Raw genomic sequence first — 68038 nt, forward strand, 5'->3', positions numbered from 1 at the left:
CAATCAAATTTATGCAGTTCTACTCTAAATTTACTACTCTAAGTTGCAAAAATAACTTTACATAAAATTGATCTTGCCGATTAGCATAAATAAAGTTATTGATTAGTTGGGTGCGTCCAAATTTGGAAATATAAAGCAAATAGTTGTAAGAAGTTAAGCTGCTGCTATTCAAATTGCTATAAATGAAGTTTTAGTACTCGAACTATTTTACGTATTAATATTTGGGCAATCAAATTTATTTTAGATTCATTGCAAAAATAACTTTATCTAACTTTGATTTCTTGCCGATTGCAATTGCTATAAATAAAGTTGAGATTTATTTTATTATTTTAGTACTCGAACTATTTTATGTATGAAATATTTGGGTAAACAACTTTAACTTTAGTTTTAGCTTTAAAGCTGTGGCTCACTTATTTGGCCACCACTGCTCGATGTACGAATCGTAGACAGTTTGATTAAAGGGCTGAAAGGTCCACTTCTGATATATATTGTGCTTCTCGCAGGGTCTGCTAATGATCAACTTATAACGCGTTAGCGCTTGCAAGCAAAGCGTAATATTGCCAGGATTATGCCACTGAAACTGCAGCGTATCAAAGTCGTAGCTCCAGTACTGATGTGCACTCGGCTCAGTGTAGTTGCAATCGCTAAGTCGCATTAAATGCGTGACATTGCCGGGCAAGGACTCAACGCAACTGCCACGCTGCGCCAGACCGCCATGCTCATCCAGTTGCCATATCTGCTGCTTCTTGACAATAGACTTGATGCAGCTGCTCAGCACTAACATGTTGGTGGAGTTAATTTGCGCGCTGCTGAGGCACAAACTGGGCTGACCCATGACTTTGAGCACACCACGCACGCTGAGCTTGGGAAATTGTGCAGCGTCCATGTTAAGCAGCTCTGGTGCCACATAGCGGAAATAGTAGTCGGCAGGCTTGCACTGCAATTGACGACGCTGCTCCAGCTGCGTGGCTGTATTAATGCCTGCCAGATCTTTAAGCTGCTTTATGTTATTATAGACTGCATGTTTGTATTCGTCGAACCAAACGTCTATGAAGTTCTTGGTGCCCTGCAAGTGAATGAATTAATAGCTGCTATCTATTGTAGTGTAACTGAACTCACCTCAAATTTATCCTGCCAGCTATCTAGTTGAATTTCCTCCTCGCTGTGATTTTCAACTTGTGTGCTAAGATAACCCACACGGGAGCAGGGCACCCTCAACACTTTGCCGCCGCATAGCCAAATCTTCATGCTTAGCTCCAACTGCACCACAGTGGGATTGTAATAATCCGTTTGATAGGCTTGCAGCTGAAAGAGCCACGCGCGATTTATGGCCAGCACCTTGCTGGAAATCAAAGGCGTTTCATACGGCGCTGGCAGCTGCTGCTGTTGCTTGCCTCTTAGTGGCAGCAGCAACTTGTGCAGCTTCCAGTCGTACATGGCCAGTTGAAAAGCATTTGGCGCATACTTAAGATTCTGTGCACTGATTGCATCCATATGCGAAGTAGTGCTAAGCAAGTAGCTCTGCTTGATGGGCGCCAGTAGTGGCGGCAGCCAATCCACATTTACCTCAACATACGGATCCATAAAGACAAGCACCTCCGCTGTAGCTTCAGCTGCAGCCAACAGACGCGCACGCCAGCTACCAACGAATTGTTCCAAGCGCTGCATTTGCAGCTTCTCGCCAAAAAGTTGCTTGAGATGCGCATGAAACTCTGGACTACGCAGCTCGGGCTGCTCGCTGGCATCGTCTATGAGTATGAGCTGCTGCAGCAGCGACTCTGGCGTGCGATCTTTGATGCTCTGCAGCGCACGCAGCAAGACACTTGCATCCAGCTGATGATAGCTCATTATCAAGCTAACATTGGGTAGATGCTCGTACTGCTTTGAGCCACAGCTGTAATTAAAGTTAAGCTTCAGTCAATTTAATTGCGCACTTGGGCTTAGCAACTTACAGTTTGTGCCTCACATCAGGCAACTCGCGTTGCAGGCAAGTGCGCTCCGATAGCCAAATGTTATAGCCAAAGTATTGCTCCTGCTGCCTTATCAACTTGGTCTCATTCAATTGCAATTGCTGCTGCGCTTTGCACAGCGCATCAAACTTTAGCATAAGCTTGTTATTGTTGCGCAGCTCAGAGCGTCTAATCTTCAGCCAGCTCGTATAGCTAATAATCACGAGTAGCACTAAAAAGATCAGAAAGAAAACCATTCGCAGCACGGTGCATGACTGCGCCTTTGGGTTCTCAACAATTTTGGATGTTATGCGCTTGACGTGGCAGTCTATTGGAATTTTTTCGCATTTCTCAGACGAAATTTTACAACGATGTTTCTCGTTTAGCTCCATTTTCAATTGTATTCAGTTGTAACGTTGCTGGCAACCTTGTAATATTATTAACTGTAACCAATAGATTAATTCCATACTGCAACTCGGAATTTCAACTGCTTCAACCGATTTAGTAAGCAAATTTTGTTTTGTTAATATAGGTTAGTGTATATGATAAGCATTAGTCAAGATTAGATTAGCTGTTAGATAATTTTATTTATATATAAGGTCTCAGTGGTTATTTTTCTATATAAGACCGAAAATGTCACTTTCTTTAAGATCATACTCCTGCAAAAATTCCGCAGTCCAATCATCTAACTTCTGCCTTTGAGCCTCGGTTAATTCATCTTTATATGAACCAACTACTCCGCGTCGCATAAATCTTGAAAAATAATTATAATAAACGTTAGCAAGCTTCTTCGATAATACGCTATCTTCGGTCTTACTCAAAATCATCTCTTGTTTTTTCAGTTGTTTTCAGCAAGCCAGTCAAGTTGGTGTATTTTGAGTCTGCAATAAAGAAATTGAATAAGTAAGTACTTTGTTACAATTCTTACAATTTACCTTTCATATTTTGAAATGACAGGTGATTTAAGAGTTTCTCCATGCTTTCATCATTTAAACTCTTGAGCTCTAAGAAGTTTTGCAACCTTTCAATCACTGACTTTAGGTCACACTTCATCTGTTCGTAGGTTACGAAGAAAATGTTTGCTTCGTTACGCATTCTCCAAAAGTCTATAATATGGGCCCAATAAGAAGCATACGAAATCTTATTGAACATAAAATCATCCACAAAACTATCGAAATCCAAGCCTGTCCAAACTCCAATACCTCGCAAGAAGTGATAATAAGACACTACTACATCTTTGGGATTGCGAGCAACGTAGATTGTCTTTCGCTTGTGCTGCCAAATCTCACTTGGTAGCAATGGAGCAGGCAGATGGGACTTAATTAGACGTGGACTAGCCTGTTCATCACATGCCTTTATCGTATCCATCGTTAGCGTAGGTAGTACAAGTGAGTACCTAAAGTAAACAGCTATTAATTTGCGTTTAATTAGTTATGGTTACTTACTCTAAGTATATGCTGCGTTCCATTGCATAGCTGGACTTGGCACGCTCAAAATCCAACTGATTTAGCAGTAGCCAAGCGAGCTCCTGCATCCAAGTGGTGCCACACTTCGGAAATGTTACCACAAAAACATCGTCATCACGCGTAGAAAACTTATCAATACGTTCTGGACTCGAATCTAAGTAAACCTTTGGCATGCTAACCCAGCGCTTTTGCCAATCTTGTTGCTGTACCAGTCCATTATCGCCTATTGCTTTACGAAGACGTATCATAGGACAATTGCATAAAGTCTTTACTTCTTCACTAACAAACATGACGACTTTAACTCTTAGACTATCTAGTCGAAATCCGACGAGTGGGCTTAAATATAAATTTACTATCTTTATGGCACTCAATTAAATGTTTCAGTCGTTCACCTTTTTTACATGTGAATTTCAGATAAGCGATATTTAGACAAGATAACTTGACCTTGCTTTTGTACAAAAGCATTAGCTATTTAATTTAATGAAGTTGAATCAATCTTGTTGTTTTTTAATTTTTGCATAAAATATTAACAAAATTAAATGTTTGTCTATTGACTTACTTAAAGTTATCTGAGGTGTTTCTGAGTTTCTTCAATATAATATTAATATATGTAATCTAAGTAATGCTTTGGCATGGTACACCAGCGGTTTTGCCAATCCTGTTGCTGTATTAATCCATTATTTATAGAATTGCTTAATTCTTTGCGAAGACGGATCATGCGAATATTGTCTGAAGCGCTTACTTCTTCACTAACAAACATGACGACTGTTGCTTTTAGACTGCCCTGTGAATTAAACATGTAACATATTTATATGGCTGAATTAAATAATTTAAATATTGCTGAATTTGGCAAACAAGTACATACCAGTTTAAGCTTGCAAATGATGTAAATAACTAAATAGATCAATAAATAAGCCTGACTCTGCTTTTGTGGCACTAGCCTTTGTATAAGCATTAGCTATTTATATATTTTATGATTGTTTACAAAGTGGGACAACATTTGTGTACTAATTAATATTCGCATCTTTTGTTTATAAAAGCGTCATAGCTGGCCAAAGATGTCACTTTCTTTTAGATTGTACTCTAGCAAAAATTCTGCCGTCCAATCATCTAACTTTTGTTTTTGGGCCTCGCTCAGTTCATCATTGTATGCTCCAACTATTCCTCGACGCATAAATCTTATTGTTAGCAAATTATAAAAAAACAAATAGTTAGCAAGTTTCTGCATTAATTAAGTATCCATAGTCTTACTCAAAATCATCTGTTGTATTATCAATTGTTTTCAGGAAGCCTGTCAAGTTGGTGTATTTGGATTCTGCAATAAAGAAATTGAATAAGTAACTACTTTATTACCATTATTACGATTTACCTTTCATATTTTGAAATGACAGGTGATTTAAGAGTTTCTCCATGCTGTCCTCATTCAAACTCTGGACCTCCAAAAACTTTTGCAACCTTTCAATCACTGACTTTAGGTCACACTTCATCTGTTCATACGTTACGAAGAAAATATTTGCTTCGTTACGCATTTTCCAAAAATCTATTATATGAGCCCAATAAGAAGCATACGAAATCTTATTGAACATAAAATCTTCCACAAATTTATCAAAGTCCAAGCCTGTCCAAACTCCAATTCCTCGCCAGAAGTGATAAGAAGACACTACTACATCTTTGGGATTGCGAGCAACGTAGATTGTCTTTCGCTTGTGCTGCCAAATCTCACTTGGTAGCAATGGAGCAGGCAGATGGGACTTGATTAGACGTGGACTAGCCTGTTCATCACATGCCTTTATCGTATCCATCGCTAGCGTAGGATGCAGAAGAGAGTGCCTTAAGTAAACAGCAATTAATTTACTTTCAAATAATTATCGATTCTGACTTACTCTAAGAATATGCTGCGCTCCATTGCATAACTGGATTTGGCACGCTCAAAATCCAACTGATTGAGCAGTAGCCACGCGAGCTCCTGCATCCAAGTGGTGCCACTTTTTGGAAATGTTACCACAAAAACATCGTCGTCTCGCGTTGTAAACTCATCAACGCGCTCTGGACTCGCATCTAAGTAATGCTTTGGCATGGTACACCAGCGGATTTGCCAATCCTGTTGCTGTATTAATCCATTATTTATAGAATCGACTACTTCTTTGCGAAGACGGATCATGTGAACATTGTCTGAAGACTTTACTTCTTCACTTACAAACATGACGACTGTAATTCTTAGACTGTCTAGTCAGAATCCGACGAGTGTGTTGAAATGTAAATTTAGTATCTTTATGGCACTCAATTAAATGTTTCAGTCTTACACATTTTCTGTATGTGAATTTCAGATAAGCTATATTTAGACAAGATAACTTGACCTTGCTTTTGTATAAAAGCGTTAGCTATTTAATTTAATGAAGCTTAACCAATCTTGTAATTTTTTAATTGTGGTATATTTTGCTTAGAGTGAGAGTGAGATTTATAGCTGACCAAATATATCACTTTCCTTAAGATTATATTCACTCAAAAACTCAGTAGTCCATTTATCCAATTGTTGCTTTTGATGCTCGCTCAGCTCATCTTTGAATGATCCAACTATTCCGCGACGAAAGAATCTTGAAAAATATATAAGTAAAAATAATATATTTTCAATATAAAATGTTTGTCTATTAACTTACTCAAAGTTTTCTGAGGTTTTTCTTAGTTTCTTTAATGATGCGGTCCCATTAATATATTTCGATTCTGTAATCATAGTAATCAACAGTTAGTTATGTTTAGGTAAGATTAAAGTTGCTTACGTTTCATATTGTCGAATTTAAGGTGATTCAATAGTTGTTCCATTTGCTGCGCATCGAGGCTATTGACACCCAGAAATGCGCTCAACTGCTCAATAACGTTCTTCAAGTCGCGTTTCATTTGCTCGTAGGTGACGAAAAAAATATTTGGCTCATTGCGCATTCGCCAGAAATCTACAATATGCGTCCAGTATGAAGTATAAAATGTCTTATTATTTATGAATTCCTTCACAAATGTATTAAAATCATCTGCATAAAGTCCGAGGCCCGTTAAGAAATGAAAATTGGAGACTACCACATCTTTGGGATTACGAGCGACGTAGATTATCTTTCGCTTTTGCTGCCAAACTTGACGTGGCAGCAATTGAGCAGGTAGATGAGACTTGATGAGGCGTGGACTTGTCATTCGTTTACAAGCATCAATTGTATCCATTGGTAGATTGTCGAAAATCGAAGAGGCTCTATGCAAAAACCAAAAGTAAATGATTTTAGTTAAACAATATGTTGTGTGACTTACTCTAAGAATACGCTGCGTTCCTGTAAAAAGCTGCTCTTCGCGCTTGAAAAATCCAATTGGTTGAGCAGTAACCAGGCAAGCTCCTGCATCCAAGTCGTGCCAGACTTCATGAACGTTATCACAAATACATCATCGTCCCGAGTTTCCAATGCATCGATGCGATTTGCAAATGAGCCTCCGTAACGCTCTGGCAGCATACAAATCCTAGAGCTCCAATCCTGCTGCAGTGGTAGCCAATCATTTACAGAATCGCCTGAGCAGCGCATGCGAATCAGTGGCAATGTGGATGACGTTTCTAAAGATTCGCATGCGAACATTTTGATTGTGAATATTAGACTGAAGGTGATGTTAGCTCAAGCGAGTGAATTTAAGTTAGATCTATTATCAAAGTAAACTTGTTTTTTTGCAACCTAGAGATGTTTATTTGTGTGCTTAACCTGTTTGGTTAATTCATATTATATTTGACTATATGTATATAGTAGGTATAAATACCTATGGCTTGTCTATCTGCATGCCTGTAGTTCTCTCAAAGCGGGTTGACTGCTGCATTAGAATTTGTTTTTAAAGCGATTTGAAATTTAAGTGTAGCAATTTCAGGGGTCAGGCTGCAACCCTCAATGTGCATAGTGTGACTGGGGAGTCATTAATTTACGTAAAATCCACTTAACTTTTTGTCAAGGCCCCGCAATAAATTCCACAACTTTGCGCCTCATCAAACGAAATTAATGTTGAATCCAAACCAAAAGCTCTAGTCAGACAATAGAATAGATAGAAATCTACATGGAGACGGCGACGTGCCGCACATTTTGGAACATGTGGTGTTATGATGAGGTCGTAAGCCCAGCGCAGCCCAGCAACCACCCAACCACCCACCACCGCTGCAGTCCACCCCAAATCCTTAAACGTTGCACTTGAGCAGAGCAAAGGGTAGCGCTCGCCGCATAGTAGCAAAGCAATTTTTTCTGCCTGCTTTATGGTGAATTCCCTTAAAGCGTAGCTCGCGCTACGTGCCACCAGTGGCAGCAGCATTGGCAATTCCTCATGCCCATGCATTGTATAATTTTGGGCAATTGTCAAATGGAATACGTTTCGGGGGTGGCAGAGCCAATGCCAATGCTTAAATTAGATTTTTACTTGCGCGCAATTGCATAAAGCCGTGTAATCCTCAAAGGACCCAATCCGTACCCATACCCATACCCATGCAAGTGCCCGAATCAGCATCAACTCCAACTCGTCGTAAATATTCATTGCCTACACGGGCCGTACGCTTGAGCTTTAAGTTCTATCAGTCACCTTACAATTCAGTCCCTTACCCAATGGTTCGTTGGTATTTTCAAGGTCTATGCCAAATTTTGGGGCGGCAGCAATTACATATTTGCCACCCACCCAATGTCCTTGGACTGTCGGCCTGGGAGTGTGCGTGTGACCTCCCCAAATCATTGTCGCCCCTTGTGGGGTTTCTTTTTTGCGCTGCCGCTGGCTGGCGCATTACTCTCCAAGGGTGTCAAACTATAAATTGTACCTTTTGTTGCAATTCTTGTTGGAATTTGACGGCCGTGCTTGCTACCCCACCAAAGGGTGGGCCCTGTCGTGTCTTTAATAAATGTTTGAATGTTTCGTTGCGAGATTAAGTGGATTCGTTTTATAGCATGAGTAATGATCGATGCATAATGCACACGTATGTGTCAGGTGTCTGTGTGGGGGGCAGACGGATTTATAGAATAATGGCTGAGAATTTAGGCTTGATGAAGAAAATTCAATTGTTTAACTTTAATAATACTTAATATTAATGAAACGGGAGGGAAAATAATGATTATAATCTAATCTGCTAAAGAATATTTAGTTATATTATATTATTTTTATAAAATTAAAATTGTGTTGGGCATAGCTCAATTATAAATCAGTACGATTACATAAAATTAAGAAAGATTGTGAAAGATTATTTAAAATAGTGCAACATAATTGCTTAGACTACTATTGTTTATTATTATTAGCAATTATTGTTGATTGATTGATTTAGTTTTTGACTATTTGCATAAGCAAACAAACTTAAACCTAAATATTCAGCTTGGCATTATATAATCATAACGTTTGAATTTTAAAAATTATTCAATTGATTAAGTTTGAATTAAATAAAAAACTTTCACTTAATATAAGCGTAGCTTAGCGGCGTATAAGACTTGAAAGAGCGACAAGTTTGAAGCTATGCGGTAATAACAAGCCCAGTCTTGGCTTAAACGTGCGCGTTGTTAAGCGTGTCTTTGTGATGAAGTGCAATGAGTGGCTGTTAAAATACAAGAAAATTATACTATTAATATTGTTAATTGCAGTAATTTGCAATGTTGTTATCTATGCGTTTATAACTGACAAAAAACAAAGTGAACAAGCAGCAGCAATAACAAATAAAACAACTGTAAAGCATGAACAGCTGTTCGAAGCGCTGGTGCTGCCAGATCTGGGAGCGCTGGGACGCCCCGCAAAGAGCGCCAATCTAACAGTAGAAGAGCTTGCAGCTGTAGCGGAAAGTGAGCGCCAAACCGGTTACAATGCGTGGCTCTCTGAGCGAATTTCGCCTGAGCGCACGCTGCACGACATGCGGCATCGTAGGTGAGTATGCGAGCGCGTATAACAGTGAGCGAGTATAAGAGTATAAGAATGTGTATGTTCTATAGCTGCAAAAAGCTTAAGTACGCGCTAGCTGAGCTGCCCGCCATCAGTGTTGTCATTGCTCAGCACAATGAAGAGCCGAGCGTGCTGCTGCGTACGCTGAGTTCGCTGCGTGATCGTACGCCGACTGCGCTGCTGCGCGAGATTCTGCTAGTGGATGATGGCAGCGTTAAGATTGCAGATAACTTTACGGCGTATTTGCGTTTCAAGTATGGGAAGCTGTTGCAGCTGTTGCGGCTGCCTAAGCAGCGAGGATTGATGCAGGCGCGCATGGCGGGCGCACGCAAAGCTCAAGCTGAGGTGTTGGTCTTTCTGGATGCGCATGTGGAAGTTACTCAAGGCTGGTTGGAGCCGCTGCTGGCGCCCATGCTAGAGCGTAATGGCAGCTGCACTACACCCATAGTGGATACCATAGACCATAAAACGTTTGCTTATAAACGTGGCAAACCCTCGCGCGGCTTCTTCAACTGGGAGTTCAACTATGTGCAGCTGCCGCTGCTGCCAGCAGAGCAGCAAGCGCTGCCGGCGCCACATGACAATCCCATAATGAATGGTGGACTATTTGCCATTGAGCGTGAATGGTTCTTTAAGCTGGGCGGCTATGATGAGGGGCTGCGTCTTTGGGGCGCCGAGCAGTTCGAGCTAAGCTTGAAGATTTGGCTATGCGGTGGACGTCTGCTGGAAGTGCCCTGCTCCAGAGTGGGACATCTTTATAGAGACGACAGCTATCAGGTGGCATATACCAAGTCTAGCAGCAGTGCCAGTCAAGCTGTATCAAGAGTAAGTGTTTGAATTAAGTGTGTGCAACTTTTACTTAAACTTAATCATTAGAACTACAGACGCGTAGCCGAGGTCTGGCTGGATGAGTACAAGGACAAGCTGTATGCCAATGTGCCGCACTTAACCCAAATCAAAGTTGGCTCACTTAAGCAGCAGAAAGCGCTGCGTCAACGTCTGCGCTGCAAGCCCTTCAAATGGTTTCTGGATAACTTGGCCAGCGACTTTTTAGCGCTGTATCCGCTGCAGGATCCAGAGGATTATGCCATTGGCGCGCTACAAAGCTTGGCAGCACCTAAGCTCTGCCTGGACAGAGCTGGCAGCAAAACGCAGCCGAAGCTTGCAGCTTGCGATGAGGATCTTTTATATCCCAGACTGGAGCAAGCTTGGTATCTAAGTCACTTTCGCGATTTGCACTCCAGCTATCTCTGCCTGGAGCTGCAGCAACGTCAGCCAAATGCTGCAGTGCTGCTTTGGCAGTGTCATCATCAGGCTGGCAATCAGTTCTGGTTCTATGATCAGCAGTCCAAGCAGCTGATTAATGGTCAACGCAAGTCGGATCAGCGTTGCTTGGAGGCGCAGGTGGAGCAGCGCAGCTTGGTAGCGAATCTATGTAATGCCACAAATGTGCGGCAACATTGGAAGTTTGGTTATGTTAACGAAAAGCGGCTTGAGGACTTTTGGAAGAATATTGAGCTGCTGTAATTCTTAAAGAAAACTTTTAATTCAAAATTGATCTATGATCTACGATTGATTAATATATGCTAAGCAAGATGATAAACAATTGTTATTAGGAAATACTTTATATATATATAAATACAGAATATGGAATATTCTTTATAAATACAGAATATGGAACAGAAAATTCTTGCCATTTTATATGATTTGCAGTTCTTAAACAAAAGTTTCCGCTTAAATAATTTTTGCAGAGCTAGAAGCTTATGTTTCTATAGAAAATATTCTCCAAATCTGTTGCCTATCAATGTATATAAAAAAGTTTAAATATACTATATAAATAATTTAGGCATTTTGTATTGTTATTTTATTGTTATTAAAGTAACTTTTTAAAAGAAAAAGGCTGAGATTTTTGCTTTTGAAGCGACTTCAAGTGACTTACTGCTGTAATCGTTCGATCAACTCCAAATAGTTTAACATTATATATCATATAATTGCGATCGTAGGCAATTGGCATATAATGAATTTGTTGGCAGATATAGCTGTTCGATACGGCTATGCTGAGCTGTGGAGCATAAAGTAAGTAACTAACTGATTTAAGGCAAGTCCAACTTACATTGTTAACTTCGTAGTAGGAATGCTCCAAGAAGTAGCTGTGGCTGTCAATCGACACATTCAATTGCCCATGTAGATGCACAGCAAGTGTGAAAGGCAGAAAGCGATGATGACCCAAGTGATCGAGACTGTTACCAGCTTCAACTTGCACAGCGTCTAAGCAGCGAGCGAGCTCGAGTGTCGACTTATTGTCCTGTGGACCGGAGCTGCAAATAGTTTCGTTCGGCAGAGCCTTGAGCACGAATTGCTGTAGAGCAGCGCTGCTGAGCACAATGCCTGAACGATCGTACATATAAGTCTGAGCAGGAAGAGTAGAAAAAGTGAGTAGTTGAATAAATTGAAAGGTAAAGGGCTATACCTGATTCTGCGCTGATTTGAGCTTGCAGCCAAAGTAAGTGCGTTGCTTTGGATTATAAGGAAGCAGCATATGCCTTAGATTGTCCACAACTACAAAGCTAAGAACTTTTAGGTTATATAGGGCTATAGCTTATTAAAAAGAGCAAGTTTAAAATCTGTTAAAGCAAATCGTAGCTAGAGAGATTTTATTGCTTGGAAATTCCTTATGGGAATATTAAGTTATTGCTGCCATTCAGGGGAATCGAAGCTGATTTTGGCTTGTTTTGAGATTAATTTGAAATGTCCGTTTAACTTACTTATCATCATTGACTATCAAAAACCAATCGCCATCAGCGTAGTGATAATTGTAAACATATTCGAGCTGAGCGCGCAGTCGTTGCCATTTGTCCGTCAAGCCCAAGAATACGGCGGGTTCCAGCTCCGCATGTTGCGCATCGCTAACAAACAAATGCCGATCGCAGTGCTGCACCCAAGTGCGCTTCAAGTGTACCGCGCTGTACTGATGAAGATACTCATAGGTCACAATGATGCAAAAGATGCGTGGATAGTATAACTTGGTGACAACATTTGTCTTATCAACTCTTTGACTTTGCAGCAGCCACAGCAGACAGATCAGCGCCAGCAGCAGCAGCAGCAGCAATTTGTGGAGCGTGAGCTGGCAGCAGTTGCCGCATGGATTCAATATGCTAATTTTGTTCTTGCCACAGCGGCAGAAGCGTCGCGTGCTCAAGTAGCGTGGCATTTTATTTAAACTAAATAAAAAAAACTGTAGCCGCGTCTATCGAATGCTAAGATGATGGGTAATGTCTGTTGCCTGCGCCGTACAATTTAATTATATTGAGTGCTTTTGTCTGTCCAACTGTTGCAAGTTTTCACCTCAAGCGAAGCCGCCGCCGCTGCCACCGCCGCCGCCGCATACAAATTGCCTTTTTCAATTAGAATTATTAGCTGCTCTGCAGGTTGTGGCCAAGTCGTGTCTTGCGTGTCGTCCAAGATAATGGAAACTCGAGCTGATGCAAAACTTTCGCCACGCTTCGTTTGCTGTTTGCAATTGAGCATTGACAAGTGCGCACACACATCTAGTAGCAACTGTAGGCGAGTTATGCAGGCGGCAGTCAAAGCGTTCGAAAATTGACAGTGGCTGAGTGAAAGGGTTTGAAGCGTGGGAGGCTGCAATGCGATTTTGTATAGCACTGCTGAATTGCTGATGTGCTTAATGGACTGAGGCTGAGGGTACTCAAAATTGCAGCAGTCACTGTTACCGTTAGTTTAGTACGTCTCTATGTGGGAAGCTGTGTACAATTTCAATTGCAAACTTTACACTGCCAAAGCATTTGATGTAAAGCAAGCCAAGCTACCAACAATTTACAGCAGGGGTGTTCATGAATTCAAAGCAAATAATTTATGTAGCGCAACTAATTTGCAAATACTTCAAAATGCGATTAGATTAGCTGCGATTAGACAAGCTTTGATTAGATTAAATAAATATTTTATATAAACAACAAATTGTCAACAAATTTGCTAATCATGGGCGGCATGAAATGAAATGGTATAAATTAATATAATGTATTTTTAGTAGCGCAATTATTTGTAGTATTTTCAAATAATTAATTGAATTCAATTAGATTTAATTAGATTAGATTAAATTAAAGCTAGTATTTATTTATTTAATGTTGCAAATGCATGAGCGACGCTAAAAGAAAATTTTTTCAAAATTACTTTAGCTTAATTAAGAATTAATTATGCATATGTAAGTATTTTAAATTAAATATATAATTTATTTCTTATATAACCACATTAAATTGAAAGTATATTACTTTATTAGCTTTAAAGAAATAAATAAATAAAGAATAAATAATAATAATAAATATTTATTATTATTTATTGCAAGGCTTGGGAAACCAGCTCTGGATTAGAATATTTTATTCAGAATTTCAAAAAGATATAAACAAATATTAAGCAATCAAAGTTGAGGCTGCTATGCTGATGTCTAAACTTCTTCCATAGCAAAAATTCGATTTGCAAAATTTTGTTCAGAAATCTAAATTTTGCCTGAATACGTCATCGAAGTTGAGCACTTCTCGAAAATCTGCTAGACAAATATTGATGGATAGCCTGACAAAAAGAAATCGGCAGACAACACGTTTTACGATTTGCATAGAATTATTCCCTCTATGAAAAACAAATAATTGTCATTTGGTGTCTACGTAACTTGGACAACTGTTTGCTTTGAAGGTGTTTTGGCCAAAAACAACACAATTAGATGGCAGAGAGAGACAGAGAGAGAGAGAGAGAGACACACACTCCATTGTAGCCATGTGAGCACTTAAGCGGCAAATACTAATTTCAGACGAAACGAAAACCGAAAACCAAAAACAGAGAAAACAAATACTACAGTTGAGAAAGGTAAACGATATGGCTTCATATGTGTGGCATTAATGTCTCAGTTTACGTGCTCAAATTACGTGATGTGTTGTCATTGTGGGCTAACAGGTTGGCTCAGGCTGATAAACAAAGCGAGGCCTACCCAACAGGATGCAGCAGCAGCAGTCGAAAGGATGCGAGAGAAAGAAGAAAAAAGCGCAATATTGCATGCAATTTACCTTGCAGCAATGCTTAAGCCACAGCTATGAATGTGGCAGAGTCATGATGCAACAATGACACTTTGCAACTGCAACAAAACGGAAGTAATGCCAGACAAAAGGCATGTGTGGATATAAGAGACGCAGGACCAGCTGCAGCGGAACAAACGTTTCATTGATGAACACGTAAGAGCAATCAGTTCAAAATCTGTCAAGTTAGTTCACATATGTGGGCTAAGATAATTGAAATGTCTGTGGCGCTTTATTAAGGCAACGCAGCATTGTTAATAACTTTGTCAAACACATGCACATGATATGTTAAATAATATAGATCGTATATAGCGGTGTCTTGCGCTAGACTAAAGACGCTAGCGCGTTTCGATATAGCGAGTGGCGACTGTAAGTGACAACAAATTGCAATTAACATTTATGCAGCATTAAATGAAATACTTACGCCCTGAGCTGCATGTCCGTCAAGATGTTTGTCTTCCAGAAATAGCTCGAAGCTAGCTATGGGTATAAATGTTTCATAGCCAAGCTCATCGGTGCTGCTGGCAGTGGCAACTCCCGCCTGCCTCAAGCAGCGACTTAGCTTCAAGCGCTGCTCCCAGCGCTGTCCACAGTACTTGCTCTCCGCTTGAAAGCGTCTCAGCGCTTCCCAGCTCAACACATAGCCACACCTCCAATAATTAAACGCCTAAACGCAAGTTTTAGCTGCCTTAACTTCATTCTTAGCTTACCTGTTTATTCAGCGGCTCTCGCAGCTCATAGCCCATATATAGCGCCTGCTTTGGTTTATGCTTTGCCAACATATAGCGCAGATTTTCCATAGCAACAAAGCTGCAAATTTATTTAGTTCATTACTCGTCTTCACAACTTTACACTTGACTGCCCAAATTGATTGTGCATATCTCACTCGCTGATCTTTGTAAGCCGCCAGTCAACCTTGTAGCGAGGCACACATAGATTGAAAATTTAAATATATCTTAAACGATATACAAACAATTCTCAATTGAAAACCGTGTCAACATACGGCCAGCGAAGATCCGGTTTTAAAATTAAATTGCGGAGTCGCAGCCTCATGTAAACAATGCCAAGTTCAAGCCGCAAATGTGCGGCGTACACAAACTAAAAACTAAACAACTTAACAACAACAAAATGCCAAGCAACTAAAAATAATAATAATGAAGCAAAAGATACAACAACATACAAGACTGTGCGCGCTTGTTGATTTATTTGCCAAACAAACGTTCGAAAGAACATTTGTTGATACTACCGATAAGCTAAAGGTGATATGTGCTATATGATTGAGTTTGTTAATACATAGACAGCAAGTCTAGTATTTGGGCATGTCTAGCTCATGCAGCAATTGCTTCAAATATTTATTGTTTATTATTTCAACGTAGAGCATTTCATTTTTCACATTAACTAATTTGCTTAAACTCAAACCTGTTTGCCAGCATAGAACACTTAACGTTTATTTTAATAATCAATTAAATTTTTGCGCAACTTGTGCTTATGACTTTATCAATTTTAAGTATAAAATACATAATTTGTTTCATTTCAAGGCTCATTAAACTTCACTTCACTTGCTGACAACTGTTGTAATAAATTTTTTAATACTTTCACACATTTATTTTCTTAGCTAAGTTCACTTGGGTTTGTTGCCGATAAGCGTCGAGGCGTTTGACATATTGATTATTTTTTATTTTAATCTATAAACATTTGTTGCAACATTTATTATGCCTAGCAGCAGACAAAACATTTGTTTTGTATTTATGATATTTGAAATGCGCACTTTTACAGAGAATAAATTTTAATTGTTATGCTTTATGCGTTTATAAATTAAAATGTAAAATAAATTATTGAAATTCTTTTATATAAAATACGTATTGATTAGAAAACGTTTTAATCTTTCATTTGTATACACAATCTAGTTTTTGATAAGAGCAAAAACAAACAAGAGCGCATTAAAGTTAGAGGCAGTCAACTTTTTGATACACTTTGCACAGGGGAACATAAAAAATAGCAGCAAGCAACTATATAACAAATTTGGTGTCTATAGCTCTTTTAGTTTCCAAGTTGTGGCTGCTCATACAGACGAACAGACAGACAAACTGGCTTAAACGCATAAGCTTGTTTTGCTTATCAAGTGTAAAGTAGTTTATAATGCAGACACGCCCACTTTTTGACTGTTGCAAACAACTGCACAACTTTAGCATACCCTTTACACTTTTTATTGTTATCAAAGTGTATAAAAGCGCAAAAAACTTGCGCGTGTATATTATTTAGGTCAGCTACAGGTTCAAGTTGTTACTTAATTGCACAATCTGAGCAGTAAACATACAAATTGTTTAATAATTTAAAAAATTGAGCCATGGGAAAAATGTGACAAACACAAAAATGTGAAATTTATGAGCAAGAAACTCCCAAGAGTCTAAGCGCTGCGACAGTCAAAGAACTAAATTTAAATATATGAATGTATCTATTCATGTGTGTGTGACTGTGTGTGTGTGTGTGTGTTGTTGTTGTTGGGTACAAAAGGCAGATTAAAATGACAGCCAAAGATACTTCCTTGCTGCCGTGCTGCAGTTGATAAAGGAAACATTGTGTGAGTTCAAACCACAAAAGCAACAAAGAGAGAGAGAGCGGAAAAAAAATATGAAAAGCATAACGAATCGTATAAAGAGTGTAGCCCAAAGGCTGATAAGTTTATCAATGAAAAGTCAAATGCAGCGTAGATTGCGAGCTTGTTTAGAATGTCATAACAATGAGCACGGAGACGATAAAAAAGTAAAGAGGAAGTGCTGGAGCATACGCTACCTAAAGTCATCGATGCGTAGAAACCAATCGGCATCGTCTTTGTAATATTCATAGGCGTAGTTGAGACCTTCACGCGCCAGCAGCGACTTGTCCGTGCAGTTCTCGAGCGGCACAAACGGCTCCAGCTCCGCATCCAGCTGGCCAGCAACAAAGAGCAGCACATTGCAGTGCTGACCCCAAGTGCGTTTTATATACTTTGCAGCTACAGGTTGCTTGTAGTCATAGATCACCAGGCAGAGCACGCGTATGGACTCGAAGAGCGGATCCTGCACTGCAATGTGTGCTGGGCTCACATCTCTAGCAGCTCTCTGGCTATGCAGCCATATGAGTGTAGCTATGATGCTCAAATAGAGCAAATGGTAAGCACGTCTAGGCACGCTCATAGCTTCAAACTAACTGTGATTTTTAACGCATGTAGCAAGCCTTGTGATAAAAAATTAATCAAAGTCAAGACAGATAAAACTTGAAATTAAAATTGATGCTTAAAATTTATGCCTCAGCTTTGTTGCGCAGTGTAGCGCGTGGCGCGGAACTCGCAACAAACCGGTTACAATTTTTAACTGCTAAGCTATTTATTTAATTTAATTAAACAATTGTCTTTTGTTTACGGAGTGCAGTGAACTTAAGAAATTCACAAGCTTCATTTTCCATAAGAAAATGCATAGCTAAGAATTTTTTAAAAATTTATTTAACATTTTAATTACACAATTATTCACAAGCTTCATTTTCCATAAGGAAATGCATAGCTTAGAATTTAAAAGAATTTATTTAATATTTTTTCACATAAGGAAATCCATAAGCTAAGAATTTTGCTTAGCATAAAATTGTTTAATAAAATTCCGTTAACCCAAAGAATTCACAAGCTACCATAAGGAAATTCATAACTAAGAATTCTTTTACAATTTTAATATTAACTAATTAATTCTCAAGCTTCCATAAGGAAATTCTTTTAGCTCTATTATATAATTATTATAACTTAATTGTGCTCGTCGATATCGTAAGCTGCTAAACTCTACAAAAAGCTGCAATTAAAGTAAACTAAATTGGCTCGTAAAATGCAAATGTTCTCCATGGTTAAACGTATTTCCATGTAAATCGGATAAACAAACAGTAAAAGAACAATAGCAAAAGCAACAACCTGCCGTCCAAACAAACATTAAGTTACAAAATAAAAATAAAATCTGTGGCCCATAAAATTAAAATCCCAGCAAAATACGCAGAAGAGACCACAAAATAAAGACAGAGAGAGCGAGAGGAAGCGTTGCTTGTGTCGCGAGCTTATCAAACAAAATAAACCTGCAAGCAACCTACTTTATATACATGTGTGTATCTGTATCTCAAACTCGCAGTCTCCCTAGCGTATCTGTATCTATTTATCTGAATGCTCGCTGGCTGCTGTGGCCCAAACCCCAAACCCTAATCCCAATCCCAATCCCAATCCCAAGTGCAATACCCCAAGCCCATTTCTGTGTCTGCAGCGCTTTGATGTTTACTTCAGATGCACAAATTGTATCTTGTAGTTAGCAAACGCAGTTAACCCCACATCGCCCCCCCCCCCCACTGCTTTGTCGTTTATAGTTTATGAGCTGCGCTCAGGTTTATGTCTCGACGTTTGGACTCGTATAACTTTTATTTGCATTTTTATTTCTCTCTCTCTGTCAATCTCTTCTCAGAATATTTTCCATTCAACAGCTTCAGCTAATGCAGTTTGATTTTGTTCTGTCTGTAATGAAATATTTATATTATCTACGAACTGCAGTTTAAATAGTCCAAGCTCAGAGCTCAAGTTCGCTGTCAGTTGCATTCGCTATGGAAAATTCTGATTTTATGGCAAATTGTTTTAAATAAATTAAAAATTTGTATGCCGCGCAGCTTTTCAATCTTTTATGACTGCAATTGATTGACGTTTTAATTGCCAAATATACATAACGATTACGAAATGGGCAGCAATATTTTACAAAAAAAAATTATCAAACAGCTCAAAAGATAAGCAAAAATTTAAGATATTTTTAAATACAAGTGACTCATGCCAGTTATGAAATCTAGATAAGCTGATTGCGCCAATTTAAGTCTACAACGTATTTTAAAAATTATTACAAACAAAGTGTAAATATTGCAAAAATATATAAAGAAAGCTGGCACGAATATTAAATTAAATTAAAAATATGCTCAAGCTTATAAAATAAAAAGCCGCAAGCAAACAAAGTGTTTTATTTGCTCTTTTATTTATGTTTAAACAAAAGTTGCAAGCAGTTTCAATGAAAATTTATTCATTTGCTCAATTCTAACAACTCTCGGCTCGGTTTTGTTTGTGAAACATTAGACAAGCTTGCAAAATTTACAATTATTTCTATTGCTATTTTTTTTTCTAAGCTTGTTGTTGTTGTTGCGGCTTCTGTTGATTTTTGCGCCACCTACTAAAAAGTGGGTCAAGCATTGCGTATGACGTTGAATTTCAGTATTAGGTTTCGATTTCGGATATACCGGGGCCGATTAACCGGTTTTCACTTTCAAAATTGCGGCGGCGGGGCGTCTAACCAAGTCGAGTTCCTCCGGAGCTTTGTTGGATGCCACAAATTTGGCGGCTAATTGAAAATTCATTCAGCTAAATACCGTTCGTTGCATGACTTCGACTTTAGCTGTGGGCTAGTGTGCATTTTTTTTTTCTTTTTGTTATTAATAAACTCAACTCAAGCCTCATCAAAGGGCAACTTTCTCTTCTTAATCTGTGTGGCGATGGTTTTTTAATAAATTGTTGTTGCCGCTTTCTTTGCATCTGCATTTCTATATATGCAGTCAGCTAATTATGTTGTTTATGTTGTATAATATTATGATAAGATCCACACAACAGACACATGTTTGTTCGCTTAAGATCACATTATGATAGCTGCAGCTTATCGGAGAGTCTGAGAAGCTGCCTCAGGTGCCAGCTGTTGCATAAACTATGACACCAGCAAAACCATTAGTCAGGCAATTAGTTTGCATAAACAAAAACTCATTAGCAACAATTTTTCAAGTACGCACTGCAAATTATTTGCACAGCAATTTTCTCGTAAGCTGCTTTACTCCAAAGCCCAAGGGCTGAGCAAGTGCCATGCATTAAACATAGAAAATAAAATTGAAAACTAGCATAGAATAAATTTCAATTATGTACAGCGGAAAGTTTTCGAGCATAAAAAAAAACATGCAGCTAAACATAATGTTGATTCAAATTGAAGAAAAAATTGTTGATGAGCAACGATTAATTTTTAGATAAATAAAATAGAATTTTGTTTATGTATTTTTTGATATTTGGTAAATCTTAAGCCCAGACGATTAACTTTTTTATACTAGCATAGATATAATTATATTTTCTTATGCCTTAGAGCTCATTTCCTAAAGCATAAGTCGTTCTAAATACGAACATAAAATTAAAAAAATATTTTCTCAATTAATTCTCAACTGCGAATTTTTGTTTATTTATTTGTTTATTATTTTTTTGTGCCTAGAAATATTTTGTTATTATTTTAAAGACTAAGCTGCACTTTCTCAAAAGCATGAGCTGTCTATTGAATTCTAATTAACATTAGCGCACTTGAGCCTTTGAACGCTAAAGTCATTAAACTATTTTTTATATATGTCGCTTATGGCTGTGAATCATCGATAGGAATCTTGTAGTAATTTGCAACTACTGGAATTTAGACAACTTTATTATAAGCATATTGATTATAAATAAAATTACTGCACACTTTTAATTTATGCAGCAATTATTTAAAAACCATTTACACAATAATAAACACATAAATTATAAGTTGCCTATGACAAAAGCGTATATCATAGTTGAGTGAGCAAATAGCAAACTTGTTTCGACTTCGAACTGCAGACGTCAGCGGCTTGGCTAATTGACAGCTAACCAAGTTTGTAGCTTGAGCCTACGTGATTGGGTTAAATATGATGGGGGGTAGTAGACTTTAGAATTAGGAATCGACTGAGACACGCTTCGTTGACACGCGCAAGCGCAAATGCTTTTGTTATTGTTTTTTTTTAGCTGAAATTCAATTTGCGTTGTTTGTTTATTTTGCAGTTTTATTTGTTTTGGCTACAACGCACAGCAAAGCAGCAGCAGCGATTTTCTTAAGTTTCCCAACGCGGACTTGACCATATGAGGGTGTCAAATAAATTTGCAATTGCAATTATATTTTATTACAATTTATATTATAAATATGTTAATGCGGGCAAGCAGCAACTTGCTGCTGCCACGCCCATAGCCGCAGCTATGATTAATGTTAGCTTGTTAAATAAATAAGTTTTATAGCCCAGACTAAAGCTGAGCTGAGCAGATAAGAGCGCGCGCTCAATAAAAATTAAAAAACAAATACTATAATATTAAAAGCAAATAATCGTAAAATATAAAATGCAATCGATGCATGCTGTTTACTAATGGCTGACCATGAAAAGTTTTTCATCAATCGGCATTTTTGATAGTTAATTGACCTTGGCTCAGGCGCTGAGCTGAGCTTTGTGGGCTCGTTTGGCTAAGCTTATCAGTTAACTATTTATGCAACTGGCTGCAGCAATTGCAAATTTGTATAGCGAGTATCAATTCAATGCCAGACGCGGCTTAATTTCAAATTGTCTGCGCACTTTCTGCGTGCTGAGTGAAAGCCCTCGAGAAAGTTGAGCATAGCGAAAAAAATACATTTATATTTAATTGTTGTATATATTTTTAATGAGTCATTTGTTTGAAACTACTTAAGTAACTAGTTAATAAGTAACTGAGGAAATCTTTGCGAGTTCATTTTGTAGCTCTCACTCTATAATCACAGCGCTTAGTTTAATCGTTTATATATGTTTTAGCTTGAGCAACAAACAGTTGTAAATATCACAGAGCACATTTGGCTAGTATCAATTGTATCTATGAGATACGCTCTCCTCAGCATTTGTCGCCTTTCGTTTGATTTGCATTGCAGTTTTGGCTCTGCTGAGTTCGTGATGATTTCTTCTTCTCGTCGCTGCTCTTATAGCCAAATACCTCCGCGTAGCTTGGGCAAAAGACAAAATTGGGCTTAATGCTTTCGCATGTGGGCGTCGCTAAAGCTGTTGCTGCTGCGGCTGCGGCTGCGGCTGTTGTTGCTGCTGTTGTTGCTGGTAGCAATGGCAATGCCTCGCTCTGTGTTGCTGCTGCTGCTGTTGTTGTTGTTGCTGTGGCTGTGGCTGCTGCTGTGGCATCCGTGCCGACTCTTTCATGCTTATTGAATACATTAAACACGCTTGGATAGACAATCAAGCACGAAGACGGCGGCGACTTGTGCAGCAGCTCGAGAGCTGCCTCATAGCTGGGCAGACCGGAGACCAAAGTGTACTCAGGCACAGGATCTTCCGCATCCGGCTGCATTTTGCATGCCTCAATGTCCACAGTGGTGCAATGCATTGAGCCATTTGCATTGTTGCGATCTAGAAAAAAAATAAAACATTGCGTTTAATAAATTAATTTGCAAACAAGCGTGACCTAATTTGTTTATAAATATTTATTTATATTTGTTGCTGCAGCTTTTGTTTACAATTCGTACGTGTTGCAGCGACTGCGACTGCGACTGCGGCAGCGCACTTGAGCTGCTTATGCTTTTAGCTTGGCTAAGTGAAAAGTGAGCAGCAAGCCATGAAAGTTATTTTGAAGGTAACTTAAAGTGCAGTAAGCGGTTGGCAGCTTAATTAACAGCTTTGTACTATTCACAGCTGCACTATCAATTCGAATATTTCTTTTCGTTTTCATTCACAAAACACAAAATTCTTGGCGCGGCAACAGGTTTTTGCACATTTTAGCACGTAGGCAATTATTGTTTGTTAATTCTTTTTTTAGTTGCTAATCAGCTAAGCAAACGATAAGCGGCTAATCAATGAAATCAATTGCTAGTACTTACAATTGCGTTTCCAGGTGCGAAACTGATGATAGAGGAAGCAGGAGCAAATGCAAAAGACCAGCGAGATGAGAATTAGCGTAAAGACAATGCCAATCCATAGCTCGTTCATGAACTTGTCCTTCTCGATCTGCTGCTGTAGCTGATCCACGCTGCTGCTATCTAGCACGACGTGATTGGCGGCGAAATCGAAATCCATTGGATGGAATTCGCTGGAATTATGCGTTTGTGCCTCGTGAAGTTTTTGCTGTTGCAACTGAATCGAATTGAATATGGTGGCTCCAATCTTTTGCAGAAAATCGCTATTGGCCAAAGCGTCCAATGTGCTGATCGTGGGTGTGGATGCCTCTGCTGCTGCTGCTGCGTGTTTGCCGCTGTCGAGTATTTGTTGAGCGCTGCTGCCACCGAAATGATCGAAGTGCAGATCATGCGACTGCTCGTAATTTAATGCGCGTGTCAGTCCTTCCATGTTGTCTTTTATATGTGTATAAAGAATTCGTAGCTTATCTTGGTTAATTGCGAAATATGCGCGGCACACACTTTTACTGTTTCACTGAACTTGGCAGAATGTTCGTTAAATTGCGTTACTTTTATTTATACGTGCTAAAGCGCTGACTTGCGTATACGTCTGACGCTGACGGCGTCTGCAAACAAACTGATTAGAGCTCAACATGCCAGCAGCAGCCGTAGCCACAGCTTGGACACGATCAAGAGCGCGAGAGAGCGCAACGTTAGTTAAGCGAGCGAGGGTGACTGCTGCTTGCTTACCTGACTGAACGAAAATACGCGCTCACTAGTCAGAGAGCTAAACTCTGCTTAGGCAGCTGAGAGCGCAAGCGTGTGTGTGTGTGTGTGTGTGGGAATTTATCAGCGTCTGCTGCTGTGTCGCTCTCTCAGCGTCTCAGAGCGCTCTTGCTAGTCAGAGCTAAACTCTGCTTAGGCAAACGAGAGCTAACGCGTGTGTGTGTGTGGAAATTTATCAGCGTTTGCTGCTGCTGCTTAGTCGTTCTCTCAGCGTCTCAGTACGCTCTTGAAAGAACGCGTGCGTGTATGTGTGTGTGTGGGAATTGATCTGCGTTACTCTCGTTCAGCGTCTGTTGCTTTTGTATAGACAGACAATGCCTTCAAATTATGGGCCCATAATTGGCGTTACAATGCGACGGCGACAGCGCACATGTTGCCCCGCTCTCAGTCGACGTCGACTGCACTGCTGCTGTCTCAGGGCATGTTCTTCGATTTCGTTTTGCCTGGCAAATGACATATCTTTCTACATTTGTATTGTCTGACTGCCGCTGCTGCTGCTGCGGCTGAGAAAAGAAATTATTGCTGTAGGATAATGCGAGAGCGTGTGTAGCCAGGGACCAATTTTCGTTTCTCTGCCGCTTCTTAGTACATTCTTTTTATTTTTTGTTTCTTCTTTAATTTCGAGTATTTTTTTTTTAGTTTTTTTTTGGTGGGGTTTTAAATTACAGCTATGTACGTGCAGATATCTTATTTCGGTATTGAGCAGCAATTTGTGGGCGCAAGAGCAGCGGCAGCGCCTGCGCGATCACCTGGTTGGCGATGAATTCAGCGATAACGTCAGGTAGACACAGTCGAAATGCAAGAGTTGCCCATTTAGGGACTGATGTGCCTATAATTACATCCCGCTCACTTGATGAGCAACGACAGAGCGACAGATAATCGCAAAAGAATGTTTAATGGAACTTTCCCTGAGTAAATTACAAAAATATTTTGCTTGTCTACCTAACTTAATGTTCTGCAGACAATTAATAATGCATTTAGTTGCTATTTTTCATTATTTATGCAATACTCAACTCAAAACAAAGCGCGATAAAATCAAGCGAGGGGGGAAATTGTTTTTCAACAAGACGCATCTAAGATAAGTTGCAGTGCAATTTACAAAAGGGTTGTGTCTGGACCGCTGATGCTTCGTCTTCTTCTTCTTCTGTTGTTGATGAGCTCATCGAATCGACAAAAGAACAGTCTTATCATGATCAGCTAATCTGGGCAGGCAGCAAAATGATTCAGCCATGCAGACGAAAGACGAAGATGAATACAATGATGACGTTCTTTTTTATCAGAGCGCAGAACAAGAATCTAACTGAACCACAGCCCTATGAGTAGGGTAGAAGATTAGCGAACCCGCTTACGTCACAGTTGATGACATTTCTTGCAGCTCATTTAATGCGGCTAACCATATGGGCTTAGACTGTATTTCAGGTAATGACACGGGCTCGAGGCTTGGCACATCTTTTGCAATAACTGTCAGACCGGCGACTCTAAGACAATGGCAATCTAATTAGCTGTTCCCCTAGTTGTCGTAGTCGTGCTTAGCTTAGTTCTTTTTGCTTGGCTTTCTTTCTTTCTTTCTGTTGCTGCTGACCCTTTGGGCTTAGTTGACCGACTTGTTGCGGAACAGCGGCCAACCAAGTAGCTTTAATTTAAGACCCTAATGAGGCATTTAGGCATTCTGCATTCGTGGCTTTGTATGCTCTCAATGCCGACTACTGTGCTGAAGCTCCACAGCAAATTAATGAGTCCACGGCCGAGAGCGCGAGACCCAAATCCGTACACAAACTGTTCCCCCCACCCCCCACTCTGGGGCATGCGGGCCATGCGCGCTGATAAAGCCGCTTAATATTTCACCGACCATGGGGTCTCCCCATATATTCGCCGATCTCTGCTTTGCATAATGCACACACGCATTTAAAATTTAAACATAGTTTATTAATTTTTTTTTACATATCTCTGCTGCAGCGCTGACATTAATAAATCGGCTTAAATTTGATCTTGAAACGCGTATTTCATTCCTTAATGCAGAGCTCTGGGCTTGTCATTGATTGAAATTCATAGACTGGCCCAAGCTCTTTGCCTGCATTCTAATCAAATTTTTAGTGTGATATTTAAGCGGCTTTTGAGGTTTTTGGTTGCAGGCAATTAATCTAATGATGCAGCCGTGAACTTTTTAATGCAAATCAATGCCCATATGAGAACTTTGTTAAATTAGAGTCTTTAAAAACGAATCATGGGCTGGCTATGTGGGAACTTAAGAGAACTTAAAGTTTGTAGAATTGGGCGTTCGTTCGTAGCTGCTGTAATCGAATCGACTAAGCCAGCAGCTCTATTTTTGAATGTATTTTATAGCCGGAAATAGGGTCAATCACCAGTACATTGTATGCCTGTAATTAGTAATGAGGTTATCCATATTAAAATTGCTGCAAGGAGTACCTAACCCGAACTAGTGCAATATACATAGGGTCTATAAAACTAAATACATAGTTCTAGACTACTAGCAAATAGGGATAGTAATATCAGTATTATTATTGCTTAATTGATAAACACCTCACATTCGCCAGCACATTGTTTAGCGGGAACTTGTAAACTGGGTGCTGAGGGTAGTTACCGCGAACTAGTGCAATATATGCAGCTCTCTAAGCCACTAAATAGTTATAGACTACTAGACTCAAAGTTAGTATACGCGTAAGCACTGATTACTAGGCAAATACCTCTACTTTCTTAACTTAAAAGAGCCAATAGCCACCACATTGTTTACTTGGAGCTAGTTAAATGTGTGGTGAGGGGTAATTATTGCCAACTAGTGAAAAGGGTTTTTACAAAGTTTCTACATCATAAAATGGGTAACTATATTAGAATTTCTACAAAGGGTACCCATGAGAAATTAGTGCAATACAAAGATAGCCCATACAACTAAATAGTTGCATATAAGTACTAGAGTTATACATAATATTAACTACCTAGTACCAAAGACTATATAAAATATGTTCTCTAGTCTTTCTGCACATGTTGCATGCAGCTGCAACTACTACTGCCACTTAGCAGCACAGCTTGAAACGCTTAGCACACACATGCGACTCTTACTGCTTTTTTTTAGGGACAACTTCCTTGTGTTTGACTGACTTCCGATTGAGACGTTTCGCACATGTATAAATCTATACACAATTTCCATATAATTACATGCACATAATGCATTTCTCACACTCTAATTGAGCAATCAGCTGCTGCAGCAGAAAGGGAAAAGGTCGAACCAATTAAGATAATTTTTAATTGCCGCCGTCCAATGAAGATTTATGCGCTGCGCACTAAACTAATCGAACTGCCCTTTTTACTAATTGTTGGCGCGTCTCTTTTTTTTTATTTTTGAAGCTCAGCAAGACGCGTAACCAACTGAGCTGTGACGCCGGCAGGGGCAATGCAATAAAAACAAAAGCAGCAACAATGCAGCGCAGGTAAGGGCAGGGCAAGGGCGAAGCGGCGCGGCGTGCAGTGATGTGAAACATTTGTCATATGGACCGAGACGTGCCGTGAGATGCCCTGGGAAAAAAATTATTGTCGTCGTCGTCGTAGTCGTCGTCTTGAAGTCGTGCTGTGGGCTCTAATCTCTGATATAGGTCATGCAACCCTCAAGGTTTCGCGTAGGCCATGCTGCATGCCCCATGCGGCAAATGCGCCTCTCCAGGCATTGTCTGTGCCTTTTGTACTGCAGCGCTGAATTCACAGAAATTACGCGTGAGCAAAGTAGCCGCTGCCTCAGCTACTAGAGCTGCCAGCTCCTTTAGTTCCTTGCTAACTGCCAGTGCCGTAGTCCCAGCCTATTGTGCCAGCTCAACGATAATGCCGACTGCATGTCTGTTAGACAACAAGTGCACTTTGAGTGCCGCTTTCATGGCATGCACAATTAAAACAGAGAGTTAGACACAAATGCTACACGAAAATGACAAAGCCCAAGCCAACTAACCCACCCAACCACCCATTCAACCCATTCAATGTCAATGAACCGCAGCAACTCGCACACAAATGTATGTCTCTATGTCTGTTTGTCTGTCTGTCTGTATATTTATTTAGATACTTCACTTCACCTAGCAATATTGTCGCATTGGATTTGACTTTATTTGTTTATGGTTTATGACGTCTGATTATCTTGGGCGCGTTAACTTCAAGTTCGTTGCGCTTGGCCACACTCTAGACCTCAGACGTAAAGCTCGCCACTCCAAGCTGTTTACTACTTATGCTTGTATTCCACTTTATTGTCGCAGTCTGTCAAAGTTTTCTACAAATTTTGTGGGTTTATCGCTTCAAAGGTTTTTCCTATACACAACAATTGATTGAACATTATTAGCACTCAAGCATGAACAAATTCTATAGCAACGTTCTAGCGTTTCCAAGAGTAATTCGCTGTAGAGCTTAAGCATGTAACGCAGAGAGAGAGAGAGAGAGAGGGAGAGAGTGAACGATTAGAGACTTGCTCAATTCCCAAGGTAATAACAGCTATATATGATATATATATATGAATTTTCTTGATGACCCTCCAATCAAGACTTCACAACAAAATGAATATCATAGTCAATTTCGCTTGATTCAAGAGCGGAAAAAAGAGAGCGAAAGAGCAGAGATTTGCAAAATCACTAAAGTAATCAGATCTTTTCTTGATTAATGTCTTTACTACGATCATTACTTCTAAACAAAATATATATCATAGTCGACTTCGCTTGATTTAACTTATGCTTAAATTTGCAAAAGAGAGCTAGAGAGCGTACGAGAGGAGATATGCAAAAACTCTACATATATTTTTTATCATATAATCATTCCTTCTCAACCTAACTTCATAACAAAGTGTATTTCATAGTCGACTTTTGCTTGCTTTTAACTTTCCCGCATTTTTTTAGGTGCAGCTTCGAAGTTCAGAGTGCGGTTGCTTGAGTAATTTCGGAAATTGTTTTGTGGCAAAGGTGAAAATGTTGCAACGCTCAATGAAGCACTGGCCCTGGTTGGTTAAACGATAGAAAATTGTTCATGCTTGGACTTTTTTCTTCTTCTCAACAAACGAGAGAGAACCTAGACCACACCTAAGATAAAATCAATGCAGCTTTACTATGCAGCTATGCATAACTAAAGGTCTCAGTTCGTGACTCTATAATTAAGGCAACCATTGCGATTTGCATAAACTAAAAGTCATTCTTAATTAATCCACACAGACTGTGCGCGCTATGGCAATTGAATCTCTGATCGATAAAATAACACTTGTTTATTGATGACAATTGAATGCAAAGCTCGGATCAAAGATTAATTAAACATTAATAAATGCAGGCAGCGCTTGATTAATACACGTAGATTCCTAAACAATTTATAATTTATAAGACAATAGTTGACACATTACACAGTTAGTAAGGCGAATAGTTTAATCGACTGTTAAGTTCTCATATTAAGCTGAACTGCCAACGTTTGCAACTGTGTAAATGTGTTAATTGTTCACTAACTAATGATAGTTTAAATATAAACAAAGTAGCAACAAATGCAAATGAGGGCACGATCAGAACTAAACTTATTAATCAGACGTCATAAAAGTTCACGATTCCAAAGAAAATGGCAACTGGTTGTTAGGCATAGAAAAATTGAAATTAAAATTGAAATATATTTGGAATATATTTGTTACTAGGGCGACAACAAAAGAAAATTTAGTGGGTTTTTGTTCTATGATCGACACGTGGGATTTGCAGCTAGTCAACGAACTTTAGCGTTTGAAACGGGTTTTGAAACTAGCAAACTAACTAACTATTTTTATGGCTCAGCTCGTGTAGCTTTTTAAACAGCAGTTAATGTTGAAATACTTGCAGTCTAATTAGCGCCTACGATAGATCACCAGCAATTAACCCTAATTTGCCAAATGGCGCCCATTGATTGATGTAGTGCTGTGCAGCTTTCTCTTAAGCTTAATCTAGTCTGGCGTCTTATCAGTCTTTGGTTATCTTCAAATGATATGCAAGGTGCCTTTGGGTAATTCATCAAGCGCATAAACTTTCAGTTTCGAGAGCTCTGCTGATCGCCCATGTCATTATTGACATTACAAATGTTATTGATTGTAGAATCTCTTGCATTCGTTTCACTTTTCCACGGGGTTTTGGGGTTTTGCCTTTTTAGGGCGCTCCATGGCTCTCTAATCACGAAATCGAAAGTACATGTTAATTATTTCCACATACAACAATCACCTGCATTCATTGCAGGTATCGCCGTAGACTCGATCAATTTTCACTGATAAGCGCATTAGAGTTTTTTCGAGTGTGTGCGCTCCCCAGGTGTCAATCAAGACGCAGTCGCGGGCATTAAAGTTCGACGTCCATGCTTCAGTTATTTCTTATGCTTTTCATTGTTGTTTTTTTTTTTTTCTTCACTGTTGACATTTCTTTCTGCCTCGTCAACGTTGCATGCAAACAATGAAAACTGCTTTTTATACACCTTATGTAGCACACACACACACACATATATATATATAAGTGTGTGCATTTGGGTCTCAGACTGGCGACAGTAGCATTACCAAGCGTTTGCTTTTGACTTTTTTCAGCGACGCTTCAGCAATTCTGGGAAGCGTGCGATAGGCCAAGCCACAGCAATTATACGTAAAATGGGGCAAATGGGGCATGCCCCAGCAATGACAAGGCACTCAGATTGTTAGGCCCACATTCACTTGCGCTAAAGTTAGAAAAATAATTTACAAGCATTAAAAATTGCATTCGTAATGAGTTTGAATTCGCAGCTACCTGCAACATTGTGGCACAAAATTGAAGCTGAAGTTGCTGGCGCGTATTTAAATTCCCATCTGCAGCAATTCAATTAAGCCAATAAGAAAAACTAATTTGTAATGCGCGGCAGCGTACCGAGCGAATGACCAATGATCAGCTGAGCGTTGAGGGGGGGGCCGTCGGGTAGGGCGTGCAAATGACAAAGCCACTGGCGGCGGCGGCAGCGGCAGCAGCAGCAGCGGGGCAAATCCAATTAAAGTGGTGACAACGACGCTGCAGTCACTAAAAAGGGCAATTCGATGGCTTTGGCTTTGTCTGGGGAGCTGTTAGTTGGGGGCGGGGTCGGGGGCGGTGGCGCACATAAAAATTGAATAAAGCGCAATTTCAAATTGGTCTGGGGCAATGCCACCTGCTGTTGGTTTACATTTGCAAAAGTCGACTTCAAAGCAATTGCGACATAATTAAGTTGACAACAACAGCAACAAGCAAACGAACGGCAGCAGCAGCAGCAGCAGCAGCAAGTCCAAGCGATTGACACCAGTGACCCAGTTACGCGGCTTGGATAAAACTGGACGAACGCCTGGCGCTGGAACTGAAACTGGCTTTGAGCATTAACTACACGTCGCGCTGTCTGCGCAGCCAAAGCGTCTAATGTTGTTGTTGCTGTTGTTTGGTTGCTGCTGCTGCTGCTGGTCGCTTGAAATTGAAAATTAAAATTGTTAGACAGCGTGTCGCGCTGTCGCCTGTCACTGGCGTTTACTTAACGTTACGTATACGCAACGTATGCCAATACACTAGACTACAAAGAGTCAGCAGCAGCTCAGCTTAGACTACGACTGTATATAAAAGCTTAATTATTACATTAGAAGCTATTAAAGTTAAAAGCTATTTATTATTTATTATTCAAGTGCATATATATTATATTATTAGTTGCTTAACTATGCCTAATTATATGCTTAGGCATATTGCTTTAGTTTACAGCTACTTTTTTTGCTTAAGCTATTTTGTATTTTTATTTTTTGCGCACAGTTCATAACGCTTGACTTGCGCTATAATTGCAAATTTTGGTTGCTATTTTAACGGGTTTGTGTTGCCGGCTCAGTGACTGGCTGGTTGGCTGGCTGGCTGTCTGCTTTTGTTGCTGACTGCTGCCTAATTTCACGCCGTCAACGACGCCGACGCCGACGCCGCCGCCGACTCTAACTGCAGCTTGGCAGCGGCGCTTTTAATGTTTGCTCCGACGACGACAAAATCCAATTAAAGAAATTATGTTTACATACACACTTACGTACGTGTGTGTGTATGCGTGAGAAAATGTGTATTAGAGACTGTGGCAAATTGTTATTAAAACCATTACAAATAAACCAACAGCTTGACATACATAGCTATAGTTAAAGCATTTAAATAGTAAGAGAGAGAGAGAGAGAGAAGGAGGGGCAGGCGAGTTATTTGTTGAACGGATGAGCACTTAAAATGTTGACGCCTCAACCGCAAGTCCAAGCAGCAAAGTATTTTTTCTACAGCCAAGTGGTTTGCCAAGGATCTTTGATTGTTTTTGTAGGATGTGCTGCTAAAAGCAGCAAAAACATAACCTCCCCTCCCCCCCATCCACTTTACACACATGCTAGAGATTCTTAACAAATTTTTTAGCGTAATTCCTATGAAAACATACACAGCGCACTGAGATACATGCATAAGCCGTAGCTAAAGATACAAGATACTCGGCTCGCCTCGCATTGTGCAAAGGCTGAAGGTTGCAAGCTGCGCTGTTTATGAAAACAAATTGCTCAAATTACAAGCATTTCCTATAAAACGCAACGCTCTTCTCTGTATTTTTTATAAAATTTTATTCTCTCTCTATGTTGCGACACATGTAACTGAAGCAGTGAAGTGCGGCTTAAGTGCATTTATGGTATGGATTACACTTGAGCCAAAGAACAATTACACGCACACACACACATAGAGAGCTGACTACGTTTAAATATTCCAAAGGTAAGCTGCTTGGCAACCAGCGCTATCTTTATCATAAACCCGATTTAGTCACAAAAAATATGCGCAAGATTTTTTTAGCATTTCGTATGAGTCAACTGCATTTAAAAGGGAAACTAGATAAGCCATTGCTAATGCAAATAGATGAATAATCAAAACTAAAGACAGGTCTTTAATTTCAATGCGGGTTGTAACTAGTTTGACGTCATACTTATGGCTCATAGTTCAGTCAAATTTTTAGGCAATTGCAAGCAAAATGTTGAAATTGGTTGCAAAATTAATACTAATAAAATAGTTTGCTTAAGCACTTACCTTATAATATTGTAGTTGCTGAAAAAATTAAAACATAGTACTATTAATATATATTTTTATTTAAATGCAAATATACAATTTTTTTATATAAAAATAAAATTAAAACTAAGGCTCACTTGGAAATAGAATTCCGCTGAAAACATTTTCAGAGCAGAGTCTCTGTTTCATTTCGTGCTGCTCAATATTCCGTGGATTATCTGAGGCACAGTGGAATAAAATAAAATTTAAATGAAATTCAAATGAAACTTATTTCTGTGGCACCCCCGAATTATTTTAGCTAAAAATTAAATTGATTAAAAATCTATGCTATAAATATATTATTTTATTATTATTGACAGAAAAATTAAAATAAATCAGTCAATAGCTGTAATGATTTTATCTTAATCTAGTTATTCTCATATCCCCTACCATTATAGTATTATTTTATTATTATTATTATTACAGTATTAAAGTAAAGTTGCCAAATAGGTAATAGCAAACTAATTTATCAACAAATACACATATGAATAAATTGGAATTTTATAAAAATTTTATAATCGTTATATATTTAAATATGCAGCATTGCCTAGTCCAATACTATGTAGCATAAGAAATTAACTCCTAAGTTTAATTGAATGTGTAATAAAATAACAGCATAATTATATATTATAAATTTAAACAAAAATGTACTGCACACTTTATATAAACATTGTGTATATATTTTAGCTTTCTTCATTTATCACATATAGCAATTTAATATGAGAACAATTTGGTAATGTATAATTATTTTATTAAAAAAGTTACTCATGCAATCAACACGCAAATTACTAAATTCCATTTTTGTTTTTATTACATTTAATTATGTGCCCAAGGTAATTGCCTAATATATACGAGTTTTACTTTTATTGAAATTAATTTCATAGCAAATTTGTGTGTTTTGTGCTATTTTAAGCAATAACCTTGCTGCTTTATTTATTTTCCCAAGAACAACTTTCACTTGCAGCTATTAAGACTCGCATTTAATTAACGTTAAGCAAGCTCATGAGATAAAATTTGACTTAGTCGCCCAACTCTTGTCTGCTCATTGATAACTGCTGCTGGCGTTTCGAAGGACTCAAAGGACTATTTGCACCACAGGAGCAGCAGCAGCAGCGAAATCAACTTGAGTTGACTTGAGCAGCAAATTTATGACACTTTCGTTACTCAGCAGGCAAATTTCCAAGTAAAACTTAACTAAGCGCTATGAACTATCAACAGATAATAGAGACACACGCTGCTCAGCTTCAGCCCAGGCTCTGAGCATAGAATGTGTGACTATTGCGTTTGGCATTTGTGCTGGTTCCTGGAATAAATTGAAGACCATAATTATGCTCACGCTTACAATTTGGCTGGCAGCCTGTCAATTGCAAAACATGGCAAAAAAAAAAAGAAAAAGAGCAAACAAAAGGAGCGTAGTGTGAGCTACCTGAGTGAGAGACACACAAGTGTCTTGTCCTTGCTCGAAAATTCATCTACGAAAAATGACAATGCCAAGGGCTCCGACTTCGACTACGACTCCCACTCCTGCTGTTGCTTTGCTTTGGGTTTAATGCGAGTCTTTGACAAATCAGCAGGCTGGCTGTGGATTTATGAATAGACCTTGGCACACACACACACACATCCTGTGTCATCCTGTGTGCCTGCCACTGATCGCTTCATTATGCAGCAGAACATGTCAATTTGCCTTGAGGCTACATTTGCTGCAACTGTTGCTCAACACACAATGAAGAAGATTTTGTGAAGCTCAAAAGCAGATAAATCAATTTGTCGTCTGGGCTGTCAAGTCATTAGGCCAGCAACCGAAAAAAGAAAATATTTTTATTATTACCAGAGCTTAAGACTGAGCTGCGCTCAAAAATATTTGCAATGCGAGTAATTTAGATTGATGGGCCAGCTGATAAGCCTCAAGGATAACAAAGTAACCAAGCGAGAGAGTGAGAGAGCGAGACAGCATAAGTGTTCTGGCTGCTGCGTTAAAAGCCTTTTGGCTTTTGCTAATTTTATGACTAGTTCGTGACAGCAACTTGGCGAATCCTGCAGGATCCAGGACTGCTCGAACCTGTTACGCGCCGCATGTGCGTATTAAATTCAACGCTCAACCTCACGCCACGCCACGCGCTTTGCCTAAAATTTTCAGTTTTTATTTGCCTTTTATTTATTTTATGTGCCCACAGTTTTCCCAAATATTTTCTTTCGTCTGTCTGTGTGTGTGTGCGCACGCTTCGCACGTTGTTTTTCCAGAAAATTAGTTTAAAAGCATCATAAAATAATTTTCATGCTCACACCGGAAATTCTGCGCGTTTTGCGTGCGCATTTGTTTTTTTTTTATTGTTGCTCTTGCCTGGCTTTGAACTTTGAGCCTGCTTTACCACCCACACGATTTTATATACACTGCCAATTTTGAAAGCATAACCTCTGTAGCTCAAATACTCTTATTTTAACTGCAGGCCACGCTATGATGTGCTCAGGTGTCTAAATGGAGAACTTGATGGCCCCATCAGCATCATTTGGCGATTCTCTTTTTGAGAATTATCCACACAGCGCGCATCGTAAAACGTTCCACAGTCAAATTAGATTTATGCGTTTTGCTTTTGGCTGAGATTTTCACAATTTTATTGCCAATGGCAAATGCTTGTTGCCCTCAGTCAGTGATGCTTAATTAAAGATACGAACGTTGAGCATTGAAATTCAATTGAAGTTTTTTTACAAATAAATGAAATTTCATATTTATGGCACATCATAACTTAAGCATTTATCACAATTCGGTTAACAATATAAGCAATGAATTTCCTGTGTAAACAAGAATGTAATTTCCTTTGCTCTCCAAACTAAAAAAAACTGACGCATCACCTTGAGTCGCATGTCCTGGCGGCTCATTCATAAATCAATGCGACAAGTATTGTTAATTTTTGTTACTCCTGCACTTAGGTAAACATATTTACTTTTTAAGGAAGCCTCTTAAGTGGCAAGAAAGAAAAAAACTGCTGCCTCATGTTTGTAGCCTGGGAAATATGAAACTCGAAACTGTCGACAGCTGACGAAACGAAGTTTCCAATGCATAATAAAACTCTAAACTAAAGCAAGTTGTTCTACTCAAAAGTTGACTCATCTGCTCAACTCCAAATGCAAACATAAAGTTTGTTCAAGATTTTTCGGAAAACGTGCTTAAGCCATAAATATCAATTAACAAAGATAAAGCTACTAAGGCCTGCCTGCCGGCCATAGGCCAAGAATCGAATATAAAAAAAAAAACAGAACACTAATTGCAGCGCTAGCCGGTGGTCCATAAAAGCAAATGGAAACGGCTCCAAAGGAAGTCGTTAAATTGATAAGGACGCTGCTGCAGGAAAAGCAAACCCGAAAACGAAAACTGTGCTAGACCAGGTCACGTTCCAATTGCCGATGACTCAGAGCCCAAGAGCTCATTGCTCTTTGTGCTCAATTCTCTAGTACGCAGCCTCACTTCTCCAATGGGCTTATCAATCAGTGAGGCGGCACCGCTGATAAGCAGCTACAAATTTGATGACGCAATCGTTGCCTACACCCCTTGCCCTGCTGAGCTGAGCCACTTCCTGGTAGTTACTGTTTCTAATTTGTTGCTCACTTTGTTTGATGATGTGACGACGACGACGACGACGACGGCTCTTTGAACTTGGCCTACGGCTCTGGGCTGCGTTTTATCTCCGTTGTCTGCACCTCACACACTGCCACGAGTCTCGTAGGATGTTGCTGCGGCTTATCGGGTTGCCAGTGTGGTCCTTATCTAAGCATGTGCTACCCTCTGCCTCCTACTAAGGTGGGCTGTGCCTGCTATTTGCAGAATTCCACAGTTGTTTGCCTTTTCAGACTCTGTTCTGTTTAGTCAACAACAATTCCAACCCTGACCTAAGTCAAATCTTTGTTTTCTAGCCCGCCTAGTCTAGAGTTCTTATCTAACGCCAAAGTTGCTAAATCAAATGCCTGCCTTAGTACACTTGTTGTTTGTTTATCAAGCAGCTTATCTCTGGCTAGATTAGCATTGCATATAATTTGTATATAACTCGATTGGTTTGGCCTAGTTAGGCGAATACTTCAACATATTGCTGCCATCATAAAAATAACAAAATATATTCAATGCTTTAATTATGAGAAAATTACAAGAGTTTAATGAAAAATTGAACAGAAAATGTTAATTTTCTTAATTAATGTTAAGATTAATGGAAACTCTTTATCGTGACATTTAAGATTTTCTACGGAATTTACTACGTATCGTCCATGGCGCATGGAAGATTCCTTGCAATTAGTTACTAACTATTTAATTTATTTAAATTATTTCCGAATATATTTAATGTAATATTCACTTGTTTTCTTCTTATTCATTTACTTTAATGTTCTTGCCTCCTGAAAATGCAACTTAGTCTATCATTTCTCACTAAAAAATAATCTATGAAGTAAATTCTCTGCTCAGCTGGTATCAAGGCAAGCCCAATAATTAAATGATTAGTACAAACTAAGTTTTAATATAATTAAATATCAGCAGCCTAGACAGTAACAAACCTAAGCGAAATTACTAAACGGACTAGATTATTATATTGTAAAGTTATTCGAAAATCACATCTCAGGGATAATCTAGACTGTTTTGTGGTGAAATTGTGGTTACTACAGTTGTGTCTTGCCATTCTTCGAATTGATTCTCGGTTATCACTTTAGACTGCGCGGTTCTATGATTTACTCGGGACCTCAGCTTTCTCGCATATTCAGTTTTGCGAACTCTGAATTCACCTTTCCAGCGTTTTTTCTCTTTGGAACGGGTGGTTTTGCGATGCAGCAAATCGTCGTTCATAAAATCCAGCGTCAGAGCAGGTTCAGTGACTTGTTCTGTTGTCTCTATTGTTGTTGTTTGATGTTTCTTTTCGTTGTCGTAGGGATATATTATGCCATTGCGTATATTGGGAGGATCATACATATCGTCTGTCAAATAGCGAAAAGGTATTAAGTTGAACATTAGCGGGAGTTCGGTTGCGTTACCCATAAGATCGTGCACTCTAGCATTTCTTGCAGTTGATAATCTTTTCATAGCGACTGTGGACGAAGTTTCGTTAGTCGTTGTGCTTCCTTCCATGGACGGACTCCAGTAGAACGTCAGCCAGTAAATGATAAGAAAATCGTGAAAAAGTATCACCGACGCCAGTACAAAGTCATGCAGACGCATTTCCGCAAATCTTCCCCCATGTATAGTCTGCGCATGATACATCACAAACTAAAGCGACTAATTAGAACTAAGGCTAAGGGCTGACTAGCTTTACTCACCAGTAGTACAGCCAAGGATATGGGAAACTGAACGAGACAAAAAGCATAAGTGAATATTTCGTATATAAGCAAGTGGCACATGAGAAAAAAGACGGCCATGAGCAGCATAAGAAATGCAAAGATGAAGATGACAGCAACATGCAGCGTAAAATCTAACTAAAGCGCTCAGATTCAAGATCAAACTAGAGAGCATTTCATATAGCATACGACTTACCTTTCTGGGCAGAAATGCGCCAACGATGAGAAAAAAGCAAATGAGCAGTACGCAGCAAACAAATCCTATAATCATGTATAACAATTTAATGCGTGCAATTAAGCAAAAGAGCGATATGACTTGCAATTCGACCTAAGCAAAAAGATGTTAGTTAGAGAAGTTATGAAGGAGTTCAGAGCTTACAATTATAAAAGCAAATATCAAAGCTACAGCTTTTTTAAAACGCAGCTTCTCCACAAAAATGAAAACCGCCAGCAATATTATGGCCAATATGAAGGTCGCAGCGCATATGTAATAATACTTGTAGAATATGTCAGCAGCCGCATCGCTAAAGCATTTAGAATATATAATCATAGTTTCTCTTAAATTATACAACACTTACACAAATACAATTATAAGCCATTGTGCCAAGGCCAGCAGCAGCCAGACAAAGAAGAGTATATAAACCTTCATTGCAAACTTTCGTCGAGCCTTCTTGTATGCCCTATAGACAAACTGCGTGGAATCCATTCTGACGTCTCAACTATGAATGTGGCCGCTCTTTGTATTTTCAACTACACGCGTTTCTACTTTGCAGCCATTTGATGTTTTGTATAGAATATAAAAAGCAGTGTAGTGTATTTAATATAAGCAACATGTTTTCTTATTCTTCTATTTGTATAGAAAAGCTAATACGATAGATTCTGTAACAAAAAAGCATTAAATAGGAATTTATGAAGAATTGGATTTCATTATTCCCAAGATCGCTTAAGCTATAATATTGAATAATGCAAGTCATAATAAATTTCTTCAATACTAAACTAATCAGCGCAATAATTTGGTAAATAGTGATCAGCATTAAAAATTTTAGAAGAATAATTCATAATAATGCAGACTTTGAACAATAGTAAAGTAGTAATTTTACTTGTTGAAAGTCTGCATTGCTATGAATTATATTTAATCATAATTAATTTAAGGCAATAAAGGCAATAAATACATTCAAGAGTGTTTTAGCAATAAATAAAGTTGTTGAGGCTTAACGTTAGATAAATATATGGATAAAGAAATCTTCCTCATCTGCATTGAACTTCGTTATTTGCCAAAGCATATCTTAACGATATATATTAAACAATATAATGACAACTGCCAGAGCAACTGAAGCAGCAAAATAATAAAGTCAACTTAAATGAATAGCAGATGCTTCAACAATTGCAGAGACTGTGACAATTTGAAGAAAATGTTCATTTGCTCAATGCTGCCAACTAATTTGCGCTTGTTGGCAAATTTAGCACAAAATGTAAATAGCGTAAAGTCAAAACAGCTCAAACTGTCAGCGTCGAGTGTTAAAAATGTTAAACAAACAACAAGAGCGAACTAATGAGCTAACTGACAAATGCAGCGCAAATAAACAAAACCGTAACTCAAAGTTTAACCAAACTGAGTGGCAGCTCTCGATCTGTCAAAGCGGCAAGTTTACCTACCCCGCTTAGCCTCATATGAGGTAAGCTGACTGGCTGGCAGCTGTGTGAAGCCAATTTGCATACAAAACCAAAAGCTAATGCCAGTCACAAGCTGCTGCGTCACACGCCGCGTATACGCAACAAAAAGAATCATTTAGCGACACATTTGGCATATCAAAATTGGCTTCAAATTCAGCTGCCGTGTGCGTTGTCGTTTATTACCCCACAACGCCCGCCCAAGTGACAAGTGACGATGGAGTCAACTATAAAATACTTGCGACTGCTGCTGCCGTCAGTTCAGTGTTTAGTCAAGTCGGCAGTGCTTAGGTCTAGCTATATCCCATTGCTTGACTTGCATGCAAAATTAATTACGAGCAAAAATTTATTTACGATGCTGACGTCGAGTTGGAGCTGCCGCTGCTGTTGTTGTTGTTGTTGTTGTTTTTGTTGTTGCTATTGCCATGCGACACTCATAAAAGTTTTACGCTTTGGCCCTAACCAAATTTAGCGGCAGTATCTGTCCAAGTCCAAGAGAGCCGAGCCGAGCCCAATGCATTGCAGCTTAGATCTTCGCTCCAGTGCCGTATTCAGTATGCGGCCCATAAAACTTCAAGTAGCGCTGACATTTTTGGAGCTGCATTGCAGTGGCAGTCGCCGCGTTGCGGTTGTCGCTGCAAATTTTACGAGCTCCAGCCCAGCCAACCCAAAAATCACGACCAAACAAGCTGAAAGTGCGAAATGAAATTTTGAAATTTTAAGCAGACTAAAAACTCTCTTCCTACCTCAATCTCTCTCTCGCTCTTTCGTTCTGTATCTCTGTGTTTATGACTTAGCTATAAACTGAAAGCTCTGCAGCTGCAACAGTTGCTGCCCTTGCAAACTGCAACTGCAACTGTTGCTGCTGTAAACTTCGAATAGTACATTCCATAAAGTTTCAGTTTAGCTTGCCTAAGTAATAGAGCTGTAATTTGTTGAGTGAAACATCTACATGACTTCATCTAAAAACAGGTGAAATGCAATTCTAAACAGAGCTTTTCAAATGACTCAAGTGACTTTTTCTTGCTTTAAGCATGAGCTGTGGCTAAATTATTAAATTTAACTAAATTACTCAATGAGTTCACTATGGAATTTTGATTTCAAATAATTTTCTGTAATAACTGTCAGATGTAATCAAAATTTTGCGGCCGTTTTGTAAAAATTTTGTAGTTGTAAAAAAGATAAACTTTTCGATTTTTTGTATTTGTATTTGTGGCTCGCATTTAATTGTTGTCTGTGTAATACGCATGTGCTATGAATGATGCCCATGAAAATTATCGCTATTATAAACGCGCAAGACGCAAGTTTGCATTAAAAGTTTACATATATCTGGCCCTATGGATACTTCTGGCTATGATACAATGGTTGTTAGTGAGCATATTGTAAGTATATATGCTCTATATATATGTATATACACCAATCTATAATTATGCAGCGCTGACTTTGGAGAAATTTTTATCAAGTACTACTTTATCTGCTTCATAACGTTTTTCGTGGCGATTCTGCTCTTTGTCATCTTTATATTCGTCGAGAAATTGCGCTTCATACCATGCGTGAACGTTACTGTCGCCTTTATAATTGTAAGTCCTATTGCTAACGATTCTAATTATTAAAGACTACTTCGTCTAGGTAGAGCTGCAAATCATATCAGCATTTACGTTGATAGCAGAAGTAGAGATGGTCCACTTTCTTGTCTTCTTCTTTGTCAGTGTGATCATACTAGCCGTGTTTATCGTAATTGGCGCACTCTGTCCACATGAGGTTAATATAACGACCATTCGTGAGATACTCAGCGACTAAGCTTTAAAATTTTCTATAATATAGATTGATCTTACTATGGATGTTGCTATACTTTTCATAATGGCGTTCATCTTTCTTCTCATGGGAGTCTTCTTTCTAATGGTTACTTTAATCAATGATAAGTTGTATCCATTTTTATATTTACTCTTCGAGGTTCCAATTACTTTCCTCATATGCCTGGTAAGTTATTTCAAAAGAATCAACGCCTCAGCTGCTGGCAGCGCTAATACTTTTTTTTCCCTCTGTTCAGTTTATCATGTACCATGCTCAGACTATTCACGGCAGTCGCTTTGCAGAGATGCGCTTGAATGACTATATACTGGGCTCCTTAATACTATTTCATGATTTTCTTCTCATATTTTGGATGACATTCTACTGGCAGCTTATAGTTCGTCCACTTGATAAGAAATCAGCACCTGAGACCGAGGAAACAACAACTAGTGTAAGGCCAGGCGGAGGTAATGGAGGTGGAGGCGGCGGCGAGGAGACTCCAGCCGAAGGTGATACTCCAGCCGAAGGTGATACTCCAGCCGAAGGTGATACTCCAACCGAAGGTGATACTACAGCCGAAGGTGATACTACAGCCGAAAGTGATACTACAGCCGAAAGTGTTACAAGCGCCGGCAGCACAGGCAATACAACTGTGGCAGAAGGGGAAAAGAAGACCACAGCAAAAGGAGGCGCGGAAGAGAATCCCACAGAAGCAGGCGCGGAAAAGAAGACCACAGCAAAAGGAGGCGCGGAAGAGAATCCCACAGAAGCAGGCGCGGAAAAGAAGACCACAGCAAAAGAAGTCGCGGAACAAAATCCCCCAGAAGGAGGCGCGGAACAAAAACCCCCAGAAGGAGGCGCGGAACAAAACCCCCCAGAAGGAGGCGCTCAACAAGATGACGAGAAAGAATTCGGCATAAACGACCTTGATATGGAGTCATACTATCGTTGGTTGAAGTCAAAAAAAAAATACAAAGGATCAACCACAGAGAGATCACAAACACGGAGAATTCCACTCTTCTACCATAATAATCGGCATAACGCTGACATAATGCATGCCGCACAAAACTTTTATGAATCGGATGCATTGGACACGTCTGGCGCAACTCGACGAATTACCTACGAATCACATCAAGTCCCAAGAACACAATCCAACATACAGCAAACACTGTCGACGACAACAGAGCCCATTATTACACGCCAAACAGTTAGCACAGAGGCAGTTTCCAGCGAAGTGAATCAAACAATTGCAGAAACTTTTAGGCCAGTAATAGAGGTACAAACCGCTGGAGATGTTCCAGACAAGATTATTCCAGAAAATATGCATAATGAAGACTACAGAGAAAACATTCACGAAGAATAAGCGAACGGTGATTTCATCATTATGTGTGTGTTGCCAAATTTATGCCGACAGAACTATTTGATTGGGGCCATTAAATTTTAAGTACAACACAGCGCTATTGTATTATTAACTGATTAGAGTTGCCAGCAAATGAGCCTTGGGAAAGGCAGTAAACAAATTGCGAAACGTTACTTTAACTCTCTAAATGGATAATTTTGAATTCAACGCAAATTCGTTCGGAATTTTATTCATTAAAAATAATTTGTATTATTCTTGATTTATAATTAAAATCTACAACATGTATTTTAATATAAATCAAGAATAATGCTATTCGATATAACAAAATTAAATGCACATTTCTTTTCGCCGAATATTTATTTATCACTGTTCGTTTAACGCAAATCTCATCGGATGAACTAACAAACATGATTTTCAATACAAGCGCAGTGCAGCGCATTTGACTTCTGCTGGTGTTGAAGTCAACAGCATGTGGCAATGATAGTCGCAGACCACGTTCCACTTGTCAATGGTTGCATGCCCCTCTCTCAACGTGCATACAATTCGCTTCGTTCTTCGCTCTCCCCCCATACAGAGAGCTCGTTCAGGCCGCCGTTTGGCTGGCCGCCCGTTTAACTGGCAGTCACTCATGACTGTGACCTGAACCAGATACACGATGCACGATAATATAATTTATGGCCCTGTTTGGGTGTCTCTTGTTGCTTCGCTGCGCATTATGGAATGTTTGATGTGGCATGTTACAATGCTTATCCGTCTGTCCGTCCGTCCATTCGTCAGTTAGTCAGTTAGTCCCCTACCTCGTTGATTCGTTCGTCGACTCATCAACAAATCGTACATTTGAATACAAATTGCAGCATTAAAGGCGAGCGGGCGCTCAAGCTTCAACAAAAGTGTCAAATTTGACATGAAATTATTTATGCTCGCACCGAAAACTTTACCTTACCCAAATAATATTACAGTTAACACACACACACACACACACACAGACTCGTGTTTTCCCCAGTGCAAAAGGCTCAGTTGGCTTTGTTTAGAGTTGTTTATATTATTTCTTTGCTTTTTTGCATAAATATTTAAGTTGTTTGCTTAAACCAAGACTTGTATCTATTTGTTCACAGTAAATGCATTTAAGTTTGAGATTAGTTAGTTTTCATATAAATATACTTGCTACTTAGCTTACTTCAGCTTCAGCTAGTAACTGCAACTGACAACATTTAATGCTAAACTTGTGTGTTTCGGTGCTTGTTCAAAAGGTGCTAACTAACAATTTTATTGCCTTTAACAAAGAGAAATTAAAGTTGAAATAAGTCTTAGGCATGTTTAATTAACAGAATTATGTTATATGGTCCCAACTACAAATTGAACTAAAACCTGTGTCAAGTCAATAAATAATTGTTAACTAAATGTGATTTTCTGACAGTGTAAGCAGCAATCTCTTGCTTCAGTTTAAGCCAATTGGGTCGCTCGATTTTTCCGCACGTGCGTGATTTGCATAAGAAAAATACAACCAAACAAATAAAACTGAAATCAAATAAATGGAACTTAGCAAAATTTAGATATATATATTGTTTAAATAAAAGTAAAGCGTTTTTATAGTTGTGTATGTTTAATTTTGTTGCATGTTTGTTTTTTTTTATGCATAGTTTTCTTCTTCTTGATTATTAACATTTAGGCTTAGACTACTTTTTACACATATATAATAAATAATACTCAGTCTTGCATAATACGCGATATATATAACAAATGTTGAACTAACTAAAAACGAAACCAAATCATCACCCAGCAGTGTGTGGGCAGCCGATGATGCAACTATTTATTTACAAGTGACTAAGCATGTAACCAGCATCTAGCTGCTCCCATCTCTGCTACCAGTTTAGTGGCTGGGCAATCACGCGGCAACAACAACAACCAATGAGGCGCAATCATCGTCGGCAGCTGCCGCTGGCAACAAACTTTGTGCAGCTTCTGTCGACACATGCCGCCGCTCCTCAGGCTCCTCGTGCTGCTCATCCGGCATGTTAATGCAAATGGCTGGCAAGGCTTTGTCCGTCTGGTCTGCAGTCAAAGCTGCGGCTGGGGCTGTAGTCAGTGTCGCTGACAGTTTGCACTTTTGCAGCTTATTCGTTTGCTGCTGCAATTCGTCCTTCTCCCAGCTGCTAATGCAGGCGCGGTGGCGATGCTGATGATGATGATGGTGATGCACGGCCGCCAGGCTTGGATATACAAACTTCATGCCGTAGGCAAAATGACGCGGCTGATGATGCAGCGCCTCATCGTAGCTTGGCAGGCCCGTGGCAATTGTGTAACAGGGCGGCGATTCAATTTGATAAAAGGCGGCTTCTCCACCAGCTCCAGCTGCAGCTGCAGCCGCATTTGGTGGCAGCTGCTGCAGCAAGCGGCTGGCATCGCAGCTAATCAGGTGATTGACTGGCGCCATGCGAGGAGTACGAATCGTGGTGGGGCAGCTGAGCGCGTATATCCTTGTCTAAAAGAGAAGTAAGAGAAACAGAGTTTAGCAAAAGTTGTCAAAGAGTAAGTGGGGGAGTGGGGGAGTGGGGGAGCGCGACTGGGATCAGAAATCAAACTTTGACTTTGACAGTTGTCTCATTAAATAGCTGGCAGGACACTTGTTGGCTCCGAACTTGGACGCATTAAATTCAATTTAGCGTAAAGGCGCAAACGCTTCAACTTTTGTTATATATGAAGCGCTTATTGAACAAAAGTAACAACAACAAAAAAAAATGTAACAAAAAGCGAATGCGAGAAAACAACTTTGTTTTCTTTTTGCTTTGTGCGCTGCTGACCGGAAATGCCAGCGAGCGAAGCTGCCCCAAAGTTTTTTTTTATGCACAACTGACGAACTGACGAACAGTCGGAGAGTCAGTCACTCATGCCGGAAGTGAGGCGCGTGTGGCACAGCATAAAACAGAATCCAAATAAAATACATGTATATGCAAATGTTCGTTTGTCTGTCTGTCTGTCTGTGTGCGCTTAAAGGCGCTGAAAAGTAGGCAACTGCAAATAATTTAATTTGAAATTTTTGCAATTAGACAGAACCAAATGCAATTAAAGCAGCAACAAAATTGTAAAACAACAAAAATTGTAATCAAATTTTATGTTGCAGGCGACAAACGAATTCTGTTGGCAAAACTTCAGCTTGCCACAAAAAGCTGCACACACTTTGGGCAGTTATTAAATGCAATTGAAACTGTATTTAATAAATAAAAGCTGCTGCCTTGCACTTTATTCAATTGCAAGCAGATATGTGTATACTTTTTAATTAATTTGTTGCTGCAGTTTTTCTTTTTTTTCGGCTAGAAATTGTTAAATGCAAGTATTTGCAACAAATGGTTTTCCATTAAAGCGAGAGGCAACAAAAACGGCACGCATTACAATATTAAAAACACAGCAGCAGTTACACACACACACACACACAGAAGAGTGTTGTGCAGCTGGCAGCGTTTGTTGATTTATTGTTATAACTGTAGCACATACGCGGCAATGGCAACAGCTACGGCTACGGCTACGTATACGTAATATATTTTTTTAATATTTTTTTTTGGGCACTGGCCAGCGAGCAGCGAGTGCCTGACAGCCCCATTCGACTTTTGTTGCATTTTTTGATAGACAGACGGCGGCGGCAAACAGTGCCCCAATAGTGCCCACGCCTTGCCACACGTTGGGGCAGGCACTGTGCTTTTGGCCATGTGGGTTGTTGGCTTAAAAGCAGCAACGTGAAAAAAAGAAGAATTAGCAAGCCATTTGTTCGCTGCTTTTTTTCTTGTGCTTTATGCTGTGTGCTCGCTGCGCCAAAATGTATGCAACAATTTAAATTCATTGCAATGAGCTGACGAACGCTGAAGTGCGCGACAATTGAGCGTCGCTCTCTGCCTCTCACTCGCTTTCTCTTATTTATATATTTTTTAATAATAAATAAATGGCGCTGCAACATTTTCATAAATGTCTGTTAATTTTTTAAGCGCTTGCTGCTCGCTTTGAGGTTGAAATACAAAAATGTTTAATCGGATTCGGGCAGCTTATCGACGTTTAATACAGGAATTCGAATTGCATGGACATTATTGTTAGCCTTTAAATAGTTTAGCACTATTTGAGTTAATTAGCAACAAACATTAAGCGTAAAACAATTTGGTTAATTACTCAGCACTCAATTTGCAAACAAAAGGGCAAAACAAAGAAAACTTTTGCTTTATATGTGTGTTATGTGTGTAGAACATGGATTGGTGCATGCCACAGCAGCAGCAGCAGCAGCAGCTGCTAGTTTTTGCCATATTTATTTGGCAGTCGCCGCAGCAGCAGCAAAGCCATTAAAAATTGAAAAAGCCAACAGAGCCGAGAGCGAAGCGAGAGAGAGAAGCTAAGAGTAACTTTTTGTGCTGTGCTACGCTTAATTACATTTTTATATGCAAGTAAATTATGCACAAGCTATACAACATAATAAACACTGGCAGCAGCAGCAGCAGCTCCTGTTACAAGGACCTTTGTTGTTGTTGTTACTTTGCTTTAATTTACAAGTGCCTGGCCCCTTTGGCTGTTGTCCTCTTAATAAATTCAGTTGTATGCTCGACTCTAATTGATAACAAGCCAAAACTTTGGCAGCTCTCTCGCTCACTCTCTGTTTGTGTGTGTGTGTGTGAGCCTTGTTTAATAAATAAACTGTAAGCTGAGGTAAGTAGCAGCAGCTGACGTTGCAGCACTCCGAGTCGTTAAGTATTTATAAGGTAAGCAACAAGGCTAAGAGAGGGAGAGAGAGGGCGAGTGGGAAGCTGAGCGTAAGCGAAGCAGCGACTTAAGCCAAGTTTGCTTAATTAAAAAGCTCACCACACACACACACAGAGACATACTAAATGCTATCTATGTAGGCCAGTTCAGAAAAAAACGTAACTAAAGCCAACACGACACTAACGAAACTAATTAGACGCACAGGCGCCCAAAAGTAGGCAACGCACACTAACACACACACATATCGCTCAAATTGATATTTTACGTAGTTGTTGCCGTACGTCGTGTCGTCTCTCGTAATCGTGGGCAAAAGTTTTTAAGGCTCGTTAGCACAAAATTGACAGTTTGACAGTTGAGTTGGCCATACTTTAATTCCACCCACTCACCCCCCGCCCCTACGCCTAAGCAAACAGCTTGTGCTTTTAGTTGCTTCTCTTTTTTTTTTTTGGGCAGCTTGTTGTATGTTGGCCTAAATAAATCATTTGGCTAAATTGCTGCTGCAAAAAGTTTGACACTCGAGTGGAGATTCTTTCGGTTCCCTTCCTAATTATGTGTAAACTGTGCGAGCAACAGGTTTTAGTTCAAGCTTAAACTTAAAGCCGAAACGAATTTAACTTTAACTTTTAGTTTATGTCTTGTGCGCTTGTTTTATTGTTATGACGTTATAAGCCAAGTTGCTAAAATGTATGAAAATGGCCAACAAAATTGCGCAGCACTGCAGCCAACATTATCACGCCCATAAAGTGAGCAGTGTATGTGTGTGCTCCCCTCAATTTAATATATTATAAATATGCAGCATATATAAAATACATACACATTTATTTTGTGGCCATAATAAACTTGCCTCTGACAATTTCAAAGCGCGCCAAAATTTATGAGACCAAAGCAGAAGGGGCCTGTGCCCATATCTGCATTTTATATTGTTTAGCCTGAATGAATGGCCAAGCGATAAGGGCTGCCAAAAATTGTCAGACAGCGGCACTGAGACTGAGACTGGGAGCTGGGCTTGGGCTTGGGGATTTTAGTGGCCTTTGGAATACTTACTGCATTTTTTCCATGTGCGAAACTTGCGATAGAAGTAGCAGCTGAAGAGTATGAAGACAAGCGACAGCACCACCAGCGATGTGACGACACCAATCCACAAATAGTTAATGATCGCATGCATATCCGCATCGCCAAAGATTTGCTCCCAACTCGAGGCGGCGTTCGCATCCGTTGCCGCCTCATCGCGCAAATCCGCCAGATCCAGCACCACCGAGTTGGACAACTGTTCGGTGCTGATGCTGGCCGAGGCAGCTGGCGCGGCAGCGCTGCCAATGCGCTGCAGCAGCGCGTTGAACGAATGCAGCGCATCAATGTGCCGCAAATCGTGTGCGCTGGGAATCTCGAATGTGATTTGATTCTGCTGCATGTGCTCCGCTATGGCAGCGGGACTCATGCTGCTCGCTGGCGCCGCTATAAACTCTGCATACAGCTCCGGAGCGCTGGTCGTAGTCTCCGGATAATCCGTGGTCAGCGACATTTTGTTTAGATTATTTGGGTTTTAGCACTTTAACTTTATGTTTTGTTTTTGTTATTTTTGTTGTTATTGGCACACGCGTCACGACACGTAAACAAAACGCACTACTCTCTATATTTAATCATTGGTCGCGTGTGTGTTTGAATTTCTGAACAGTTCAGTTCGTTCTCGTTCGTTTAGTTTGCAGTTTTTCAACGCAGCGCGCAATGCGTCTGTTCACTTTGATAGTTCGTTGTCGACTGATTTTACACTCTTGAGCGCAAAGCGTAGGTAAGCAAAAATTCTAATGCGCTCTCTTGCGCGCGCTCTCGCTCTCGCTCTCAGCACTCGTTGCTCACGCTCACGCTCATTTCGTTGAGTTGAGTGCGCTACGTCCTGAGCGCTTTAAATTTCTGTTGCATGCTTTCTCCCTTTTTCTTTCTTTCTTTTTTTTTTTTTGGTTGTTTTCTTAAACGTTCTATGTCGTCTTTAGCGCTGACCTAGTTGCAAAACGCTCGCTTTTTGACCAGAGCACGACACCAAAAAAAAAAAAAAAAAACAAATAAAATTGTCGACATCGTTTTAAGCTAAAAACTTCAACCCGGTCACGTTCGTCTTGCAATTGAGAAGACGAAGACGCTTTAAGTTTTCAAGCTTCCCACAGCAACAAAAACTTCTAATGAGACTTGCGAACAGGCGCAAAACTTGAGTTGATAGTTTCTAGATTTATAAGCAAAACGTTGCTAAAGTTTTTCAACAGCGCTTAAAATTATTGAAAAGTAGAGCAGCCGGCAAAAAAAAAGTGCAGCAGCAATTCAAATCTCAGTGCTTGTCTCCCCTGAGAGTTGCTGGAGTACGTGCAAGTCCTTCAATTGCCAAACTCAAAACCAAATGCCGGACAGCAGGACTCAAAGGCTTTGTGTTGTGTGATGCGCTGCATCGACAACATAACAACAACAATCAGAATCAAAACGTGCTCAGAAAGTGGAACAAATGCATTGCTCAGCTGCGCTCAAGTGAAATGAGCGTAAACTCAAGTCAAAAACCGGTTTCTGCTGCTTGCGCTCTCACGCTCTCGCTCTCTCACTCAAGCAAGGGGCATTTGCGCACTCGCGGCGCTGTGAGCGCTGAGAAAATTTCCCTGCTCACGTTTGAGTGCGCGACTCAAACTAAATTTTGAACTGCGGCTGCACTATGGAGTTTTTGCCTTTAATTTTCAAAAGTGCTCAACATAAAATATGTATAATTCTAACTAAAATATAAATTGCTCTTCATTTTAATATAATTTACCAATGTTAAATTAACTTTAACAAAAGTCAGAAAACATAGGCATTAACTAAATGTAAATTAAACAACAAAAGGCGCTGCCACCATCAACTCTATAATTAAAATCAGCAAAAAGTACCAAGCATCCTACAGTGGTGTGGGGGGCTAAAGGTCAAAGCGCGTGGGCGCTGCAACGTAAATTTGGCAACTAACATCGTTTGGCACTGTGTGAATGTGTGTTTGTGTGCGTGTGAGTGGGCGGCGGGTGGGAGGGGCTTGCAGGTAGCTTGTAATTGCTGCAGGAAATTGAAATAGATGCTCACCCGATAATAAGCACTTAGCGAGGCTCTAGCTCGAGCGTCGATTCGATAAATGCATTAAAAGTTTTTTTCAAACGACTGCAAAACTTGAAACTTGCTACACGCGGCATGCGGCACTGCAGGCAAACGCCGAAACGCTTATCGTTAATTAGCTTTCGACTAATTTCGAACTTGAACATCAGTTTAACTGCCAGCCAACATTAGATAGTGACTACGATTTATGTGAGCCATGGAAGATATATATGTGGCACTAGTATATGCTGGCAATGCGGCATGTTGCATGACTAAAGCCTTGAGGCAAGCATAGATAAAGCGCAGAGAGCGAAGCCTACTTAAAGCTTTGAGTGCGCAAATTTAATTAAAATTTGAGAGCTGCGCTTTTGTTATTTTAATAAATGAAAAGTGAGCTGCGTAGAAATTTAAATATAGACAAATGCAGCGTTAATCTTTAAGCATTTAAATATTAATTTATTATAGTTAGAAAATAGATTGTATATAAAATAGATAAACAATTTTTGCTAGATAAATATATTTTATGTAATATAGTTTGTATATAGCATTAATGAATTTGGTATCATTAATTTTTAGCTGGTTGCACTTGAATCTAAAAACTAATCATTAATTTTATCAATTCAATGCAGTCAAAGAAAATATAAAATTCTTTGATTCATTCTAATTAATTTCTTGCTATTTGCTTTCAGTTGAATGTTGTTGCAATCAACATTTGATTTGAGCAAAGACTAATTGAATAGAAAGGCTTTCAACACTTTTCTTTGCTCCCAATCTAATGCCAATGGCGTTGGAAATTTAATTCACAGCACTTGACTTGTCGCATTCAACTCAGATTCAAACTAAAATATATATATATATGTATATATATAGCAAATGACAATAGCTGCTATGTCATGGGCAAAAGCAAAATGCTAGCCAGTGAGCCAGAAGTGAACTTTTCTAAACAAATTTACACCTTTTTCCATTTTGTGCACGTTTCTAATATAAACACGAGTGTGGAGAATATATTGAAGTATTTTCTTAGAAAATATGTAAGCTGTCAGTTGATATGAAGCACAGAGTCATAGCTATGAATGGATGTGTCTATGTGTGTGTGCGTGTGTCTGTGTGTGTGAGAGTGACACCAAACTAAAAGTAAATTCATTAAAAATTCCATCATAAGGAAGAAAGCGCAGACTGAGGTAAAGTGTCTGCTGCTTGCTTTTTAGCTTAACTAACTAAAAAGTATAAACCATACAGAAGCTGTCAAGTCAAAGACCCACACCCACCACAAGCGACTCACACCCTCTCGCTCACTCTCTTTCTCTTTCTCTAGAACAAGTTGCTATCTGCTGGGCTTGGCTTTGGGTTATCTAGCAGCTTGCAGCTTCCATCACACTTCACTTACACGCTCTTTAGCATGTCAGCATGTCAGTCTGTAGGGGGAGGGGGAGCGGGTGGAGAGGCTGACATAGTGACATAATAAAATGTTACTTTATAAACTAGAGTTGTTAGTTCAGCAAGCTTGAGTTAGTTGCCAGCCAAAAGATTCTTTAAGCACACACATGTTTTTAAATATTAATAATAAAGAACTGATTGGAATGTGGGCGCTGTTCAACACTCCCAATAAATAAGTTACGTATTTTAAATAATATTAAATATTTTTCGTAACAATTTTCTTTTACTGTGTATTGTTCATTTACTGAGATTAAATAATATAAAAAGCAAAATAAATTACACAAATAAAATAAATGAAATGCATAAACTAAAAAACAAAATAAATGAAATACATAAGTAAAAGATAATAAATGACAAATTAAAAAAATTAATTACACATGAAACTTGTTCATTTACTGACATTAATATACATTAAAATAAACAAAATAAATACACAAATAAATAAATTACAAAGGGCAAAAAATATATAAACATAAATTATAAATTAATAAAAACAAATACATTAAATAAATAAATTAAATATATAAAATAAGCAAAATAAATTACACAATAAAATTTAAAATAAATTAATAAATTAATAACAAATGAAACTTATAACTAACAAAGTTCATTTAACTTTATTAATAGTTTTGATAAATAAAAACAAAACGGTTTCTTAGCTTAGTTTTATTAGATTCACATTGTATGTTTTTTATTTAAATAAAATTATTTTATTGACTATTTAAATGTCGATTAGCGACTGCGTTTTAGTTAAAGAATCTATACTGTTTGCTGGCTGCGTAATTGTGCAAAAGAAATGCAAACAAAAGCAGCAGCGCCTGAGGCTAAGCCGCTTGGCCTGGCTAAGCAAATACAAATGCATAAGTGCTTATGTCTGTGTGTGTTTATCATATGTGCGCTTGATTAGCGCTGGCAACATATGCAGGCAGTCCAAGCGACCACAAAAAGGACTACGCCAGGACTTGCTCTCAGCCAACGCACACACACACACACACACAAGCAAGTGCATAAACATTTTCCGCTTGTCCTTGTTGCTTTTGTTGTTGTTTATATTTTCTTTCTCGACTTGCTTGCACAACAAATATGCCTGACTTCAGTTTTCGTCCTTTTTTTTGCTTGCTCTATAGCCTGCAGTCTCTTGTGGAAACTATTTACACAAATATAAATACTGATTATGCAAATACAAAGGCAACACAACTGGCAAATGTGCAATTGCTCATGGCCGATTGCAAAAGAAAGCCTAAACTACATGGATTTTCTTTTATGCTAAGCCTAACTGCATTTTCACGTCTGTTCTTTTGCTTCTTAATATATTTATATTGTATCATATTTGGCTAGCATCTGGGCTCAATGCCAGATGTCTGATGTGCAACAATAAGAAATTATATTATATTTGAGATTTATATTTGGAAAGTAAAATAGCAAAATAAATGAAATACTAAATGTATAAAACAGCTAAACGGCAAAAAGCTAAACATATTTCCATAATCTTTGCTAAAACTCAGTTAAATAAAGAAAAAATTAAAATTTAGCTTTGCAACTTACATAAAAAAATGTTATTTAATAATTTCTTGCACAAAAAAATAATGAAAAATAAAATAAATGTTAAATAAAGAAAAATTTAAAATTTAGCTATGCAACTTATAAAAAAAAATATTTAACAATTTCTAATACAAAAAAATATTTTAAAAAAAAAAATAAAATTACACATATAAAAATTTAAATATGCATTAAAAAAAATTATATATAATACTTTCACACAAAAAATATTAAAAAATTAAAAAAATTATATAATAATTAAAAAATATATAAAAATAATAAAAAAAAATATGCATATAAAAATGTATATTTTGCTTTCTTAGAAAGCAAAAATATAAAAATTTAGCTGTGATTAATTTTTAGTCTCAGTATAAGCGGCTTGGATTTATATTTAAAAACTTAAATATATTACCACGCTGTCTGCTCTTAAAAGTTAAACTTAATCTATTTAATTACGAAATAAATTGAGTTATTAATTTTTATAAAATTATTCAAATAAATGCCATGATAATTTATATATCAGTTATGCTTGCTTGACTCGCTAAAAAATAAGTTACATTAAATTAAACTAGCCTCGTCACAGCCTTTAATCCATCACTCCAACTCTATAGCTTGAGCCTGGCACTATAAAGTTTCACCAACAAGTTAATGCTGAAGTAATTTCTCAAAATCAAATTTCATATGCAATATAAATGGCTTGCAGCTGCTTCTTCTAGCGGAAAGTGCTCGAGTGGTTTGAGTGGTTGGCTGGTTGGGTGGGTCCTTAAGCAGTTAAGCAGTTGCCCAGTGGCGCATTTAGTTGGCAGCTTGGAATGGAATGCCGGCTAATTAATCTATTTCAGTTACAGTCGCATGCTTCGAAATTGCGACCTACATTAATTTTGTATTCATTGCTCGGTTGCAGCATCAGCTGTTGCTGCCACACTTCACCCACCACCCCCCTCAAGACTCATCGCGTGCTATTCGCGCATATTTTGCGCACTTGAAAAGTTTTGTGCCCGCTGCTTATTAAGCAAACAACAACAAATAAATAAATGAATGAGGGCCAAGAGAAATTTTTCGCCATAACTCAAGTGCGAATAGCGAGAGCGACCCGTATACGGAATATCCAAAGCCCGTGACATGGTCGCGGCGCTGTCTCCGGCTTGGTTTGGTTTCTTGCTAAGCAGGAACTGCCCCCCGCCCAACCGAAAATTAATGAGCTAGCGTTGCCACACTTTTCGCAACTAATTCGCCAGCAACTTGTTACGGACGCTGCAGAAACTTTGGGCCCAACAATAACAAGCAAAACAGTGGGAAAGGACGAGCTTCGTGCCAGTCCCTGCTGCACGTATCCGTTGCTAGTAGATACTACTTCAGCAAATAGCGAAGAGAGAGAGAGCGAGAAAATAATGTGATAAAAAATTTGTAAGCCAACATTATTTGCGCAAAATTTTCGCTGCAAAGTTTGCTTATTGTTTACGTGCGTTGCTTCATTAAGAACGGACAGACAGACGGACGGACGGACGGACTGAACGGAGCAGCAAGGGATACTTGACTAAGTTACACATTTGTTGCTTGTCGGACAAACTTGAATTGGGTCAGACAGTCAAACAAAAACAACAAATGTTGCAATGTGTGTAAGCGAATGGGAGGGGGGAGGGAGTGTGGCAGGGTTGCACTCAAGAGGCGAGGCGCGTGTTTATTTGCCTCTGATATAGATTGTGGATTGTTTAAACAATTGTGCGCGCAAGTTATTCATAAAGTTATGAACAGTTGAGCTCGTGAGCTCGATAAGCAAAGCGGACTTAATGCCGTGTGGGAAAAGCGGCTTATAGCCCTTGGTGGTGTACACACTCAAGTGGGGTAGTGGTTCTTATCAATGGTATTACCCATCCCTGTAGCAAAGGGTAGCAAACAAGTTGGGAAGCTACTATAATTGTAATAAGTACCAACTTATTAATTTCAAGGTATATAATTTTCATATTTGAATTGAAAAAAAATAAAGGGTTAAACCACTAGTGAATTAGAATTCCGCCGTGGGATTTTTAAAGTGAAATTCAAAAGGAAGAGAGCTCTATTCACTTCGGTTTATTAAAAAATAAACTTAATTCATTACTTGTATTCATAGCTACTTTAAAAGATTTATGCTTTACCTCAGATAAATTAAAGAAGCAACTCACCGTTGAATACTTAGTAAATTCCATGCTTATCGGTCATTAGCTTTGATTCAAAATATTGGTGACATAATATTAGTGAAAATTTATTGGTATAATTAACACTTGGGAGTTCGCATACTTCTGATATATTTAGCGTTGGGAAATTCATTGTACGCTTTTCATTGTTGCAATCATCGACAAAATCAGCAGCCTTACTAATAGTTTTTTACTTGTAATAGAATTGTTTTTAAAATTGTTTTTGCGCCTAACTTTAAGCTCTACCTTTTTATATCAAACACCTTTAATTAGCTACGTTCAATTTCGAAAAAGTGAGCAAGCCAATCGAGAGTAAACATGCTGCGCTTGAAAATAAAAGTAAAAAGGCGGATATTGAATAAACAACTGAAGCAAGTAATCAACAGAAACAACAACAACAACAAGCGTTAAACACAAGTGAAACAAAAAATACCATTAAAATAAAAGGCAAGCGGCCAAATCGGCTGAATGGCTGCCATTCATTCAAAAGCGAAATCATTCAAATCAACGGGCGAGGGCAGTCAAAAGTCCAGAAATTAACATTTCCAGCAGAGTAAACAATCAACGCTCTGGCGCCAAATCAAAGTCAGAAAAAGCGAAAAAAAATCATTAAAAATATAAAGCGAAATGTTGAAGCAAATTGAGAAACTCGATAGGCTGCAGTTGATAGCGCAGAACTGAAAGCAGAGAGCGAAAGAGAGAGCAATAACTAGTGGACAGCTGCACATTATGAACGAAGAAGAAGCAGAGCAAGAATTTTCTTGGCAGTATCGCATTAAACAAATTTATTCGATATAATTAGAAAACTTGGCGACGACTTCTGAAGTAATTCTCTTAATTACTTTAAGTGCACAATGACGACAACGACAATGCCCCAGCTCCAGCCATAGCAGCTGCTGCTGCTGCCTGGTGACAACACAAAGGCGCCACAAGCCAATAAAAGTTACGCCAAACAAATCGCACAATTTTCTACGCTCCACAAGTGCTGAACTGACTTTGACGTGACTAATGCCAACAGAAATATTTGAAGCCACTGTGCCAAATTAATTGATGCCCAATGTGGCGGCCAATGCTGAGAAACTTTGTTAGTTAGTTACAAAAAATTATAAAAAAAATGTGAAAAATATTAAAATTGTTTGCTTTGTTTGTTTGCTAAATTGTATTTTATTTAAATTTAGTTAGAGCTGCAAACTTTACGACCTTAAGTAACTGATTAGAATCTTTTAATTGCTCAAGTCTTTAGCAATTGTTAGCTAACTTATCTAACGCCTAAATTAGCCAAATGACTTGAACTATATGCTTAAGACCATGACCTACGCCAAAAAGTCGCGAGCGAATCGCACCAAAAATACCGTTACTAACTTGAAAACATAATCCCACATCCGCTAGCCACAATTTCCGGCAATATGAAAAAGCCACTACAAATTCACAAACAGCAGCAAACAAAGCTCTAAGCCTTAGCATAAAAAAACAAAAACAAAGCTGCCAACCCAACAACAACAACAACAACGGCAAAAAGCGCGTCCCCGGACCGGACTTGAGCTGAAATTTGTGTAAATTTGATGGCAGGATTTGCCTGGACAGGCAACAAGGCAGGAAAGCTGAACGAGCAAAAATGAAGATGCGTTGGCAATAAGGATAAAGATAAGGATAAGGATGCTGCTGCTGCTGCTGCTTATGTAGATGGAGCCACGGTTGAAAGCCAAAGTGGCAAGCAGCAAGGCAATGGGCAAAAAGCAAAGCCAAAGGCGTTAAAAACCCAACTGCCAACTCCATTTGGCCAACTGACTACTTTTTGCCTTTTGGCTAATGCCAGCCCATAATGATGTTATTAACATTAAAATACGCATTTGCAAAAGCCACAGCCACAGTCAGAGCCACAGCCAAAGAGCTTAATAAAAATTTATGTTTACTTTGCGTTTGCATTTAATTAAAAATTGTCACGTCAGGCAAATTGAAAATTAAACGCAAACCACCCAAGACAAGCGTTTGACCCACAAAAGTCTCATCAGGTTATAATTTTTGTCGCTTGACTTGTTTTAGAAAAAGTTTTGCTCCCAACCCCAAAGCGCGGCAAAAAGTCAAAACATTTTTGACACCAGTTTTTTCGACAGTTTCGGAGGGGGGAACGTAACTTCAAGTGTTTTGGCCATAATGCTATGCTCTATCTCTTTCACACGCGCTAGCACTATGTACATAGCTGTTTCTAAGTGAAAACAGCTAAACTTTGTATTTTATACTCTTTACTATAGCTACGCATAGTTTTCATACTGTATAGACTATAGACAGAGTCGATATTTAAATATTAGTAGCTAAAATATTTTAATAAAATATTTTAAAATTAAATACAAAACATTTAGCTTAAAAATATTATTTCTACTTTGCTATATTGGCATTTTCGTGAAAATAAAAATAAAGTTGGTATAGTATTATCTTAAAAAATATTTGAATGATACTCATGTATAACGATTTTTATTTTAAGCTGAATAAAACCGGAAATACATCCAAAATAAAACTCACTCCAGCTAAATTTTGGCTTTTCATATGCAATACGATACGATATTATAGCTTAACTTTATTTTAATATTTTTTTAATATTATTTATTTGTTTTATTTTATATTTGTAATACTATTTTAGTAAAAGAGTATTTAGTTTTATATTATATATATTTTAATGTTATTCCAATAGAGCGATTTACATTTTTGAGTTTGCTTAGATCGAAACCAGAAATAAAGAAATTCGAAATAAAGCGTTTTTCAATACGACTAATGTTTTATTTTATATGGTTTACTTATTTTATTTTATATTTTTAATATTATTTTGAGTAAAAGAGTATTCAGTTTTAGCTTGTGTGCTCCTCATTCACTTTTTTTTCTGCTCCTTCAACTATTCTGTGTTGTTTCGCAAATGATAAAAGTTTTTTCGCTTTAAATAATGTGCTGGGCAAGCAGCAGGGGGTAGGAAGCTGTTAGTTTTAAATATTGTTGCTAATTTGCCACATTGTGCGTGAGCAGCAGCAGAACAAAAGAGAGCGAGAGAGCGAGAGCGAGAGAGCGAGAGCGAGATAGAAAGGACTAAAAGCTGGATTAAAATTATGAGCTTGTCATATATTTCTTGAAGTGTGTGTGTGTGTGTTGTCTCGACAGCTGAAGCTGACAATGATGATGGAAATGGACAGACTGGTGGACGAAAAGCTGCGGCAGACACTGTAAAGTGCGAAAAATTACTATAATAGCGACATTTTTGCTAAATTAGCTTGAGCGTCAGACAAGTTGAAGTCGAGTTATGCACTTGACAAACTCAAAGCTGCGAAGAACTAACAATTAAATTTAGTTTTTAATTAACATTGAGTTAGATATGAACTTAGAACTAAGCAAGCTGCTAAAAGCTTTTAACAAAGATTTAAACTGGCAAATAAACTTGCCACAGCCTTTTGGCTAATCAAGCGATGAGGTTGACACTTAAAGCTGTGAGCAGAGATTTGTCTGCAGATTCGATGTTCGACCGCAGGCCTCAAGACTTAAGCTCTTGTAACTTTGCCAGCCCCAGTTGTTCGAACTCTGGTACGCACATCCTGTGTACGGCGAATTGCCTGGACCGACGACTCGTTGTCCGGCTTTGGTGGCTTCGACCGCACCACACACACACACACACAACTGTTTTGGCATCTTATTATGGCCAGTTGACAGGTGCATGACATTTTGTGGCTGCACACACTTCCATGAACATGGACAGCTCCACTTCCTGTGCGTCCCCACGCTGCTTTGATTGTGTGCTGGGTGCGTGTCCTGGTCAGAGGCGTCAATGTGCATAAAAACTGCACCAAACCGCACTAACCAAACTGTTGTTGTTGTCGTCGCTGCGTGTCCTTTGCACGTGTCCTGGGCTGATGTCCTGGTTATCAATTGCCTGCGCGTTGGCGCTTCAAATTACATTACGACTAAAGTAAATACAAATGTGAAATTGAATATACTATATGCATTTATTATAGTCCACACATTGTTGTTCTTATTATTGTTCATGTTGGCAGCCTCCAATTGTTGACAGCTTTACACATTAGGGTGCGCGAAAAAAAATTAACAACAAGTTTTATGAATGAATTCAATTAAACCTAGTTTAACTTTTATTTAAAATCAATATTTGTTTGTGGAATTTATTGCTATCATATTTTATTTTATATTTGCAGCTTTAGTATAATTTTATATTATTTTAATTTAAATTTAATTTTATTTTAAATTTTCTTTGGCACTTGTTAGCTGTTAAATTGAACCACCCTAATGCACGTCGACGTGCCTACACAAAAAGCTTTTACCCAAAAATTGGCAAAAAACTTTTGCCTTTTTATACTTTTTATCATTTCTGTTTTTTTTTTTAGTTGACTGACAATCGAGCGCCATTTGCAAATTGCTGACAGCTGTCGGCACATAACGGGACTCAGTCTTCTAGCTGGCACTACAAATCGCTTTAATCCAGTGCGAAAACTACGTTGCTCTCTCTCTCTCGTCTGCTCTTCTGTGACAACGGGGCGCATGAAAATAAATCGAGCGACAACATTTTCTTTTTCTTTTTTGGCTTAGACAGTGGTCGGACTTAAATGTTTGCTAGCTTTGCATTGAAGGCTTACGCATGAAAAGACTGCAAAAACTGAAAATAATTATTATTAGAATTTTGTATAGGGTTATATTCAAGGCTAGATGTTTGCATCAAAGAAGCTGTAGCATAACTACAGTAGACACTCTTTAGAAGCAACATTCATCAACAGCTTTTTTTTAAATACAATATATTACTATAATAACATAACTAAACAAATTTCCATAGTTTATTTTATTTTCATTTTATCACTGCGTGCAATTAAAAATTTGATCAATTGCAGTAAAAACTAAATAAAAGTGTAGGAAATTTTAATATCAAGCAATGAGCTTTTAATCAGCATTAATTCTCTAGTTTAATAACTAAATTCTTTAGGTTAGCAACAATTTTCTTAATGGAAAATTGGCATATTTTTGATTTGACAACACTAATGAGTAGTTATTTATTATTGAACAACCTTTTTTTCTTTATAAGCAAACATACTACTTATTTAATTATTTATATTTATTTTTTGTCAAAAGTATTGTGAGAGCAACTAATGAGTTTTAGTTAGTTACTATTTTCTATATAAGCAACATTTTTTTAATAAATACGTTCAGCTTAGTTGTTTGTATAGAGTGTTTACTGTAGCCATGCTGATTTGACTGCAAGCGCACAAAATTTCGTGTTATTCGTGCAAATAATTTTCAGTTAGCCCAAAATGCTCAAACTGTCATTTTGGCTGACAGTTTCACCAGCCACTCTCCCCCTCCCTATTTCATTTCTTGTCATATTTACACACACACACACCACACACACATATAAAAAAGAAGTGCATAACATTGGCGGCTAGACAAACTCCTGGCTCTGGCTCTGGTCGTCGTCGTCTGCGTTGTCTATCTTCATTTGATTTAAGTCGATTTCCTGGCGAAAAACGCGAGACCGAGAGACCAACTCGACTCTACATCATATTGACATAAGTCAACGGATTTCACATTGGTCACGTAGCTGCTGCTGCTGCTGCTGGCGTCATCAACAACATCTGCCACGTCTGTCTGTGCAACATTTCCAAACTGAATCAGACAGAGCTACACGCAAATACACGAGGCCAGCCATAAGATATTTGAAAATTTTTGGAATATGTACAACACCCAATTAAAAAGTTTTTTATCACCTCGTCTATATGACAGTTGGGCTGCCCACATTTGTGGGGTGGGGTCGGCCCAGCTGCCACTATAAACAACACATCAGCTCACAAGTCAGCGCATAAATATGCAAATTTTATGTGTTTTTAAATAATTTTTGTTATTCCGTTCGGCATTTACTTTCCGGTGTGGCGGCCCCCACGCAAAATTGCACGCATATATTGATTTCTATTTTCGATTCTAAACGGGTTAAAAGTTTAATGTGTCATTTTTGTTAGAAAGTTTTTCTTTTTTTTTATGGCATTTAAATTGAGCGTTTATATGCTATACAATATTATTCGTTTAGCAGCAGATAAAAATCAGCTGTAAATTGAGATTATCTAGCGTTTGTTTATGTTTTTTGTCGCTCAGGTTGCAGGTTGGCATGAAAAGTTATATTTAAATGAGCAGTGTTTGATAAATTGTAAGATTTAAATGTTTACAATATATATTGATCTATTATAATGCATTCTATTCTGGTAAACATTTGTTTATACAAAGGTGCATTGTTCGAATTACAGTTCTGCGAGAAGAAGAAGAAGCAGAAGCAACAAATGTCGAACTAAATTCCAAAAATAGAGCTAGAATCCAGAAATGCGCCCAGTTGAATTAAATCACATAAATCGCAAGCAAGAGGCCTGCAGATATATAGATGGAATCAAATTATTTGAAAATTGTTAAGCCTTAAGATGAAGAAAATGAAAAAGTTAAAATATAAATTATAATAATGATTTTTAATATTTTTAAAAAGCATAATGATAGTGTTTTGCAATAATTTTTTGTTTTTGAAAAAAAGTTGCTTAAGTAACGTAAATTACCTAGAATTATTTTTGTGTATAGCTTCGATTTTATTGCAATATTTTTATTGCCAAACACTAAATAATCTGCAAATAACATATATATATAGCATATATATAAACTTAATAAATATTTTAATTTAAAAAAAAATTGGTTGGTTTCGTTATTGTTATCTAAATACAATAAAAATATAAAATCAATTTTTTTTAGCTTTGCCATGTGCGTGTTTTAATTTAATGTTTAAGTTTTAACTCTTTATATAACGTGTTGGATCAGCTAGTATTATTCTCTGCTTATAGTTTGAGTTTTATTGCTTAAATTTTATTACTCAAACACTAAAAACAAAGGAATTTCGTTAATGTTATTTCCACTGTGCGCGTCTGGCAGGCAGGCATTAAATTAATTTTACTTTCATGACGACCGCAATGAGGAGCAAAGGAGTCGAAGGAGTAGGTGTAAGCAAATAAACGTAGGCGCGACGACGACCCTTCTGTCGTTTCTGGCGAAAGCTCTTTTTAATCAAGAAAATATTCAAAGTGTGTGCACTTGCGGGCAACACATAATTAGGCTTAATAAATTTCTAATTATCAGATGGACGACGAGCCGACGGTTGCCTACGACGACTAAGTGAAAAAAGGGATACAAGCGAGGAAGGAGTGAAGAGTAAGCAAGTAAACGGTAAACAGTTGGTAGCACTCGCTGCTAAATTAACCCTTTTTTTATAAACAGTTAGAAAAGTGTGGGGGGTAGAAGCAACATAAAATGCACAATTTTATGAACATCCGCAGCTCGAAATTTAAATAAATTGTACAAAACAGAGCTCGAACTTTAAAACTTTAAACTTCCCACGTACATTTTTTATTACACACACACACAGAGAAATTAAAAGTTTATCTAGATCTTGATGACGATACAATGGACAACAACAACAACAACAAAAGTTTGAGCGTTGACAACGAGCTGAACATTTAAAGCTGCATAATTAGACACCCGTTGGGATCTCACACTGTGTGCAGTTCCAATTCCAATTACAGTTTCGATTCCAATGCAGTCCTAAGCAAATGGTCAAGCGCTCTCTTCTGCGCTCTCGCTCTTTATTATCAAAGCGCATATTTTAGACACGCTCAGCTGCTCACGCTCTCTTTCTCTTTGCTATAACGGCGCATATTTTATTCACGCTCAGCTGCTCAACTGTGTGGGGACTCCCCCACTGGGGAGCTTTGATCGCTCTTTGGTTACGCTTAATTTTGAAGCATGTTAAGTTACCCTTTAGTCTGTTGTTCTTAATTATTCTCTCTTGTGTCTGCTTAAAACTAAAACTTTGTTGCACAAGTTGTAAATAGATTTTGTGGCAGTTTTAATGGACAGCGCTTAGCTCTTTTAACCTGTCAGCAGCGCATTGAGAAAATGTGAGCAACTGCATTTGCATAATTGAATTAAGCATCGATAAGCTTTTCACTCAAACAGCAACTTTAGCTTTAAACATAACTCCACCCTCTACACTAACATGAGCTCTAATATCATTAGCTGCTCTTACTTCAAACTTGTCACTGGCTGTTGCGTCATGTTTTAAGTTCATTAATTTTACATTTGATAAGCTCGCAACTGGCAAATGTCAACATCAGCGTTGAGCGTCGAGTAAGGTGTGACGTCGAGTTCAAAGGGTTCGGTTACATAAATGTTCAAGCTGGTAATTGTTAAAAAGTCAATAGACATTTTAACAGTTTCGAACCCCTTCTAGCGGTTTGGCATATCAAAAGCAGCGCATTAAATGGATTATGCAGGGCTGTCATGCCAGCAAAAAGGATCAAGAATTTAATTTTGAATAATGTTTTTGATATCAAAAATCTCAAGCCAAATCATAGTAGGCAAAGTAACTACAGGGAACCTAAAGAGGCAAAGGAGTTGCCATTCCATTCATAGAGAATATCCAAAAATGTTTCTATAGCTTCTATGTTCTAGAAACTTACTCGAAGATGATTTTTAGTTTGGTTTGATTTATAATAATAATCACTATAAACCAATAATAATCATTTTTAATATAAACTAATGTTTAAATTGCAGACATAAATATTTGTTAGATATTTAATATATCAAGTTTGCACATTAATTCGCTTCTAATTAAAATTGTAAACTGCAAAGTTGACAACTCTAGAATGCAAATTTGAATACTTAACCCACTCCCACTTTGTACCTCAGGCTTCAGACTAAGCCAGTTGGCTTACAAGTGCACAGTCATGTTTTGAGCCAAGGCAAGCAAACAAAGCAGCAGCCAACGCGCTAGACCGATGACAGACAGACAAATATTTGATATTTAATCTTAAATAACAGACAAACAACAACAAGAACAACAATAATGCTTGGGCGGCTTATCAGACAGAGCACATGAAATTGTAATTAATTAAATTTTAAAGTCAAGTCAAAGGCAGAGCTGGGGCGTTGTGCCTGAGCCTGGGGGTGGCAACTGAAAGGATTAACAAATAGTTAAACAATGGGTAACAATTTAACGCTTAAACTGTGCCCAAAACCAAAGACAAAATGCAAACACAAACAACAGACAAAGCGGACAGTGCATAGAAAGAGGGAGAGAGAGAGAGAGCGCGCGCGATGGGGGGTGTGTGGGTGTGGCACTGGCCCCAAAGTGCTTTTAACCTACTTTCGTTAAAGCAGCGAAAAAAATACACACACACTGAAGCATTGCACATACATACATAAGATAAAAATAAACTTAAGCTCAGGCAGGCTGGCCGCCACCCAACCACCCCCTAGTCAACCCCTTTCAAGGCCCCTAGACGCAGCAAGCTTTGAATAACTGTGTGAAAACAACAAAAACGTATAAAAAAAAAATGTCAACGCTGACAGCTCAGCCCGTTCCTTGATACATTTCAACAAATTTAATCTCTGACTACACACACACAACACACACATATACACAAATACAAATACAAACACACTCTTCAGTTCAGTTCGTAATCCTTTAAATGAGTTTAGCGTCACGTTCGCACTTGTGCATTAAACACGTGTTTTTGCCTCGCATTATCCTTGCCACACACACACACACACACACACACACACACACACACAAATTTTAAATGGGTGCTTGCCACTTACTCCACTCACACACAAAGCTTGCAACGCTTTTTTGCACTCAGCTCAGCTGCTGCACAATTCAAAATGTCAATTGAGGCATGCGGCCGGCCATGTGGCAAGTCCAACAGCACTTGAGTGCTACCAACTACCCTGCGGGAGTGTGGGTGGTGCTGCTGCTGCTGCTGCTAGTGGGCGTGGCATACACGTGGCGCTTGCTGCAATTTGTTGTACGTCAAACATTCACAACATGCAAGCGACGCTTGCCCCGATTTCAGTTTAATCCACGTCGTTGCACCTACAACAACTGCCACATAGCCTAAGGCTAGTCGTCGCTCTCTGTTGCAAGCATCAAGGCTGTGTGGCATGGGCGCTGCTGCTGCTGCTCTGCACAAACTGTTGCTGATGCATGCTGAGTTGCTGTTGCTGCCATTAAAGTGGCATATTTCACACATAGGCCCGGCTAACAACAACAACAACAACAACAACAATAATGAAAGCAAAGCAGAAATTACTTAATAGTTAGTTATGTATGTCGGCAGTTTTAGACTCTCAACCATGCAAAGTACTTGGCTCTGAGCACTTGACAACTTAATTGTCAATGCGCATTAGAAATGCCTTTAATTAAATTTTATAATTCACATACTACAAATTCTATAAATTAGGCTTAAGTTACAGCAGAGCATTTAATTAAGATTGAAGTAAAAATTATAATAAATAAGCTATTTGATTGAGCTTTTGTTCAGTCTTTCTTATTTTTTCACTTGAAAATTTAATTCTGTTGATAACTAACTATTGAAAAAGTTGTATATGCCTTTATTTCATTGTATATTATATTAATATGTATATTTAAAATCGAATAGAAAGATTTTAAATTGTATTATAATCATGCAGATTACAAATCAATATCATATCAAGTAATAATATCATAACGCACTTAACTTTTGTCTGATATAAATATGAAAAACATTTGTTTGTGTTTTAGCATTTGCAATTAACTTGCATAGCTAAGACCGAAGCTCACGCATACAACGAAGCTTGTCGTGGGAAAAAGAACGAGACAGCATGCAGACTGAATTACTCGTAGGGTGGCGTGATTTAATTTTACCGCATGGTCTAAGCTAAGACCGAAGCTTACGCATACAAACGAAACTTCATATCGTGTGAGCGTCGCTGCCCTAGCGCATTGGCAGCGCTGCTAAGCGAACGAAAAGCGAGAGAGCACGTGGGCTCAACTTCATCTGCGCTCAGGCGGATATTAAAAGATAACGGCATGTCTCTTTGACTAAACAGCAAAGGTGGCGTGATCGACTTGAAGATTTAACTGTAGCCTTTGCTTGGAGTACGTTTCGTTCTTGTCGCTTAGAGAGCGCGTCGTGGGAAAAAGAGTGAGACAACATGCAGACCGAAACTCTCGTAGGTACCCAAAGGTGGCGCAATTTAATTTTACCGCATGTACTAAGCTAAGGCCGAAACTTACACATACAAACGAAGCTGCGTAGCGTGTGAGCGTCGCTGCCTTAGCGACCAAGCTGCGCTGCTCAGTGTGGAAAAAAACAGCCAAGCACATGCAGACGTAGGATAACGGAAGATCGCTTTGACTAAACAACAAAGGTGGCGTGATCGACTTAAATATTAAGTGTAGCCTTTGCTTAGAGAGCGCGTCGCTGCCTTAGCGCTCAAGCAGCGCAGCTGAGAGTCGGAAAAAGAGCGAGAGAGCATTCAGGCATAAGAGAAGCTCGCTTTGACTCAATAGAAAAAATCTTGACTAAGAAACTACTGGCAGGAAATAATTTGCATGCTAAACTATTTAATATTTAATTGCAATTGCCATTGATATTCAATTTTAATAACCATTACTTATCAATTCAATTTTTGTTCGCAAATAATAGTTCTGATTTTAGAAATATTTTAATTGATTTTATTTTATCGAGTAAAGCTAAGCATTAGATCAACTTTAAGACACACTAAATTATAATTATCTAAGAGCTAATTATTAACAGTTATACGTTATTTCATATTTAGTTAAATAAACTTTTGCTATTAAAGCAACTGTATATTTTAAATTAAAACTAAAACTATTAATTTAGTCAAGCGCTCTACTTAGGGCTAAAAATATAACCAAAGGAGGCCCTGAGCGAGTTCTAATTTTTTTTTTTTTGTGGAATGCAGGCACGCAATTTTTTGCTAAGCCTAGAGGGACAGCAGCGTAGCCAAGAGGGACGCTACTGTAGTTAGGCGCTTACTATTGTTGTTGCTATTGTTTAATTTTGTTTGCTGCACTTCGGTGTGGCATGAACCTGTGGCGGCGTTGCAAGTGCCTGGGGACGT

At 38.6% G+C, this 68038-nt stretch overlaps 11 protein-coding genes across 13 annotated transcripts; 2 read left to right on the forward strand and 9 right to left on the reverse strand.

Annotated features, from left to right (window-relative positions):
- Positions 1 to 368: 368 nt before the first annotated feature.
- Positions 369 to 2341, reverse strand: LOC108598244 (polypeptide N-acetylgalactosaminyltransferase 8-like). The gene is made up of 3 exons (XM_033293516.1): positions 1953 to 2341; positions 1120 to 1894; positions 369 to 1066 (listed from the first exon to the last, which is right to left on the reverse strand). The coding sequence occupies exons 1-3, from the start codon at positions 2339 to 2341 to the stop codon at positions 407 to 409; spliced, it is 1824 nt and encodes a 607-aa protein (XP_033149407.1). The 3' UTR covers positions 369 to 406.
- A 196-nt stretch (positions 2342 to 2537) lies between these two features.
- LOC108599284 (sulfotransferase family cytosolic 1B member 1-like) lies at positions 2538 to 3710 on the reverse strand. The gene is made up of 4 exons (XM_017986082.1): positions 3395 to 3710; positions 2885 to 3345; positions 2767 to 2830; positions 2538 to 2702 (listed from the first exon to the last, which is right to left on the reverse strand). The coding sequence occupies exons 1-4, from the start codon at positions 3703 to 3705 to the stop codon at positions 2567 to 2569; spliced, it is 972 nt and encodes a 323-aa protein (XP_017841571.1). The 5' UTR covers positions 3706 to 3710; the 3' UTR covers positions 2538 to 2566.
- Positions 3711 to 4351: 641 nt separating this feature from the next.
- On the reverse strand, positions 4352 to 5720 carry LOC108598870 (sulfotransferase family cytosolic 1B member 1-like). Its single transcript, XM_017985629.2, has 4 exons — positions 5299 to 5720; positions 4785 to 5245; positions 4667 to 4730; positions 4352 to 4593 (listed from the first exon to the last, which is right to left on the reverse strand). The coding sequence occupies exons 1-4, from the start codon at positions 5616 to 5618 to the stop codon at positions 4458 to 4460; spliced, it is 981 nt and encodes a 326-aa protein (XP_017841118.1). The 5' UTR covers positions 5619 to 5720; the 3' UTR covers positions 4352 to 4457.
- An 84-nt stretch (positions 5721 to 5804) lies between these two features.
- On the reverse strand, positions 5805 to 7030 carry LOC108598872 (luciferin sulfotransferase-like). The gene is made up of 4 exons (XM_017985632.1): positions 6707 to 7030; positions 6193 to 6650; positions 6073 to 6136; positions 5805 to 6009 (listed from the first exon to the last, which is right to left on the reverse strand). The coding sequence occupies exons 1-4, from the start codon at positions 7021 to 7023 to the stop codon at positions 5874 to 5876; spliced, it is 975 nt and encodes a 324-aa protein (XP_017841121.1). The 5' UTR covers positions 7024 to 7030; the 3' UTR covers positions 5805 to 5873.
- A 1346-nt stretch (positions 7031 to 8376) lies between these two features.
- LOC108598245 (polypeptide N-acetylgalactosaminyltransferase 8) lies at positions 8377 to 10942 on the forward strand. The gene is made up of 4 exons (XM_017984860.1): positions 8377 to 8395; positions 9037 to 9313; positions 9379 to 10153; positions 10205 to 10942. The coding sequence occupies exons 1-4, from the start codon at positions 8377 to 8379 to the stop codon at positions 10853 to 10855; spliced, it is 1722 nt and encodes a 573-aa protein (XP_017840349.1). The 3' UTR covers positions 10856 to 10942.
- Positions 10943 to 11184: 242 nt separating this feature from the next.
- On the reverse strand, positions 11185 to 12539 carry LOC108598247 (glycoprotein-N-acetylgalactosamine 3-beta-galactosyltransferase 1). Its single transcript, XM_017984861.1, has 4 exons — positions 12094 to 12539; positions 11799 to 11895; positions 11442 to 11738; positions 11185 to 11390 (listed from the first exon to the last, which is right to left on the reverse strand). The coding sequence occupies exons 1-4, from the start codon at positions 12537 to 12539 to the stop codon at positions 11202 to 11204; spliced, it is 1029 nt and encodes a 342-aa protein (XP_017840350.1). The 3' UTR covers positions 11185 to 11201.
- A 2267-nt stretch (positions 12540 to 14806) lies between these two features.
- Positions 14807 to 17585, reverse strand: LOC108598248 (glycoprotein-N-acetylgalactosamine 3-beta-galactosyltransferase 1-A). Its single transcript, XM_017984862.1, has 3 exons — positions 17203 to 17585; positions 15120 to 15219; positions 14807 to 15076 (listed from the first exon to the last, which is right to left on the reverse strand). Exons 1-3 carry the CDS (start codon positions 17583 to 17585, stop codon positions 14807 to 14809), a joined length of 753 nt encoding a protein of 250 aa, XP_017840351.1.
- Positions 17586 to 21899: 4314 nt separating this feature from the next.
- On the reverse strand, positions 21900 to 23738 carry LOC108598919 (protein commissureless 2). The gene is made up of 2 exons (XM_017985674.2): positions 23103 to 23738; positions 21900 to 22635 (listed from the first exon to the last, which is right to left on the reverse strand). The coding sequence occupies exons 1-2, from the start codon at positions 23566 to 23568 to the stop codon at positions 22115 to 22117; spliced, it is 987 nt and encodes a 328-aa protein (XP_017841163.2). The 5' UTR covers positions 23569 to 23738; the 3' UTR covers positions 21900 to 22114.
- A 13747-nt stretch (positions 23739 to 37485) lies between these two features.
- On the reverse strand, positions 37486 to 39098 carry LOC108599167. The gene is made up of 6 exons (XM_017985952.2): positions 38842 to 39098; positions 38643 to 38787; positions 38460 to 38591; positions 38246 to 38401; positions 37964 to 38195; positions 37486 to 37906 (listed from the first exon to the last, which is right to left on the reverse strand). Exons 1-6 carry the CDS (start codon positions 38967 to 38969, stop codon positions 37554 to 37556), a joined length of 1146 nt encoding a protein of 381 aa, XP_017841441.2. The 5' UTR covers positions 38970 to 39098; the 3' UTR covers positions 37486 to 37553.
- Positions 39099 to 41094: 1996 nt separating this feature from the next.
- On the forward strand, positions 41095 to 43177 carry LOC108598633. Of its 3 annotated transcripts, XM_017985335.2 has the most exons (6): positions 41095 to 41316; positions 41370 to 41514; positions 41564 to 41695; positions 41759 to 41914; positions 41985 to 42411; positions 42469 to 43177. In XM_017985335.2, exons 1-6 carry the CDS (start codon positions 41189 to 41191, stop codon positions 43086 to 43088), a joined length of 1608 nt encoding a protein of 535 aa, XP_017840824.2. In that variant the 5' UTR covers positions 41095 to 41188; the 3' UTR covers positions 43089 to 43177. The 3 variants fall into 3 exon arrangements, with proteins under 3 accessions (XP_017840824.2, XP_017840823.2, XP_017840825.2); XM_017985334.2 differs by having other exon boundaries at positions 41985 to 43177; XM_017985336.2 differs by lacking the exon at positions 41095 to 41316 and having other exon boundaries at positions 41423 to 41514; positions 41568 to 41695; positions 41985 to 43177.
- A 1497-nt stretch (positions 43178 to 44674) lies between these two features.
- On the reverse strand, positions 44675 to 49567 carry LOC108598884 (protein commissureless 1). Its single transcript, XM_017985645.2, is given in 3 exon segments — positions 44675 to 45504; positions 45506 to 45567; positions 48867 to 49567. Coding segments are annotated over 3 exon segments (1074 nt in total). The 5' UTR covers positions 49345 to 49567; the 3' UTR covers positions 44675 to 44970.
- Positions 49568 to 68038: the final 18471 nt, after the last annotated feature.

The sequence above is a fragment of the Drosophila busckii genome, chromosome 3L (assembly GCF_011750605.1).
Source record: "Drosophila busckii strain San Diego stock center, stock number 13000-0081.31 chromosome 3L, ASM1175060v1, whole genome shotgun sequence".
NCBI lineage: Eukaryota > Metazoa > Arthropoda > Insecta > Diptera > Drosophilidae > Drosophila > Drosophila busckii.

Bases quoted from the DNA above. Each gene is read 5' to 3' on its own strand.
- LOC108598244 (XM_033293516.1), bottom strand. From the start codon at position 2,341: ATGGAGCTAAACGAGAAACATCGTTGTAAAATTTCGTCTGAGAAATGC. The intron at 1,895-1,952 runs GTAAGTTGCTAA...CTTTAATTACAG, and splicing joins CCTGATGTGAGGCACAAACT to CTGTGGCTCAAAGCAGTACG. The intron at 1,067-1,119 runs GTGAGTTCAGTT...ATTCACTTGCAG, and splicing joins GCTGGCAGGATAAATTTGAG to GGCACCAAGAACTTCATAGA.
- LOC108599284 (XM_017986082.1), bottom strand. From the start codon at position 3,705: ATGTTTGTTAGTGAAGAAGTAAAGACTTTATGCAATTGTCCTATGATA. The intron at 2,831-2,884 runs GTAAATTGTAAG...TCTTTATTGCAG, and splicing joins GTCATTTCAAAATATGAAAG to ACTCAAAATACACCAACTTG. The intron at 2,703-2,766 runs GTAAGACCGAAG...TTATTTTTCAAG, and splicing joins AAAACAAGAGATGATTTTGA to ATTTATGCGACGCGGAGTAG.
- LOC108598870 (XM_017985629.2), bottom strand. From the start codon at position 5,618: ATGTTTGTAAGTGAAGAAGTAAAGTCTTCAGACAATGTTCACATGATC. The intron at 5,246-5,298 runs GTAAGTCAGAAT...TGTTTACTTAAG, and splicing joins GAGCGCAGCATATTCTTAGA to GCACTCTCTTCTGCATCCTA. The intron at 4,594-4,666 runs GTAAGACTATGG...GCTAACAATAAG, and splicing joins AATACAACAGATGATTTTGA to ATTTATGCGTCGAGGAATAG.
- LOC108598872 (XM_017985632.1), bottom strand. From the start codon at position 7,023: ATGTTCGCATGCGAATCTTTAGAAACGTCATCCACATTGCCACTGATT. The intron at 6,137-6,192 runs GTAAGCAACTTT...CTATGATTACAG, and splicing joins TAAATTCGACAATATGAAAC to AATCGAAATATATTAATGGG. The intron at 6,010-6,072 runs GTAAGTTAATAG...ATATTTTTCAAG, and splicing joins AAAACCTCAGAAAACTTTGA to ATTCTTTCGTCGCGGAATAG.
- LOC108598245 (XM_017984860.1), top strand. The intron at 9,314-9,378 runs GTGAGTATGCGA...TATGTTCTATAG, and splicing joins CACGACATGCGGCATCGTAG to CTGCAAAAAGCTTAAGTACG. The intron at 10,154-10,204 runs GTAAGTGTTTGA...CTTAATCATTAG, and splicing joins CCAGTCAAGCTGTATCAAGA to AACTACAGACGCGTAGCCGA.
- LOC108598247 (XM_017984861.1), bottom strand. From the start codon at position 12,539: ATGCCACGCTACTTGAGCACGCGACGCTTCTGCCGCTGTGGCAAGAAC. The intron at 11,739-11,798 runs GTATAGCCCTTT...CTTCCTGCTCAG, and splicing joins TCAAATCAGCGCAGAATCAG to ACTTATATGTACGATCGTTC. The intron at 11,391-11,441 runs GTAAGTTGGACT...TATGCTCCACAG, and splicing joins CCTACTACGAAGTTAACAAT to CTCAGCATAGCCGTATCGAA.
- LOC108598248 (XM_017984862.1), bottom strand. From the start codon at position 17,585: ATGAGCGTGCCTAGACGTGCTTACCATTTGCTCTATTTGAGCATCATA. The intron at 15,220-17,202 runs GTAGCGTATGCT...ATAAATTTGCAG, and splicing joins CTACGCATCGATGACTTTAG to CTTTGTTGCTATGGAAAATC. The intron at 15,077-15,119 runs GTAAGCTAAGAA...ACTTGCGTTTAG, and splicing joins GAGAGCCGCTGAATAAACAG to GCGTTTAATTATTGGAGGTG.
- LOC108598919 (XM_017985674.2), bottom strand. From the start codon at position 23,568: ATGGAAGGACTGACACGCGCATTAAATTACGAGCAGTCGCATGATCTG. The intron at 22,636-23,102 runs GTAAGTACTAGC...TTTTTTTTCTAG, and splicing joins TCGCACCTGGAAACGCAATT to ATCGCAACAATGCAAATGGC.
- LOC108599167 (XM_017985952.2), bottom strand. From the start codon at position 38,969: ATGGATTCCACGCAGTTTGTCTATAGGGCATACAAGAAGGCTCGACGA. The intron at 38,592-38,642 runs GTAAGCTCTGAA...CTTTTTGCTTAG, and splicing joins TGATATTTGCTTTTATAATT to GTCGAATTGCAAGTCATATC. The intron at 37,907-37,963 runs GTAACGCAACCG...GCTATTTGACAG, and splicing joins TAGAGTGCACGATCTTATGG to ACGATATGTATGATCCTCCC.
- LOC108598633 (XM_017985334.2), top strand. From the start codon at position 41,189: ATGAATGATGCCCATGAAAATTATCGCTATTATAAACGCGCAAGACGC. The intron at 41,515-41,563 runs GTAAGTCCTATT...TACTTCGTCTAG, and splicing joins TTACTGTCGCCTTTATAATT to GTAGAGCTGCAAATCATATC. The intron at 41,696-41,758 runs GTTAATATAACG...TCTATAATATAG, and splicing joins GCGCACTCTGTCCACATGAG to ATTGATCTTACTATGGATGT.